Source organism: Pseudophryne corroboree, chromosome 3, assembly GCF_028390025.1.
Source record: "Pseudophryne corroboree isolate aPseCor3 chromosome 3, aPseCor3.hap2, whole genome shotgun sequence".
NCBI lineage: Eukaryota > Metazoa > Chordata > Amphibia > Anura > Myobatrachidae > Pseudophryne > Pseudophryne corroboree.
This window is the reverse complement of record NC_086446.1, coordinates 264,785,761-264,857,849: the sequence shown is the minus strand read 5'-3', so window position 1 is coordinate 264,857,849 and position 72,089 is coordinate 264,785,761. Positions and strand designations below refer to the sequence as shown.

At 45.4% G+C, this 72,089-nt stretch overlaps 1 protein-coding gene across 1 annotated transcript; it reads right to left on the bottom strand.

Moving 5' to 3' along the window:
* Nucleotides 1–30,394: 30,394 nt before the first annotated feature.
* RBM38 (RNA binding motif protein 38) lies at nucleotides 30,395–67,708 on the bottom strand. Its single transcript, XM_063959044.1, has 5 exons — nucleotides 67,539–67,708; nucleotides 66,731–66,975; nucleotides 61,144–61,267; nucleotides 60,127–60,181; nucleotides 30,395–32,897 (listed from the first exon to the last, which is right to left on the bottom strand). The coding sequence occupies exons 2-5, from the start codon at nucleotides 66,896–66,898 to the stop codon at nucleotides 32,597–32,599; spliced, it is 648 nt and encodes a 215-aa protein (XP_063815114.1). The 5' UTR covers nucleotides 66,899–66,975; nucleotides 67,539–67,708; the 3' UTR covers nucleotides 30,395–32,596.
* Between the last annotated feature and the right edge of the window lie 4,381 nt (nucleotides 67,709–72,089).

Genomic DNA, 72,089 nt, shown 5'->3' with positions numbered 1-72,089 from the left:
ACGTCTCTGCAAGACATTTTAATACAATCCCACAAAAATATTTCTTATTTGTATTGATAAGAAATTAGAATATTTGGAAGTAAAATACGGGGCATAATAAAAATGCCCATTAGTTCTGCTAAACTTAAACTTACTTGTTCCCAGGGAAAAGTGATCGGTGTTTGGCTCCTCTCTGTCTCCGGTCAGCTGCTGCTATGAAACTCCTGGCCGGCATGCGTCAGTGCTGTAAAGTGAGAGCCTCACAGCACCAGCGGACCAGGGTCACACAGAGAAGGAGCCGGGCACCGATCCATGGCTGTAGCAGCGTGCATGTTAGTTTTATTTTATTATTGTCTATAACTTTTTTTTCAGTGATCAACCTCTGATCTATAAGGACACACCGGGCTGATCATAGGCAGAGTCTCCAAGCTCAGCCTTCACTGCCAGCATTCAGGGTAGGATGAGCTAGGGTAGGAAAACAGAGGAAAGCCCTAATAATGCTCCCTCCAGTATTTTTATACAATTAGATTTTAGCAAATTTGGGCTGATCACATTTCCAATTACAAGTACGAGAAATGCGACCTGCTTACATAAAAATGAGAATTTAAGGGATTGGAGGAGAATTTTCCTCCATTAGTACATTTATTTGATACTAAGATAATGTTAAAACGGTATGCGGTTAGCATACCGATCATTGGGATCCCAGCAGACACAATACTGCCGCCGGTATACCGGCGAGGTAGATGATTCCCCCTCTATGGGTGTCCACGATACCCATAGAGGAAGAATAATAATAATAATAGAACCTGTGGCGAGCGTAGGGGCTCAGTTGGACTTAGCTGCACTAGCTTCTCTGCGGCCTTCCACCACTCGGGATGCCGATGTCGGGATAGTGACATTCGGCATCCCGGGCGGTGGTATTACATACCGAATCCGTTAATACGGTGTAAAAACAGCCGTTTTCACATTATTTTAGTAAAAATTCTGTTGATAAATATGCCCGTTTAACTTAAAGTATTTTTTTTTATTGTTGGCAAATATATTTGACAGCATTTTATCCCTTCAGTAATGAGCTGTGCTTTATTGAATGATGATAACAGGGGGAAAGCCCAAACACTGACAAAATTAATGATTCTAGTAAAAAAAAGTGTATATGATTTACAATACTACAAAGGGTAAGCAATTGGACCCCTAAAGGAACCAATTGTTAGACCGCTTCTTAAAAAAACTAATTTAGATCCCGACTGCATGACCAACTACAGACCGGTATCAAAACTTCCTTTTCTAGGAAAGGTTATTGAGAAAGTGGTTGCAAATCAACTGGAAACCTGCCTGACAACCCATGATATCTATGATCCATTCCAATCAGGATTCAGGATATGACATAGCACTGAAACAGCCCTGGTGTGTGTGTTAAATGATCTTCTGATGGCAAGAGACAGAGGTGACTGTTCAATATTAATCCTTCTGGATCTCTGCAGCATGTGATACCGTGGACCATGGGCTTCTGATTGAGCGACTGATACATTTTTGTGGACTGGATGGCACAGTCCTAAGCTGGTTCAAATCATTTCCCACAGGCAGGTCACAGAGAGTATCATCTGGCGTATACTCATCACCATCAGTGCCATTGCCATTTGGTGTCCCATAAGGTTCTATACTATCCCCCATGCTTTTTGCAGTGTACATGCTCCCGCTGGGTGAAATAATCAGGCGCCATGGGCTGGTCTACCACTGCTATGCAGGTGATACACAACTGTACTTGTCCTTTGCTCCGGGCACTGATAACCCAATAGCAACCCTAAATGGCTGTCTAGCTGAACTCCAGGAGTGGATGTTGGCTGCGACTGAACCCGGATAAAAACAGAGGTTCTTGGCAGCATAGCCAACCAACTGGACTTACACTCGGGAATTCAGAATTACAAACCACTGATTGTGTGCGGAATCTTGGCGTTGTCCTGGATGGTGGCTTGACACTTAAACATCAGATATCAGCCACAATCAAATCCTCATTCTTTCACCTGAGGAACATAGCCAGAATCAAGCACTTAATTCCCTCAGATGATCTGCCAAAAGTCACCCATGCATTTGTATCATCTCAATTAGACTACTGTAATGCCCTCTACCTTGGTCTCCCAGCAAAAGAATTGCACCGCTTACAGCTGGTACAAAACACAGCTGCCAGGCTGTTAACCGACCAGCCCCGTTCTAGCCACAGAACACCCATACTCTACTCCCTTCACTGTACTGAGTTTCAAAGCACTACTTGACCAGGGCCCAAGGTACCTGAAGCAGCTTCTGACCCCATACTGCCCCACTCGATTACTGCGATCTGTAGATGAAGGACTTTTAGCAGTACCTAGAAACTCCCGTAATTCATCTGGGGGTCGAGCTTTTAGTCATGGGGCTCCGACTCTATGGAACTCACTACCCCGCACAGTGCGAGAGGTCTCAACTATAGAATCCTTCAAAAGTAGACTTAAGACTTTCCTGTTTACTCAAGCATTCCCATAATGTCCCTTTAGTATCTACATTCTTCTGTATTTTATGAAAAGCTTTTATGTACTTCATTATTTTCTGTACTATATTATGCTATGTATCTGTTAAGCGCCTTGAGTCCTATTGGAGAAAGAGCGCTATATAAATAAAATTCTTCTTCTTATTATTATTATTATTATTATAATCATAATAATAATAATAATAATTATTATTATTATTATTAAATGAGATCAGTTCTGTAAAAGTCAACTGAGAAATCTCTTTAATTAGCATATTTTATATTGCATTTCACATTCATGTTATTTTTTTTCCATCAATTCAGTTTAAAATTATATCCACTGACTCAACCACTCTTTCAGAAATTAGTTTTTTTTTCCCCTTGCCATATGTCAGAAGAGATGGAGAAACTCTGTCTTCCAAGAACAACACCCATCTAGCAGGTAACCTCGGGCTGAAATCTCTGCACACAATACTCTACATAACCATATATATACATGTGATTTCCCATTAATTTCCAGCCCTACTATGCACTAAATATTTTGAATCATCAGCTGCGTAGAAACCAGTAAATTAAATATATATAACTCCACCTAAATATGTGTGCAGGCTTAAAAACATGACAAGTCACTAACTGAATGATCTCTGGTTATTTTCCTCTTATTGGCGAGTTCTGTAAATGTTTTCATTTCTAGTCGCTTAACGTATTAGTTGGTTTTAACAAGCCTAGCTCCTAATACATTACTGTTTACAACTACTTTATTCCAGGAACAAATTCCTATATCCCTTGAAATCCCTTGTAACCCCCTTGTTGTGTGCCTTTTCCGTCTGGAACCCCTAATTGTTCATGCACTCCAAAAATGGCTTGGAGTAAAAAGCAAGAAAGCATTTAGACAGCAACATAATTAATATTCTAGAGAGAGTTAGAGCCGAAAAGCGTGTATTTATAGGTGGTTATAAAAAATTTAACTATGTTTAAGACATACATTAAACCACAGAACAAACCCAGCAGTCTCTGCTGTACAACTGCTGTCTCTTTACGTAAAGTGGACTGTTAACTAGTACTCTCAGTGAAGGTGTCCATTTTGTGAGTGACAGCAATATTTACAAGAATGCAGCCTATTCATTAGGGGCTTGTGACATCACTTTCTGCCTTATGCCTCCTTAGTGACATCATTAGTAACTAGTGAATTGATAGGAGGAGCATTGGTTAATCAAAATGTCTGTTCGTATTGTGTGGGTAATGGTACATTTTAATGCATAAACGGAAATTAAGTTGGAAGATGAACAATTTGGTTTGTTTGCATTCGTCATCTTCTGACAATACTTTTGGGCCCCAAACTGTTCTGGAAATAGTACAGTAATCATGCACATGGGCCTTTTTGGGAAGACTGTTTTTGAAACTTTACTGAGGTCTTAGTAGTCATTGATAGCTCATATACCTACTGGGAATTAATAATGACAGCCAGACGCAATGCATCATGGTAAAAAAAAGTTTTATGATGTTATTGTACCTGCTTTTCATGTTGTAGCCATCTTGTGCCCTATGAGATGATGAGCACGGTAGCCTTGTTGGGAATGGGTTTGTTGGGTCGACCCTGTTTAGGTCAACACTCATTAGGTCAACAGGCAGTAGGTCAGCACATGGAAAAGGCTGACATGGTCGGCAGGTCGACAACTCGACATGAGGGTTTTTTTTAGATTTGGTGTTGTTTTTTTATGTGAAGTGACCAGGAACCCCAATCAGTGCATCGTGTCCCCTTGCATGGCTCAATTCACTCACCATGCTTCAGGCAGGGTGCCTCGCTCTGCTACCGCTGCACTCGGCACAGGTTACTATTCCCAATTGAAATCCACGTGGTAAATAAAATTAAGGAATTAAAAAAACACACACCTCATGTCGACCTTTTCATGTGTCAACATAATGCATGTCGACCAATAGTGGTCAATCTATTGAGTGTCGACCTAAGTAAGGTTGACCTGAGGACCATATCCCCCCTTGTGGTTACATGCATACTTAGGCTGGAGTATGGGCGGACAGGGGCTGCTCAGTAATGTAACTAGCTTGAAGTGTTCTATCTACCACAGAGCAAAAACAAATTAAAAATATGAATGTGCAGCCTTGGAATTGAAATGGATGAGCTATAGGTGGTGTTATGCTGGGCCCTCAGTGAGACTACATATTGCACATTAAATTTACCGATGGTAAATGTTCGCTCATCAGATCTTGCATGTTAATCTTACTGCTATAGCTGAGGCACTGCACACAAGATTGCAGCCCTGAATCTCCACATTCACAGACCGAAATACATCTGAGATGTACGAATACATCGGTTTCTCTAACGTCCTAGAGGATGCTGGGACTCCGTAAGGACCATGGGGATAGACGGGCTCCACAGGAGACATGGGCACTTTAAGAAAGAACTTGACTCTGGGTGTGCACTGGCTCCTCCCTCTATGCCCCTCCTCCAGACCTTAGTTTGAGACTGTGCCCAGAGGCAGATGGGTGCACTGCAGGGAGCTCTCCTGAGTTTCCTGCTAAGAAAGTATATTTGTTAGGTTTTTTATTTTCAGGGAGCACTGCTGGCAACAGACTCCCTGCATCGAGGGACTGAGGGGAGAGAAGCAGACCTACTTAAATGATAGGCTCTGCTTCTAAGGCTACTGGACACCATTAGCTCCAGAGGGAGTCGGAACACAGGTTCGCCCTGGACGTTCGTCCCAGAGCCGCGCCGCCGTCCTCCTCACAGAGCCAGAAGAAAGAAGCCGGGTGAGTATGAGAAGAAAGAAGGCTTCAAAAGGTGGCAGAAGACTTCGTGAGCTTCACTGAGGTAACGCACAGCACGGCAGCTGTGCGCCATTGCTCCCATACACCTCACATACTCCGGTCACTGTAAGGGTGCAGGGCGCAGGGAGGGCGCCCTGGGCACCAATATAAACCTCTTATTTGGCAAAAGAGAGCATATATACAGCTGGACACTGTATATATGCATGAGCCCCCGCCAATTTTACACTTTTAGCGGGACTGAAGCCTGCCGCAGAGGGGGCGGGGCTTCTCCCTCAGCACTCACCAGCGCCATGTTTTTCTCCACAGCACCGCTGAGAGGAAGCTCCCCGGACTCTCCCCTGCTTATACCACGGTAGAAGAGAGGGTTTTAAAGAAGAGGGGGGCACATAATTTGGCGCAGATAATAATAACAGCGCTACGGGGTAAACATTAAATTGCTGTGTTTTTCCTGGGTCATATTACGCTGGGGTGTGTGCTGGCATACTCTCTCTCTGTCTCTCCAAAGGGCCTTGTGGGGGAACTGTCTTCAGAAGAGCATTCCCTGAGTGTGTGGTGTGTCGGTACGTGTGTGTCGACATGTCTGAGGTAAAAGGCTCTCCTATGGAGGAGATGGAGCAAATGTGTGTGTGTGGTGTCTCTGTCGACAACACCGACGCCTGATTGGATATGTGAGATTAAGGGCTAAGATGAATTATTACACAAAAGATTAGAGAACAGACAGGGAATCTACCCATGTCTGTCCCTATGTCACAGAGATTTTTAGAGTCTCACAACGCTCACTATCCAAAATCATAGACACTGATATCGACACAGAGTCTGACTCCTGTGTCGACTACGATAATGCAAAGTACAGCCAAACTGGCAGAAAAGTGTTCAATATATGGTTATTGTAATAAAAGGTGTTTTGCTTATCACTGATGACTCATCTGTCCCTGACACGAGGGTACACATGTTTAAGGGGAAGAAAGCTGAAGTAAATTTCCCTCCTCTCATGAAGAAAAAGAGCGGGAATCTCCAGACAAGAAGCTGCAGCTTCCCAAAAAAGAATTCTCAGGGAGTATCCTTTCCCTAATGGGGCCAGGATACGATGGGAATCTTCCCCCAGGGTGTACAAGGCATTGACACGTTTACCCAAAAAGGTAGCGCTGACTTTACAGCATTCCTCAGGGATCCTGCAGATAGCATGCAGTAAAACTACTTTGAAGTCCATTTACACACATTCTGGTACACTACTCAGACCGGCGATTGTGTCGGCATGGGTTTATAGCGCTGTAGCAGCATAGACAGATATCTTATCAGCGGATAACCCTAGATAAGGATACCATGTTATTGTCCCTAGTACATATATATATATATGCATCCAATAAAAACGGCACTCAGAGATAATATAATGAAAAGCTGAGTGCCGTTTTTATTGGATGCATATCTGTTTACCTATTCTGGCACCGGAGGAAGCTGCTTTGATTGAGAGTGCCGGCTGACTTTGGACATATATATATATATATATATATATATATATATATACTGTATATATATATTTATATGTAAAAGATGTTGTCTTATTTATATATATATATATATATATAAGACATGCCCAAAGAGACGTTAGTCTACTGGGTTCTAGAGTCAACGCTATGTCGATTTCTGCTAGACGTGTCCTGTGGCACATGCAATGGACAGGTGATGCCGACTAAAGGAGGCATATGGAGTTGTTGCCTTACAAGGGTGAGGAATTGTTCGGAGAGGGCCTCTCGGATCTCTTCTCCACGGCTACGGCAGGTAAATCAAATTTTTTGCCATATATTCCCTCACAATCTAAGAAAGCGCCTCATTATCAAATGCAGTCCTTTCGTTCCAATAAAAACAAGAGAGCACGTGGTTCGTCCTTTCTTGCCAGAGGTAAGGGCAGAGGGAAAAAGCTGCAAAACACAGCTAGTTCCCAGGAACAGAGGTCCTCCCCGGCCTCTGCTAAATCCACCGCATGACACTGGGGCTCCCCTGAGGGAGTCAGCTCCTGTGGGGGCAAGTCTTCGACTGTTCAGCCACGTCTGGGTCCACTCACAGGTGGATCCATGGGCAATAGAAATTGTTTCCCAGGGTTACAAGCTGGAATTCGAAGAAGTGCCTCCTCGCCGGTTTTTCAAATCGGCCCTACCGAAACAACCCCTGGAAAGGGAGATAGTGTTACATGCGATTCAAAAATTGTGTCTGCAACAAGTGGTGGTAGGGGTTTCCCTGCTTCAAAGAGGGCAGGGGTACTACTCAACTCTGTTTGTGGTTCCGAAACCGGACGGTTCGGTCAGACCATTTTAAATGTAAAACCTCTGAACCTTTACTTAAAACGGTTCAAGTTCAAGATGGAATCACTCAGGGCGGTCATCGCCAGCCTAGAAGGGGGAGATTTTTTGGTATCTCTGGACATAAAGGATGCATACCTGCATGTCCCCATATATCCTCCTCATCAGGCATACCTGAGATTTGCGGTACAGGATTGTCATTACCAATTTCAGACGTTGCCGTTTGGGCTTTCCACGGCCCCGAGAATTTTCACCAAGGTAATGGTGGAAATGATGGTGCTCCTGCGGAAGCAGGGTGTCACAATTATCCCGTACTTGGACGATCTCCTCATAAAAGCGAGATCACGGGAGAAGTTGCTGAGCAGCGTATCACTTTCACTGAATGTGTTACAGCAACACGGCTGGATTCTCAATATTCCAAAGTCGCAGCTGAATCCTACAACACGTCTGCCCTACTTGGGCATGATTCTGGACACAGACCAGAAAAGGGTTTTTCTTCCGAAGGGAAAAGCGCAGGAACTCATGACTCTAGTCATGAACTTGTTGAAACCAAAACAACATCATTGCACACAAGTTCTGGGAAAGATGGTGGCAACATACGAAGCCATTCCATACGGCAAGGGCCTTCCAATGGGACCTATTGGACAAATGGTCTGGGTCGTATCTGCAATTGCGTCAGCGGATAACCCTGTCCCCCAGGGCCAGAGTATCTCTCCTGTGGTGGCTAAACAGTGCTCACCTTCTAGAGGGCCGCAAGTTCGGCATTCAGGACTGGATCCTGGTGACCACGGACGCGAGCCTCCGAGGTTGGGGAGCGGTCGCACAGGGAAGAAATTTCCAAGGACTTTGGTCAAGTCAAGAGACTTGTCTTCACATCAACATCCTGGAACTAAGGGCCATATACAACGCCCTATGTCAAACGGAGATCTTACTTCGCAATTGACCAGTTCTGATCCAGTCAGACAACATCACCGCAGTAGCTCATGTAAACCGCCAAGGCGGCACAAGGAGCAGAGTAGCAATGGCGGAAGCCACCAGAGCTCTTCGCTGGGCGGAGAATCATGTAAGCGCTCTGTCAGCAGTGTTCATTCCGGGAATGGACAACTGGGAAGCAGACTACCTCAGCAGATACGCTCTGCATTCGGGAGAGTGGGGACTTCATCAGGAAGTCTTCGCGCAGTTTGCAAGTCGGTGGGGACTACCCCAAATACACATGATGGCATCCCGTCTCAACAAAAAGCTACAAAGGTATTGCGCCAGGTCAAGAGACCCTCAGGCGGTAGCTGTGGACGCCCTAGTGACACCGTGGGTGTTCCAGTTGGTATATGTGTTTCCTCCTCTTCCTCTCATACCCAAGGTGTTGAGGATAATAAGAAAAAGAGGAGTGAGAACAATTCTCATTGTTCCAGATTGGCCACGAAGGACCTGGTATCCGGATCTGCAAGAAATGCTCACAGAAGATCCGTGGCCTCTTCCTCTAAGGCAGGACTTGTTACAACAAGGTCCCTGTCTGTTCCAAGACTTACCGCAGCTGCGTTTGACGGCATGACGGTTGAACGCCGGATCCTAGCGGAAAAAGGTATTCCGGATGAGGTCATTCCTACGCTAATAAAGGCTAGGAAGGACGTGACATCTAAACATTATCACCGAATATGGAGAAAATATGTTTCTTGGTGTGAGGCCAGAAATGCTCCTACGGAAGAATTCCACCTGGGCCGTTTTCTTGACTTCCTACAAACTGGAGTGAATTTGGACCTAAAATTAGGCTCCATTAAAAGTTCAGATTTCGGCCTTATCCATTTTCTTTCAAAAGGAATTGGCCTCATTACCTGAAGTACAGACTTTTGTGAAGGGAGTACTACATATTTAGCCTTCTTTTGTACCTCCGGTGGCGCCTTGGGACCTTAACGTGGTGTTAAGTTTCCTTAAGTCACATTGGTGTGAACCACTTAAGACAGTGGAGTTGAAATATCTCACCTGGAAGGTGGTCAATGAACCAAACTATTGTCGTGCCGGTGGCTACACGTGACTTGGAGGATTCCGAGTCCCTTGATGTGGTCAGGGCTTTGAAAATTTACGTGGCCCGAATGGCTAGGATCAGTAAAACAGAAGCACTGGTTGTCCTGTATGCAGCCAATAAAGTTGGCGGCCCTGCTTCAAAGCAGACTATTGCTCACTGGATCTGTAACACGATTCAGCAGGCGCATTCTACGGCAGGATTGCCGTTACAAAAATCGGTTAAGGCCCCTTCCACTAGGAAGGTGGGCTCTTCTTGGGCGGCTGCCCGAGGGGTCTCAGCACTACAGCTTTGCCGAGCTGCTACTTGGTCGGGTTCAAACACCTTTGCAAAATTCTATAAGTTTGATACCCTGGCTGAGGAGGACCTCCTGTTTGCTCAATCGGTGCTGCAGAGTCATCCGCACTCTCCCGCCCGTTTGGGAGCTTTGGTATAATCCCCATGGTCCTTACGGAGTCCCAGCATCCTCTAGGACGTTAGAGAAAATAAGATTTTAAACCTACCGGTAAATCTATTTCTCGTAGTCCGCAGAGGATGCTGGGCGCCCGTCCCAAGTGCGGACTACTTCTGCAAGACTTGTATATAGTTATTGCTTACATAAGGGTTATGTTATAGCTCATCGGTCTTGGACTGATGCTATGTGGTTGTTTTCATACTGTTAACTGGGTAGTTTATCACGAGTTATACGGTGTGATTGGTGTGGCTGGTATGAATCTTGCCTTTGGATTAACAAAAATCCTTTCCTCGTACTGTCCATCTCCTCTGGGCACAGTTTCTCTAACTGAGGTCTGGAGGAGGGGCATAGAGGGAGGAGCCAGTGCACACCCAGAGTCAAGTTCTTTCTTAAAGTGCCCATGTCTCCTGTGGAGCCCGTCTATCCCCATGGTCCTTACGGAGTCCCAGCATCCTCTACGGACTACGAGAAATAGATTTACCGGTAGGTTTAAAATCTTATTTTTACATACATCTCTGGATGAGGTCCATGGTAAGATTAGAATAGGATACAACTCTGTGTACACAACATGGCAAATGTATTTTCTGTCCGAACGCATTTACGCACGTTACTGCCAGATTGCCACTCTGTAACACCCATCCAGCCACAAGTGAGAAGTGACGTAGATGCGTCTACAGCCTGCGACATGTGCGGTATGTTAATCACTTGATGATCCAACCACATTTGGAGTACCATACGAATCAGGCCCTTTGTGAACAGTTTAATGGCTAAAAACTCTGCAGTAGCATAAATTGCTATTAACAAAGTAGTTTATATTTGTTCAAGTCAGTGACTTTGAGCACAACGCAGCTTGTTATATATTAGTTTACTTCTGGCAATTAATGGGGGAAATTTTTAGCCATGTTTAGGTGCCTACAGAGAAGCATATGCCAAAAAGGATGAAGGAATTTATCATCCTTCAATAAAGGAAAACGGAAAAAAAAATGCTTTTGTTTTCAGGGATCAAGTAGTACTTTCACAATGCAAACTGATCCCGGTGAAAGTACACTGCTCAAAAAAATAAAGGGAACACTAAAATAACACATCCTAGATCTGAATGAATGAAATATTCTTATTAAATACTTTGTTCTTTACATAGTTGAATGTGCTGACAACAAAATCACACAAAAATTATCAATGGAAATCAAATTTATTAACCCATGGAGGTCTGGATTTGGAGTCACCCTCAAAATTAAAGTGGAAAAACACACTACAGGTTGATCGAACTTTGATGTAATGTCCTTAAAACAAGTCAAAATGAGGCTCAGTAGTGTGTGTGGCCTCCACGTGCCTGTATGACCTCCCTACAACGCCTGGGCATGCTCCTGATAAGGTAGCGGATGGTCTCATGAGGGATCTCCTCCCAGACCTGGACTAAATCATCCGCCAACTCTTGGACAGTCTGTGGTGCAACGTAGCGTTGGTGGATGGAGTGAGACATGATGTCCCAGATGTGCTCAATTGGATTCAGGTCTGGGGAACGGGCGGGCCAGTCCATAGCATCAATGCCTTCGTCTTGCAGGAACTGCTGACACACTCCAGCCACACGATGGGCACCCGCCTGGAGCGGACGGAGGCGGTGACGTGCCCATCACGTGATTACCATGCGATCTATCGCATGATCGCATGGTAATCACTTTGGAAGTTCAGGTGCAATGAAATCGCACCTGAACTGCCGATGCGATGCCCCGCGATGTCGCATCGCAGGGCATCGCACAAGTGTATGGGCACCATAACTCTCACTGCACATGTTATATCTGTCCCACCTGCAGTGCACATGGTTTTGCCCATTAGAGAAAGATTTTGCTTTTGCGAACCATGCTGAATTAGGCCCTAAGTCCAGACTACGGCCTTAAGGACGAAAAACAAAAAGGAAATGGACTTTAAGCCGATAACTGCGAAGAGCAAACCAAGGAGTCAGGAAACAGAACCAGACATTCGTTCAGAATAAACACCCTGAGATGATGACATCCAGGAGTAATAAAAACCTAGGGACTGATAACAGCACACCCCCCCAGTAAGAGAAACTGAACCCAGTAAAAGTTGATACACACCCTGAGTCATCCAGGCTTCATGGCACAAAAAAGGCAGTCAGACACATAAATTCCCACCTAAGGGGGTAATTCTAAGTTGATCGCAGCAGGATTTTTGATAGCAATTGGGCAAAACCATTTGCACTGCAGGGGAGGCAGATATAACATGTGCAGAAAGAGTTAGATTTGGGTGGGTTATTTTATTTCTGTGCAGGGTAAATACTGGCTGCTTTATTTTTACACTGCAATTTAGATTGCAGATTGAACTCACCACACCCAAATCTAACTCTCTCTGCACATGTTATATCTGCCTCCCCTGCAGTGCACATGGTTTTGCCCAACTGCTAAAAAATGTCCTGCTGCGAAGGCTGCAATCAACTTGGAATTACCCCCTAAATGTGGAGAGAAAACCCCCACAAACCTTACGAAGAAGACATTCGGTTGTGTATGACCCTAATAAACCTATGGAGGCAACGCGTAGAGAACACAAGATTTCCATTCCTGAAATACACATATGAAACTGGCTCGATACCAAGGCCATGGAGAGGGCAACTGATATTCTGACTCCGGAATCAGAAACACTTGGCAACGATGGACACAATTGGAAAGTGCTAGTCCACATCGTGGGTCCCAAAACAGAGTAGTAACAACTAGCCTATCTAGATGACCAATGCCAGGAAAAAAATCAGTTTCTGCAGTAACCAGCCACAGACTGAACAAGAAGAATGGACATTCAGAAGAACAGCTACCAATTTCTGTAGCTGACGAGAAGCACCGGAAAACTGACCACTGTAAGCTAAGCCTACTGTGGCATACAACAAAAACTAACAACTGAAAACGCAGATGGAAAATACGTTCCTGGGCCCTCATATCATAAACCATGTGCTCAGAGTTGCAGCAAAGCAGGTTAGAAGTCTGCAACTCAACATTTTTAGCTATCCAAAGGGAGCATGACAGGCATGTTGCTGCCAAATGTGAACTAGTCGCAATGCTAAGACCACCACTAAGGACTCAAAACCACAGCAGGGATGAATAAATAAATAAATAATAAGATTTTACACTTACCGGTAAATCTATTTCTCGTAGTCCGTAGAGGATGCTGGGACTCCGTAAGGACCATGGGGAATAGACGGGCTCCGCAGGAGGCATGGGCACTTTAAGAAAGACTTTGGACTCTGGGTGTGCACTGGCTCCTCCCTCTATGCCCTGCCTTCAGACCCCAGTTAGAGAAACTGTGCCCAGAGGAGATGGACAGTACGAGGAAAGGATTTTTGGGAATCCCAGGGCAAGATTCATACCAGCCACACCGTATAACTTGTGATAACTATCCAGTTAATAGTATGAACAAACAACATAGGGGTATATTTACTAAGCTCCCGATTTTGACCGAGATGCCGTTTTTTCTTCAAAGTGTCATCTCGGTTAATCTCGGTCATTTACTAAACACTAATCACGGCAGTGATGAGGGCATTCGTAATTTTTTGCTAGTTCAGGTAAAAAATTACGAATGAATACACCATCGGTCAAATTACGCCTGTTTAGATATGAATCTCGGTCATTTACTAAGAAGTGCAAAGCAAAAAAACACAAAACACTGCCGTGAAAAATTACAACTCGTAAAAAAGTCCTAAAAAAAAACAGACCTGCTTTTTTTTTCCGTGATTTGAGATGCATGCAGGGATCCGTGAGATCCGTGCATGTATATCAGTGGGAAGGGGTGGGAAAGTGCTTATTTTTGCCAAAAAAATTGCGTGGGGTCCCCCCTCCTAAGCATAACCAGCCTCGGGCTCTTTGAGCCGATCCTGGTTGCAGAAATATGGGGAAAAAAATGACAGGGGTTCCCCCATATTTAAGCAACCAGCATCGGGCTCTGCGCCTGGTCCTGGTCCCAAAAATACAGGGGACAAAAAGAGTAGGGGTCCCCCGTATTTTTAAAACCAGCACCGGGCTCCACTAGCTGGACAGATAATGCCACAGCCGGGGGTCACTTTTATACAGCGCCCTGCGGCCGTGGCATCAAAAATCCAACTAGTCACCCCTGGCCGGGGTACCCTGGGGGAGTGGGAACCCCTTCAATCAAGGGGTCCCCCCCCCCCAGCCACCCAAGGGCCAGGGGTGAAGCCCGAGGCTGTCCCCCCCCATCCAATGGGCTGCGGATGGGAGGGCTGATAGCCTTTGTTGTAAAATAAAAGATATTGTTTTTTAGTAGCAGTACTACAAGTCCCAGCAAGCCTCCCCCGCATGCTGGTACTTGGAGAACCACAAGTACCAGCATGCGGCGGAAAAACGGGCCCGCTGGTACCTGTAGTGCTACCACTAAAAAAATACCCAAAAAAACACAAGACACACACACCGTGAAAGTATAATTTTATTACATACATACACACATACATACATACTTACCTTATGTTCTCACGCAGGTCGGTCCTCTTCTCCAGTAGAATCCAAGGGCTACCTGTTGAAGAAATTCTACTCACCAGATCCATGGGTCCAGGCTCCTCGGCAAATCCAGGGTTAATCCACGTACTTGAATAAATAAAAAAAAACGGTGTCCCGACCACGAACTGAAAGGGGACCCATGTTTGCACATGGGTCACCTTCCCACGAATGCCAGAAACCCACTTTGGCTGAAGAAACCCACTTAGACAGAAGTCAATCAGGGAGTGCCACGTTGTAGCACTCTCCTGATCAGCTGTGTGCTGCTGTCCTCACTGACAGGCGGCACACGGCAGTGTTACAATGTAGCGCCTATGCGCTCCATTGTAACCAATGCTGGGAACTTTCTGCTCAGCGGTGACGTCACTTTAGGTCAACCGCAGGGCAGAAAGTTCCCATCATTGGTTACAATGTAGCGCATAGGCGCTACATTGTAACACTGCCGCGTGCTGCCTGTCAGTGAGGACAGCAGCACACAGCTGATCAGGAGAGTGCTACAACGTGGCACTCCCTGATTGGCTAAAGAAACCCACTTAGACAGAAGTCAAAGTGGGTTTCTGGCATTCGTGGGAAGGTGACCCATGTGCAAACATGGGTCCCCTTTCAGTTCGTGGTCGGGACACCGTTTTTTTTTATTTATTCAAGTACGTGGATTAACCCTGGATTTGCCGAGGAGCCTGGACCCATGGATCTGGTGAGTAGAATTTCTTCAACAGGTAGCCCTTGGATTCTACTGGAGAAGAGGACCGACCTGCGTGAGAACATAAGGTAAGTATGTATGTATGTGTGTATGTATGTAATAAAATTATACTTTCACGGTGTGTGTGTGTCTTGTGTTTTTTTGGGTATTTTTTTAGTGGTAGTACTACAGGTACCAGCGGGCCCGTTTTTCCGCCGCATGCTGGTACTTGTGGTTCTCCAAGTACCAGCATGCGGGGGAGGCTTGCTGGGACTTGTAGTACTGCTACTAAAAACAATATCTTTTCATTATCACAAATGGCTATCAGCCTCCCCATCCGCAGCCCATTGGATGGGGGGGGACAGCCTCGGGCTTCACCCCTGGCCCTTGGGTGGCTGGGGGGGGGGACCCCTTGATTGAAGGGGTCCCCACTCCCCCAGGGTACCCTGGCCAGGGGTGACTAGTTGGATTTTTGATGCCACGGCCGCAGGGCACTGTATAAAAGTGACCCCCGGCTGTGGCATTATCTGTCCAGCTAGTGGAGCCCGGTGCTGGTTTTAAAAATACGGGGGACCCCTACTCTTTTTGTCCCCCGTATTTTTGGAACCAGGACCAGGCGCAGAGCCCGATGCTGGTTGCTTAAATATGGGGGAACCCCTGTCAATTTTTTCCCCATATTTCTGCAACCAGGATCGGCTCAAAGAGCCCGAGGCTGGTTATGCTTAGGAGGGGGGACCCCACGCATTTTTTTTTGGGATTTTACATTGTTTAATTAAAAAAAAAAAAAATAAGAACCCCAGCACGGATCACACAGATCCGGCCGAGATTGATTGTAAAAAAAAACGGCAGTGTTTTGCTAATCACTGCCGTAAAAATAGGTAAAAAAAAACGAATGACATCGACATCGGAAGCAAAGAAAAATACGAATACGACAGCTTAGTAAATCCATCGTAATCAATTCAAAAAGTTGCAGTTTTACACTGTCGATGTCATTCGTGATTGAACTTTGACCTATTTTCGGAAATTACGAATCTTAGTAAATATACCCCATAGTCTCGGTCTAAACCGATGAAACTATAACATAACCCTTATGTAAGCAATAACTATATACAAGTCTTGCAGAAGAAGTCCGCACTTGGGACGGGCGCCCAGCATCCTCTACGGACTACGAGAAATAGATTTACCGGTAAGTGTAAAATCTTATTTTCTCTAACGTCCTAGAGGATGCTGGGACTCCGTAAGGACCATGGGGATTATACCAAAGCTCCCAAATGGGCGGGAGAGTGAGGATGACTCTGCAGCACCGCTTGAGCAAACACAAGGTCCTCCTCAGCCAGGGTATCAAATTTATAGAACTTTGCAAAGGTGTTTGACCCCGACCAAGTAGCTGCTCGGCACAACTGTAATGCCGAGACCCCTCGGGCAGCCGCCCAAGACGAGCCCACCTTCCTAGTGGAATGGGCCTTAACCGATTTAGGCAATGACAATCCTGCCGTAGAATGCGCCTGCTGAATCGTGTTACAGATCCAGCGAGCAATAGTCTGCTTTGAAGCAGGCGCGCCAACTTTGTTGGCTGCATACAGAACAAACAGCGCTTCAGTTTTCCTAACCCTCGCTGTTCTGGCCACATAAATCTTCAAAGCCCTGACCACATCAAGGGACTCGGAATCCTCCAAGTCCCGTGTAGCCACAGGCACGACAATAGGTTGATTCATATGAAAAGAAGAGACCACTTTAGGCAGAAATTGAGGACGAGTCCTCAATTTTGCCCTATCCACGTGGAAAACCAGATAGGGGTTTTTATGTGACAAAGCCGCTAATTCCGAAACACGCCTCGCAGAAGCAAAGGCCAACAACATGACCACTTTCCAAGTGAGATATTTCAACTCCACTGTTGTGAGTGGTTCAAACCAATGTGACTTGAGGAAACTTAATACCACATTAAGATCCCACGGCGCCACCGGAGGTACAAAAGGAGGCTGAATATGCAGCACCCCCTTCACAAATGTCTGTACTTCAGGAAGAGAAGCCAATTCCTTTTGAAAGAAAATGGATATGGCCGAAATTTGGACCTTTATGGACCCTAATTTTAGGCCCAAAGTCACTCCTGTTTGCAGGAAGTGAAGCAGACGACCCAAATGGAACTCCCCCGTAGGAGCAGTCCTGGCCTCACACCAAGAAACATATTTTCGCCATATACGGTGATAATGTTTCAATGTCACGTCCTTCCTAGCCTTGATCTGGGTAGGAATGACCTCCTCCGGAATACCTGTTTTCGCTAAGATCTGGCGTTCAACCGCCATGCCGTCAAATGCAGCCGTGGTAAGTCTTGGAACAGACAGGGCCCCTGCTGCAGCAGGTCCTGTCTTAGAGGAAGAGGCCACGGATCTTCTGTGAGCAATTCTTGCAGATCCGGATACCAAGTCCTTCGTGGCCAATCTGGAAGAATGAGGATTGTTCTTACTCTTCTTAGTCTTATTATTCTCAACACCTTGGGTATGAGAGGTAGAGAAGGGAACACATAGACTGATCTGAACACCCAAGGTGTCACTAGAGCATCCACCGCTACCGCCTGAGGGTCTCTTGACCTGGCGCAATACCGCTTTAACTTTTTGTTGAGACGGGACGCCATTATGTCTATCTGAGGCAGTCCCCACCGACCCACGATCTGTGCGAAGACTTCTTGATGAAGTCCCCACTCTCCCGGATGCAGGTCGTGCCTGCTGAGGAAGTCCGCTTCCCAGTTGTCCACCCCCGGAATGAATACAGCTGATAGGGCGCTAACATGGCCTTCCGCCTAGCGAAGAATCCTGGTCGCTTCTGCCATGGCCGCTCTGCTCCTTGTGCCGCCTTGGCGGTTTACATGAGCCACTGCTGTGACATTGTCTGACTGAATCAGAACCGGTTTGTCCCAAAGCAATGCCTCCGCCTGGCGTAGGGCGTTGTATATGGCCCTCAACTCCAGGACGTTGATGTGGAGACAAGTCTCTAGATTCGACCAGAGACCTTGGAAATTTCTTCCCAGTGTGACTGCTCCCCAACCTCGGAGGCTTGCGTCCGTGGTCACCAGGATCCAGTCCTGAATTCCGAACCTGCGGCCTTCTAGGAGGTGAGCACTGTGCAGCCACCACAGGAGAGATACCCTGGCTCTGGGAGACAGGGTGATCCTCTGATGCATTTGTAAATGGGACCCGGACCATTTGTCCAGTAGATCCCATTGAAAGGTCCTCGCATGGAACCTTCCGAAGGGGATGGCCTCGTACGATGCCACCATCTTCCCTAGGACACGCGTGCAGTGATGCACTGAAACCTTTTTTAGCTTTAATAGGGACTAGCTGGGACTTCGGTATATTGAGAATCCAGCCGTGCCCCTGCAACATCCTCACCGACAGCTACACGCTGTCCAGCAACTTCTCCCGAGATCTCGCCTTTATGAGGAGATCGTCCAAGTATGGGATAATTGTGACACCCTGCTTGCGCGGGAGCACCTTCATTTCCGCCGTTACCTTGGTGAAAATTCTCGGGGCTGTAGAAAGCCCAAACGGCAACGTCTGAAATTGGTAATGACAGTCCTGTACTGCAAATCTCAGGAACGCCTGGTGAGGAGGGAAAATCGAAACATGAAGGTATGCATCCTTTATGTCCAGGGACACCATCCAACCCCCCCCCCCCCCCCCCCCTCCAGGCTGGCGATGACCGCTCTGAGCGATTCCATCTTGAACTTGAACTTTCTCAAGTACAAGTTCAGGGATTTTAGATTCAAAATGGGCCTGACCGAACCGTCCTGTTTCGGGACCACAAACAGGGTTGAGTAATACCCCTTTCCTTGCTGGAGAAGAGGAACTTTGACTATCACCTGTTGAAGATACAATTTTTGAATTGCAGTCAACACTAACTCCCTTTTCTGACGGGGAAGCTGGCAGAGACGATTTGAAAAACCGGCGAGGAGGCACGTCTTCGAATTCCAGCCTGTATCCCTGAGAAACAATCTCTATAGCCCAGGGATCCACCTGTGAGTGAACCCAGACCTGGCTGAAAAATCGAAGACATGCCCCCACTTGACGCTGGGGCTTCCCGGGGGGAGTCAGCTCATGCGGTGGATTTTGCAGATGTAGGGGAGGACTTCTGCTCCTGGGAACTAGCTGCATGCAGCTTTTTTCCCTTGCCTTTTCCTCTGGCAAGGAAGGACGATCCCCGTACCTTCTTGCTATTATTGGAACGAAAGGACTGCATTTGATAATGAGGTGCCTTTTTAGTATGCTGCGGGGGGACATAAGGTAAGAAATTCGATTTACCGGCCGTAGCAGTAGAGACAAGGTCCGAGAGGCCTTCTCCAAACAACTCCTCCCCCTTGTAAGGCAACGACTCCATATGCCGCTTTGAGTCGGCATCACCCGTCCACTGCCGGGTCCACAGGAGTCGCCTAGCAGAAATAGACATAGCATTTATTCTGGAGCTTAGTATACAAATGTCTCTTTGAGCATCCCTCATATATAAAGCAGCATCTTTGATATGCTCTAGGGTCATTAGAATGGTATCCTTATCTAGGGTGTCAAGTTCCGTAGGTAAGGAATCTGTCCATGCTGCGACAGCACTACACACCCAGGCCGATGCCATAGCCGGTCTAACGATAGTGACGGAATGTGTGTAAATGTGCTTCATGGTAACCTCCTGCTTACGATCAGCAGGATCCTTGAGGGAAGCTGTATCCTGAGAAGGCAGTGCCACCTTCTTGGATAAGCGTGTCAGCGCCTTGTCTACCTTCGGCGAAGATTCCCATCGTATCCTGTCCTTTTGTGGAAAGGGATACGCCATAAGAATCCTTTTGGGAACTTGTAGTCTCTTATCTGGAGATTCCCAAGCCTTTTCGGACAAGTCGCTTAGTTCAAAAGAGGACGGAAAAGTGACCTCAGGCTTTTTCCCTTTATACATGTGTACCCTCGTGTCAGGGACAGAAGGTTCCTCAGTGATATGCAAAACCTCTTTAATTGCAATAATGATGTAACGAATACCTTTCGCCACCTTTGGCTGTAATTTTGCATCCTCATAGTCGACACTAGAGTCAGTATCTGTTTCGGTATCTGTGTCAGTGATCTGGGATATGGATAAAGAAAAACAGACTTCAGAAAATAGTGCGCAACAAAACCAAAAAGCTGCTAAAAAACGTACAGGCGTGCGCATCCAAATACACACACAATAGACAAAATGGTAGAAAAATTGCACATCAATAATAGCGCTGATTGGAAGTCATGTATTATATTATATACACCACTGTGTGCAAAGGTGAACATAAGTATGCCAATTCACCATGGACTGAGGAAGGTGTCCTCACAATTCTCTCTTATGTGTACAAAGTTCTCCTCCTTCTATGAGTCCATCAAGAGGCAGCTGCATATGATCTCGAATCTGAAAAATAAGTGACACCTCTCCCCTTCTATGTGAGGGAATGTTTTGAGGGACACTTTAAACAAAATGGATCATGGTGCAGTATATCTTAGAAGCAGAACATTTATTTTACACGAAATGCACTTACAAGAACATAGAATAAAAACAGCATATCATAGTAATCTCATTTGGCATATCACCAGCAGATGCACTCCTTTATCAGGGATTCCCCGAGTGTCAGATGGTACAAAAGTGGAAGTATGAGCTCCGGATGCCCACAGCCACGTCAACACAGGTAAATCCCTCAAGGTAGCAGGTAAAGTTCGAATACAATAGCCACGCTTAACGCGTTTCGGACGGTAAAACGTCCTTCGTCAGAAGCATGGCTAACACACAGGGACTCTTACTATTTATTCCCTCTTAATGAGGGATATCCAGCTGCACACAATTTCCGCTGGCCGGCGCCGCCGTAATCTCCCACCGGTGTGTACAGTCCAAATGCGGAGGCGGAAGTGACGCGTGCGTTTCACCGCTAACCGGAAGTCGCTGTGTTTGCGTTCCACCGCTGAGATTCTTCTTCTCCGGTTATTATAAATAGTTCAGCTTTTCCTGGATTGATTTATAGATAGCCGAGTCCACATTTAAGAGTCCCCATAGCAAAATCCATCATGTAAAATACAGAAATAACAAGAATAATAGTTTAAAAACACATAATAACATATATATCATAAAACTCAATGTTCATATAAAATGAAGGAATAAAAAAGTGCACAGTGCATAAATGGAAAACACCAACAAGGTTAAAAAACATTTTAGGTTAAAAAATATTTCAGTTCGAATTCACCGTTTAATCCTCCTGGGAACAAAGTCCTCAAACGGTGAATCCACCTCATGTCTGTCTGCGACAACCGTCTGTCCAGATCCCTTGTCCTCCATTTAGGGAGAATTAACTGGATCCCACAGAAGGATTTCAAAAAGCATTCTTTTGAGCTGTGCAGTTTCTTAAAATGTGAGGAGACTGTGTGGGTCTCTCTATTAGGAAAAACTTTTTTATTCCTTCATTTTATATGAACATTGAGTTTTATGATATATATGTTATTATGTGTTTTTAAACTATTATTCTTGTTATTTCTGTATTTTACATGATGGATTTTGCTATGGGGACTCTTAAATGTGGACTCGGCTATCTATAAATCAATCCAGGAAAAGCTGAACTATTTATAATAACCGGAGAAGAAGAATCTCAGCGGTGGAACGCAAACACAGCGACTTCCGGTTAGCGGTGAAACGCACGCGTCACTTCCGCCTCCGCATTTGGACTGTACACACCGGTGGGAGATTACGGCGGCACCGGCCAGCGGAAATTGTGTGCAGCTGGATATCCCTCATTAAGAGGGAATAAATAGTAAGAGTCCCTGTGTGTTAGCCATGCTTCTGACGAAGGACGTTTTACCGTCCGAAACGCGTTAAGCGTGGCTATTGTATTCGAACTTTACCTGCTACCTTGAGGGATTTACCTGTGTTGACGTGGCTGTGGGCATCCGGAGCTCATACTTCCACTTTTGTACCATCTGACACTCGGGGAATCCCTGATAAAGGAGTGCATCTGCTGGTGATATGCCAAATGAGATTACTATGATATGCTGTTTTTATTCTATGTTCTTGTAAGTGCATTTCGTGTAAAATAAATGTTCTGCTTCTAAGATATACTGCACCATGATCCATTTTGTTTAAAGTGTCCCTCAAAACATTCCCTCACATAGAAGGGGAGAGGTGTCACTTATTTTTCAGATTCGAGATCATATGCAGCTGCCTCTTGATGAACTCATAGAAGGAGGAGAACTTTGTACACATAAGAGAGAATTGTGAGGACACCTTCCTCAGTCCATGGTGAATTGGCATACTTATGTTCACCTTTGCACACAGTGGTGTATATAATATAATACATGACTTCCAATCAGCGCTATTATTGATGTGCAATTTTTCTACCATAGTGATCTGGGATATGGTGCGTTTTTGAGACCCCGAAGGTCCTGGTGCCACAGGGACAGGCATGGTCTGACTACCTGACTGATCCCTAGCTTCAGCCTTGTCTAATCGTTTATGCTGTAAATTTACATTTGCATTCAAGACATTCCACATATCCACCCAGTCCGGTGTCGGCGTTGCCGACGGCGACCTGACCATCATGCACTCCCCCTCCTCCTTAGGTGAGCCTTCCTCGTCAAACATGTCGACACACACGTACCGACACACTTCACACACACAGGGAATCTCTTTTCTGAAGACAGGTTCCCCCTGAGGCCCCTTGGAGAGACAGAGAGAGAGTATACCAGCACACACCCCAGCGCTATATAACCTTGGAGAAAAACACAGATTGTTTACCCAGTAGCGCTGCTTAATGTAAAAACGCCAATAATGTGCCCCCCCCCCCCCCTCTCTACTTTAAAACCCCCTTTCACCGTGTGTCAAGCAGGGGTGAGTCCGGGGAGCTTCCTCTCAGCGGTGCTGTGGAGAGAAAATGGAGCTGGTGAGTGCTGAGGGAGAAGCCCCGCCCCCTCGGCGGTGGGCTTCTGTCCCGCTCAAACTTACTAAAAAATGGCGGGGGCTCTTTTATATACATGTACAGTGCCCACCTGTACATGTATATAGACTTTTGCCATAGGAGAGGTGTTTTATTGCTGCCCAGGGCGCCCCCCCTGCGCCCTGCACCCTTACAGTGACCGGAGTGTATGAGGTGTATGGGAGCAATGACGCACAGCTGCGGTGCTGTGCGTTAACTCAGTGAAGCACCGAAGGCTTCTGCCGCCTGAGACGTCTTCTGTCTTCGTTTCTTCTGGCTCTGTGAGGAGAACGGCAACGCGGCTCTGGGGTAAACGCCCAGGACGAACCTGTGTTCACTCCCTCTGGAGCTAATGGTGTCCAGTAGCCGAGGAAGCAGAGCCTATCATTTAAGTAGGTCTGCTCCTCTCTCCTCAGTCCCTCGATGCAGGGAGCCTGTTGCCAGCTTTCTAAGCAGGAAACTCAGGAGAGCTTCCTGCAGTGCACCCATTCTCCTCTGGGCACAGTCTAAAACTGGGGTCTGGAGGAGGGGCATAGAGGGAGGAGCCAGTGCACACCCAGAGTCCAAAGTCTTTCTTAAAGTGCCCATGCCTCCTGCGGAGCCCGTCTATTCCCCATGGTCCTTACGGAGTCCCAGCATCCTCTAGGACATTAGAGAAAAATAATGTCCCTGAAAGAGACAAAAGAAAGTACTTTTAGGCACAGACACTGGAAGGGAAGTACACTTATTTATTTATTATCAGTTTCTTATATAGCGCAGCAAATTCCGTTGCGCTTTACAATTTGAAATAACAATAACAAAATGGGTGATAACAAACAGTCATAGAGGTAGGAAGGCCCTGCTCGCAAGCTTACAATATAGTTACAATCTACCACCCATAGGCACTTAGTTCTGACCCAAACAGAAGGCCAACCATGAAGGAAAGCACTTTTAGGGATTGTAATCTAACCTCCTAGAATAAAACTCCCAAACCAAAGTTTAGAAATAACAACCACGGTATCCTACCTGGGTTTGGGGGAAATATTTCAAATGCCCATACAGTAGCTCAGGAACAATGATTACATAAAGACAATAATAGCAGACATCCTGGGCTACCTTCCCAGGATGTAGACATGGCTAAAAACCAGACGTCAGGAACACAGGCCTATGAAAAAGAACTCATGCCCATCTAGGGCAGCCCTAACTTCAGTGCTGGCCCCAGTAGCAGGACCTGTGTAGGAGTTATAAACGTAGAATTTGATGGCAGATAAAAACTACTAGGCCCATCGAGTATGCTTTAGGCTGTGAGACACCATATAAAAGCCACTGTGAAAAGGCACAGGCAGAAACACCCCAACGACTAAAATCATGTCCACATGTGGCAGAAGGCAGTGCAAGATTATGCAAATCATATGATCATGGAACCACCTTATACCAGTGTTTCCCTACAACAGTCCTCAGGGACCCCTAAAAGTGCATGTTTTCTTTTTTTTTTTTTTTACAAATGTTTTTATTTAAATTTTCCTTTTAAACATTTTCGTTACAATACCAACAAGGCAGTAATTGAAATAATAAATAAAAAAACATTACAGCGGAAAATGACTAATACAAAATGTTGTATCCAAAATATAGAATCCGTAAAGTATCAAAAGGTTATATAACCAATCAGGAAAAAGTAATCTTCCAAGGAGAGAGAATAGAGAAAGAGAAAAAAAGAAAGAAGAGGAGAAGAAGGTATAGAAGAGTAGGAAAAGGGAAAGAAAAGATGTATGATGTAAAGAAAAGAGAGGGAAAGGATCGCCTGTAGCCCAACAACGCCAAAAAAAAAAAAGGGGGGGGTGTCAACTCAATCGAATGGGGGGGATCAGATAGAAATGCTGCAGTCTCATACCATAGAGTTGTATGAAAACAATTGTGAATCTGAGTCTTTATTGAAATGTTTAAAGTATCAATAAAGGATTACCAAACCTCAAAAAAATTCTCAATGCGTTGTTCTTTATATAGTGAAGTCTCCATCCAATCCATCTTAAACACGTGAAAGAGTTTATCTTTAAACATTTGTAAGGAAGGAGATGAATGTATCCATTGCTGTAAGATACATTTTTTCGCCACAGCTGATAGAATCAACAATAGCTTGCGACAACCCGGAGATATTCTAGAAGTGGTTGTCAGTATGCCAAAAATGGCCCATTCAGGGGACAATGGTAGAAAATTAACTAAATCTGAAATGGCAAATTGTTTTATTTGAAGCCAGAATTTTTTAATATGAGTGCAATCCCACAAACAGTGAAAAAGAGTAGCCTCAGGTCTACCTAAAAGTGCATGTTTTCTATATATTCCAGTTGATGCACATGTGTAAGCATCTCTGGCTGACAGATTTTAAAGATCTACAGGTGTTATTTTTTTTGTGATACTGAGAAGATATGGAAAACATGCACCGCTAGGTTTCCCGAAGGAGCGGTTTTGCTTTTTTTTTTTTTTCAAAGGTGATATGTAGTAGCTTTTTTTGAACGCTAATTTTAAATAAAAAATGTTATGCCTCCGTAAAAATCCAAATATATCCCAGCACAGCACCTCTTACCTGTTGAAACCTTGTGATTTACATATAGGAGCTATCCCTCTAATCAATATCATGGCAGTTCCATGTTGAACCCTAGACCATGGGTCAATGTTCTGATAGCTACCATGCAGTTTTGACCAGCTACAACAACTACGTAGCACCCAGAAGGGTGGAGGTGGTGATGGCAGCAACTAATCTCCTACAATCGATAAGCAATTGGCATCTGGAGGATAAGTAACAGCAGTAGGAGTGTTCAACAACAGTAAGTTACAGACATCGAGAAATCCCTAGACTAATCTGTAAAACCATTATCAGTCACCCCATTTTAAATACAATTTCAGTGATTTATTAAAAGAGCTGTCATTTGCTATCATCTGTAAGCATTTTTTTAGGCTTTGGTTGAAATACATTACATCAGCTATTGGCAAACTAAGGGTTTACTATTTTGAGGGCTACAACATCTAAAACACATCTAGAAGTTGTAGAGATTGGAAAAGGTAAGGAGATTCTAGAACTTTTCATACATATTCAGCTCACAGATAATTAATCTCTTTGATGGGGTAAAATGGGTAAGATACTAGATGAAACCAGAGTGGACAGTTTTGTTTCAATTAAAAAAAAACAAAAACAAAAAACAGTTATGGTAGACTTGCCTTCATTAGTTCTCTTTCTGTGAGGTCCATAGGGTCCACAGGGGAGACAATGGGGGTGTAGGTGGTGGGGTAGGACCAGGCACCAAATACTTAAGCTTTTAGGTATCCCAAGATACTCTGGTTCCTTCCCCCCCTATACCCCGTCTCCATGCTTAGGATCCTCAGTTTTGTAAACAAGCCCAAGGCAGGAGCATGCAGGAAGATATGGTACACACTCTCACAGATCAGAGAAGGGAACCGGTAACCAATAGAAGAAACCCATAGAAGCCAAGTACGTCCGTGATTAGAAGTACCCAATCTGGAATCCAGACCGGTCGCCCCTTTTTTGAGGAGTTCCAGTTTGAGCCACCAGGTAAGGGGCAGTCAGCCATATGGAGAGGAGACAATCGTATGGGATCTGATCAGATGGGGTTGTTCATTCCACCGGGACAGGATCAGGTGTTGCAGGGTCCTGGAATGGAACTGGGCATACTCCACCATTTCGTAGGTGGTTACCATGGACCCCAGGACTTGCATGGCTGAGTGGATGGACACTCAATGACTGTGCAGCAATCTGGTTATTTGGTGCTGTAGTGCTGAAATTTTGTCTGCAGGCAGCAAAAGCCTCTGGACATGAGACTCCAAGAGAGCTCCCAGATGTAGCATCAGTTGTGAATGCGTGAGGGATGACTTTTTCCAGTTGTTGAACCGACCATGTTACTGTAGGAAGGCAATATGTAGAACCTGTGGTGAATGCGCCAGAAGGAGCGGGTCATCCAGATAAGGGAGTAATCAGACACCCTGATGACATAGCTGTGCCACCATAACTGCCATTATTTTGTTAAATATCTGGGTGAAGGAAACAGCCCAAAGGGTAGTGCCCAAAACTGGTAATGTTGTTGAAGTATAGCAAACCATAGGAATCGATGGAAGGTTGCAATAGGGACATGCAGGTAAGCATCCTGAATGCCCAGGGACACCATAAAGTCCTGAGGGTCCATAGGTAGAATAGAGCGAAGGGTTTCCATTCGATACCTCGGTACTCTGACAAATGTGAGAGATTTGAGATTGAGAAGAGGTCAATAGGACCTGTTGCATTTCTGAACCAGAAACAGGGTGGAAAAGAATCCGTTCCCGCTTTCGACTAAGGGACAGGTACTATCACTCCCAAATGCAGGAGATATTGAATAACCTTTTGGAGGGCCGCAGCTTTATTGGAATCTGAAGGGGGACCTGCGTAAATACATTTTTGACCAGGGGAACTTCTCCTGAAGATGGCGTACCCATGGGAGACCACTTTTTGCACCCAGGCGTCTGTATTGGTCAGGTGCCAGGCTTGTGCGAACTCAAGAAGTCTGCCTTTCAGCCTGGGTTCCCCCAGGGCGATGCTCATCCCGTCAGGCTGAGGGCTTGTCGTCAGGCTTGGTAGGTGGACAACTGACAGACTAGGCCTGCTTGGGGTTGGGTTTGGTAGTCTTCGAGGAAGTTGCGTGTGCAGGAAAAAGACTGACCTTCACAGATATTTCTAATGGAGACTGACACCCCTCTCCCCCCAGAGGGAGACTGCGCGAGAGAGACATCAGCATTCTCTGGCTCGCTAGATGATGCCTCTTAATCAGTATGGGTAGGTTGAGAGGAAGGAACAGTACATCTAGTAGCCTTATAGGTCAAGGGCCTGTAACATCAAAGCTGTGGAGGTCTGTGCTAGGCACGGAAGTAGAAAGCTCATCCACCCAGGGTGGAGATGGGGCTGGGACTGGCATTGCCTGAGGCAGTGGTATGAGAAGATGCATCTGCTGAGGAAAACCCATAAGGGTGTAAATCGCAGGGGTTGCCAGACGGTCAGCTATCCGACCCAGTAACTGTGAAAAAGAAGCCCAGTGGGGTTCTTGAACAGGGGCTAACAAGCAGTACATAAATCATACTGTATAATGTCCTTACACTTACAGCCTCTTTACAACCCTTGCCTTTGCCAGATATAGCTGCAAGGGAATCACCGCACACAATATGACAACAGGTAGTGTGCAACAATTACAGTACTGTAACTAACTTCACAAGATACGATAGCTGTTAAGAATGTAAACACCTGGTGAAAGGGAAGAAAAACAAGAGACAGGAATATGCTGACGAGAATATTAGATAGGAACAGACAGCAGCGCTAGCACAAGTCACTGATGATGCAGAATACAATTTAAATATACTGCAATGGGTACTAAATAAACTACACAGCAGCAATAAGCTGGTAAGATATTAGCGCTGTATAACTGCACTGAAGATGGCTGCCGTAGGTCTCGGAGGAGGAGGAGCAGCTCAGCAGTGAGAATCCACAGTGGAAAGTCACTCTGAGCTCGGGAGAGGCTGCAGGCAGAGGGCTGGCCTCCCCTATGCTGGCATTACCCACCAGTACTCTGGCCTCTATAGGGTTAACCTGTGCCATTAAAAAGCCCTGGTGGTCTAGTGCAGTGGTTCTCAACCTCGGTCCTCAAGTACCCAAAACAGTTTGTGTTTTCCAGGTCACCTAGCAGTTGAACAGGTGTATTTATTACTCACTGACACATTTTAAAAGATCCACAGGTGGAGCAAATTATTTCACTTGCAATCCTGTGAAGAGACCTGGAAAACATGAACTGTTGGGGGTACTTGAGGACCGCGGCTGAGAAAAACTGGTCTAGTGGAGTCCTGGGCGAACTGGGGTCCACACCAGTGCCTCGGTTCCATCTCCCGGTACCGGAGGAAAGACTCCACACAAGATGTGGTTCCCGCATCTTACATGCCCCCAGATGCCAGAGTTTCAGCGCCAGCAGGGGGTGATGAAGTAGCAGTGTTGGCGTCCACAGGACAGCCTAGCACTGCTACTCAGCTGTTAATAAAAAGAAGAAAATAAATCATAAAATAAAAGCTTGGAGCTGCTTAGAAGCAGCCCCACTGTTTAAAATGGTGAACCGTCTCCTGCCGACACAAAACTAAAATTATGGAGCCTGAGCGTGGAGGCGGGTATAAGGGGAGGGGGAGGACTGGAGCATCATGGGATACTTAAAAGTTTAACTGTTTGGTGTGTGTGTGTGTGTGTGTGTGTGTATGTGGGCGAGTGCAGGAGGGCTGGAAGGTCCCTCTGAGTGCATCAGATGCAACAATGTCAAGGAAAGCCAGCCTGGTGTGGTCTCATCTGATGAGACAATGCCAGGAAAGCGGTTAATGATCAAAGTACACACGAGCATTGCAATAACATTTAGTGAAGTCCCCATTACATCTCAAATGCGCCCTCATCCAGTTTTTGTTTTTTTAAATGAGCAGCAAGTTGTCCACTCTCAACACACTGCTAGGTGGAGCGAGCACACATGCTACCCAGAAATGTGGTATAATTCCTAAGAGGTAAAAAAATAAAATAATGTTCATTAATTCATAACTTAATGTACCAATCCCTTAACATTTGCAGCGAACCAGAAACTCTGAAGAAATAACACACGTTCAAAAGTAAACTTTATTTTTTCTTAAAAAAAAAAAAAATTATAAATTGTAACTTTTGTAATTTTTCAAGTCATAGTTGAGGATAAAATGACTTACAAGTGTATAACAATGGTTTCAATTTATCATCAATGAATACATGGTGGAAAGACTAAACTTGACCTAAAAAATAAAAAAAATGGATGGGGGAGGGGAGACAGTTCACATAGGAATGCAGCATATTTTATTTTGGACATTGCACATCATGTATTAGTACCAACTACAAGAAACCTGGTGTTAGAACAGAAGCCGGTCATAAACAGTGCATTCTTGAAGCTGTAGCCTAGAAAAAGATTGCCACAGGTCTTGGGAAAGTTTTTTTTCTCTCCTTAGAATACATTAGCTTAGACAGACTTCAATTGTTGTTCTGTCACTGAACTATTAAGAAGGGATCAACACTCTACAGGCCAATGGCTTGAGCAGTCGCATTATCCACTAGTTTAGGGCTGTCCTGGCCAGGCTACAGTGGCTGGAATTAGGCTTTATAATAGGTTTCAGAGGCACCATTGATAGCCATGCTGGTTTTTTGTAAACAAACTGGACACAGACTGAGCATTGTCCAAAATCAGTCCTTTATGGCTGGTTTAAAGTTAAAAAATATAGATTTCCATTTTTAGCAGGTAGTAGTTTTAATGTACAAGTATGACCAAAAACAAAAAAATCTTAACTGGAAGTCAATCCTAATTTTTTTTTTTTTTTTTTTACTTTGCCAGCCTTCTACTGTATTGTTGATTTTTGAAAATGTTCTCATTATACTTGTTGCTGTCCCTTCCCAGAATGCCTTTAGCGCTGCCAAGAGTGCTTCTGCAAAATGAGTTAACACTCACTGTATGCAATAGTTGGGGGGAGGGGAATAATGGATCAGGATATCAGTGGGAGTGTGGCAGGTCTGGAAGGGGCGAGAGGTGGCTGCCAACACAAACCAGGAACTGCATCAGTGGTGCATGCACATCCAGAAGTGGGAGAATATAGGCTATTCTGGAGAGGACGACATTTGGGCCTACTTTGTAAATTCCAAACAACACATGAAATCCCAGGTTAGAGACTCCGTCTGACGGAGGTGAAATGCATTAGCTTTATAGTGCATCAACAACTTCAAAAAGGTCACTGGTTTGCCTTTTAATAATTTGGCACTCAGAATCCCTTTCCAGGTAACTGATAACAGTATCTATCCCTTGTAGCACATGCTCAAATGGAGAGGAAAACAAACAGCCTGACAGATATAAAACAGCAAGATACAATTGCATAGTTTGGGAAGAAGGATTGCAATACAATATCAATCCATTTTTGTTAGGATTCATAAATAGGTCCTTAAATGTATTTCTCCCGGCCTCAATCCTACATAAAACAGGCCAGTTGGCAGTCACTGAACCCAATGTTCTCCGATACGATTGAGACCTCAATCCCAGCACACTTAAATCCACCACAAACCATTCATGGTCAGTCTAAAGCACAGAGAGAAAAGCTAGAAGTTTGAGAGCAACATGAGCCCACAGGTTACGCCCCCACAGTCCCTTAGGACCTATACTCAACCAATCCCTAAAGGCTGCAGAGATATTTTTCCCACCATTTCCTCTGAGCAATACTTTGAAACAAGCTGCCTTGTCACCATATATCTTGTACTGATGATAGACTGGAAGAATTGATTATTCTACAAACAGTCCATTTTTTTCCGTTTTAGGGATGCCGTAGATCTCTGCGAAGATCCTTAAAGGCACACAATGGATACTTCAATACAGACTTCATACTGTGCTTTCATTATTACATGCAGTCACGTGACAAAATAATGGCAGACTGTCCGCTGCATTGGTCAGCGTTGTTTTTTTCTCTCGTATAATTATATATATATCCTGCAGTAATCAGAAATGCAGAATCCAGCTACTCAATAATTGCAGCTTGTGATCTGCAGACATAAAATTTTATTTTTTTTGCATTTAGAAGCACACCCTAGTGAAATCAGAGTTTTGCATCTCCTTAGTCTTTCCTACACATAAAATACTGCATTTCCCTCTATGTTGCAGCAAAGAAAAGATCTCAGCAGTTATACAATGTAGTTTTTTCTTTTAATATACCTATCGGAACTGAATAAACACAATAAAATATTACAGTGCTGCGACTACAGGGGTTCCTGCTTTTACCACTTCCATGCTGGGGCAGCACAGAGAGAGTTCATGTCCATACTCCGCCATTTGCATATTGAAAAGTGTCAGCAATTATCTAGTAACAAAAAATAAAATAAAAAATACAATAATTTAGAGAAAGGAGAAAGGAAACAAGGTGGATATTTACTCCTGACCTTCATGTAGCAATTCACAGCTCGGGTGAACAAAGGAAAAAAAAAAAAGTTGCAATAAATATTCAAAATTTGTTATTTCTATAAGGCATGACTGAGTATTTTAGTTTTTATACGATATCCACAAAAAATATATATAGATTTTTTTTTTGCTTTTAAAGAGTACCTCCTGGAGAGGAATATTCCTTTTATTTGCAGAGAAATAGAAGGCGAGAACATGAACTATAGTCTGGTTGTATTCCCCTTGGACTTTTATGTACTCCAAATTCTCTTCTCAGGATGCCAAAAAACAAACACAAAAACAGCTCCAATGTTACTCTTAATACAACTGAAATTTTAAGGGCGCAGCTTAGGAGAGTCTTTTGAGTTTCACATGTTAATACATAGTTTTTGTACTGGAGCTGTAGCGTTTCAAGGTCAATAGAAAAAAAAAATTATATCAAGAAAGCTAGTGTTCCCTTCTCACTGCATCCTGTCAGGTTGGAGCTGTGTAGGCTGGTACTGGATGTAAGCAGTAGGAAGGGCTCCTGTGGCTGTAGCAGACATTGGCTGTTGGACAGCGCTGGTGTATCCGTAACCCACATATCCAGCAGTGGGCGAAGCGGCATAAGGATACTGTTCATAGGCAGCAGTGGTGTAGTGGGTATAGGCTTGTGTAGCAGTGTTGTAATCGATGTATGGAGATGGCAGAGACTGGATCGGTGTAGGAATTACCACACTTGGCTGGATGTAGGCGGATGGGTAGATGTACTGCGGTGTCAGCCTGTGAAGAAATAAATATAGCAACATGAATAACCGCTTTCAATTTAAGAAAATCATAGAGAGACTCCTCTCTACAGCATTTGTTCATTTTATGTCCCATAATAGTGCCCTAGTTCACATTTTCCGAACCATAGTAGTGCCCAAGTTCACATTTTCCGAACCATAGTAGTGCCCTAGTTCACATTTTGTCACATTGTAGAGCTGCCAGTACACCATTATGCAATAAAGATCCCCCCTAATTCACATTACAACATATAGGGCTAGATGCATCATCGCTTGGAAAGTGATAAAATGGAGAGCGAAAAAAGTACCAGCCAATCAGCTCCTAACTGACATTTTTCAAACACAGCCTGTGACATGGCAGTTAGGAGCTGATTGGCTGGTACTTTTTCACTCTCCATTTTATCACTTTCGAAGCGATGATGCATCTGGCCCATAGTGTCCCTAGTTCATATTATTCCACATTACTGTTGATATTACTGTCCCCCAGTTCATATTATGCCAGACTATATTGGGCCCAGTTCATATTATAACCACATTACAATGAGCAGGTCTAGGTTATACCAAGATATATTGCAGATCCCATGGCAAAAATTTGTTAGGTCGCCAATGTATCACCCACTGGTGAAAAATGTATACAACACGTAACTTTTGAGAGAAGAGAAGTCCCTCTCAGCTCTGGGCCCCATAGCAGCTGCACTCCCTGCACCTATGTTAGCTACGCCCCTGCACACACGGCTTATTTGCATATCACCTACAAGAAGGAAACCACACAGAATCCAGTGGATGACTGTCCCACTCAAAATGTTTATACAAAATATAGATATTGGGACATTGATTGTACTGGCAGCATGTGTGGTACAGCTAGAACAAACATAGATTGTGACACTTGTTTTATGTAATAATCACACCCACATCTCATGTCACCATCTCACCCCTCCCTCCTTGTCTCTATTTGCAGTTTTCCCTCGTCACCACAAAGCAGAGTCCCTGAACAGTGACAACTGAGTGACATTTAGGAACACTAGTGCACAAGAAAACTAGGCCTATGCACATAGCAACCAGATCTTTCATTTAAATTGTAAAACAGTCTACAAATGACCGACAGAATCGGATTGGTAGCTATGGGTGACAAATTATAGCACACACTTTTTTTTTTCCTTTTTCTTTTTATAATGTAATGTTCTCATACAACAGAAAATAAAAATATCAGAATTCTTAGGAGCGTCCGTAAAATAAGGCAATAAAGGTTACAGGGGTTTCTATTAACTTTACAGCGACCACAAAATAAGAATTTACTCACCGGTAATTTTATTTCTCGTAGTCCGTAGTGGATGCTGGGAACTCCGTAAGGACCATGGGGAATAGCGGCTCCGCAGGAGACTGGGCACAACTAAGAAAGATTTAGGACTACCTGGTGTGCACTGGCTCCTTCCTCTATGCCCCTCCTCCAGACCTCAGTTAGGACACAGTGCCCGGAAGAGCTGACACAATAAGGAAAGGATTTTGGAATCCCGGGTAAGACTCATACCAGCCACACCAATCACACCGTATAGCTCGTGATACTATACCCAGTTAACAGTATGAAAAATAACTGAGCCTCTCAACAGATGGCTCTAAACAATAACCCTTTAGTTAGGCAATAACTATATACAAGTATTGCAGACAATCCGCACTTGGGATGGGCGCCCAGCATCCACTACGGACTACGAGAAATAGAATTACCGGTGAGTAAATTCTTATTTTCTCCGACGTCCTAGTGGATGCTGGGAACTCCTTAAGGACCATGGGGATTATACCAAAGCTCCCAAACGGGCGGGAGAGCGCGGATGACTCTGCAGCACCGAATGAGCAAACTCAAGGTCCTCCTCAGCCAGGGTATCAAACTTGTAGAATTTAGCAAATGTGTTTGAACCCGACCAAGTAGCAGCTCGGCAAAGTTGTAAAGCCAAGACCCCTCGGGCAGCCGCCCAAGAAGAGCCCACTTTCATTGTGGAATGGGCTTTTACAGATTTAGGATGCGGCAGTCCAGCCGCAGAATGTGCAAGTTGAATCGTTCTACAGATCCAGCGAGCAATAGACTGCTTTGAAGCAGGAGCACCCAGCTTGTTGGGCGCATACAGGATAAATAGCGAGTCAGTTTTCCTGACTCCAGCCGTCCTGGAAATATAGATTTTCAGGGCCCTGACTACGTCCAGCAACTTGGAATCCTCCAAGTCCTTAGTAGCCGCAGGCACACAATAGGTTGGTTCAAATGAAAAGCTGATACCACCTTAGGAAGAAATTGGGGACGAGTCCTCAATTCCGCCCTATCCATATGGAAAATCAGATAAGGGCTTTTACATGACAAAGCCGCCAATTCTGACACACGCCTGGCCGAAGCCAAGGCCAACAGCATGACCACTTTCCACGCAAGATATTTTAGTTCCACGGTTTTAAGTGGCTCAAACCAATGTGACTTAAGGAAATCCAACACCACGTTGAGATCCCAAGGTGCCACTGGAGGCACAAAAGGGGGCTGAATATGCAGCACTCCTTTAACAAACGTCTGAACTTCAGGCAGTGAAGAAAATCGACAGAGTCGAAATCTGGACCTTAATGGAACCTAATTTGAGGCCCATAGTCACCCCTGACTGTAGGAAGTGCAGAAATCAACCCAGCTGAAATTCCTCCGTTGGGGCCCTTCTGGCCTCACACCACGCAACATATTTTCGCCATATGCGGTGACAATGGTTTGCGGTCACCTCCTTCCTAGCTTTAATCAGCGTAGGGATGACTTCCTCCGGAATGCCCTTTTCCTTCAGAATCCGGCGTTCAACCGCCATGCCGTCAAACGCAGTCGCGGTAAGTCTTGGAACAGACAGGGCCCCTGCTGCAGCAGGTCCTGTCTAAGCGGCAGAGTCCATGGGTCCTCTGAGATCATTTCTTGAAGTTCTGGGTACCAAGCTCTTCTTGGCCAATCCGGAACCACAAGTATAGTTCTTACTCCTCTCCTTCTTATTATTCTCAGTACCTTGGGTATGAGAGGCAGAGGAGGGAACACATAAACCGACTGGTACACCCACGGTGTCACTAGAGCGTCCACAGCTATCGCCTGAGGGTCCCTTGACCTGGCGCAATATCTTTTTAGCTTTTTGTTGAGGCGGGACGCCATCATGTCCACCTGTGGCCTTTCCCAACGGTGTACAATCATTTGGAAGACTTCTGGATGAAGTCCCCACTCTCCCGGGTGGAGGTCGTGCCTGCTGAGGAAGTCTGCTTCCCAGTTGTCCACTCCCGGAATGAACACTGCTGACAGTGCTAACACATGATTTTCCGCCCATCGGAGAATCCTTGTGGCTTCTGCCATCGCCATCCTGCTTCTTGTGCCGCCCTGACTGTTTACATGGGCGACTGCCGTGATGTTGTCTGACTGGATCAGCACCGGCTGGTGTTGAAGCAGGGGTCTTGCCTGACTTAGGGCATTGTAAATGGCCCTTAGTTCCAGAATATTTATGTGTAGGGAAGTCGACTGACTTGTCCATAGTCCTTGGAAGTTTCTTCAAGTGTGACTGCCCGCCAACCTCGAAAGCTGGCATCCGTGGTCACCAGGATCCAGTTCTGTATGCCGAATCTGCGGCCCTCTAGAAGATGAGCACTCTGCAGCCACCACAGCAGCGACACCCTGGCCCTTGGAGACAGGGTTATCCGCCGATGCATCTGAAGATGCGACCCGGACCACTTGTCCAACAGATCCCACTGAAAGATCCTTGCATGGAACCTTCCGAATGGAATTGCTTCGTAAGAAGCCACCATCTTTCCCAGGACTCGTGTGCAGTGGTGCACCGACACCCGTTTTGGTTTTAGGAGGTCTCTGACTAGAGACGATAACTCCTTGGCCTTCTCCTCCGGGAGAAACACTTTTTTCTGTTCTGTGTCCAGAACCATCCCCAGGAACAGTAGACGCGTTGTAGGAACCAGCTGCGACTTTGGGATATTCAGGATCCAGCCGTGCTGTTGTAGCACTTCCCGAGATCGTCCAAGTACGGGATAATTAAAACTCCCTTTTTTCGAAGGAGTATCATCATTTCGGCCATTACCTTGGTAAATACCCTCGGTGCCGTGGACAGACCAAACGGCAACGTCTGGAATTGGTAATGACAGTCCTGTACCACAAATCTGAGGTACTCCTGGTGAGGAGGGTAAATGGGGACATGCAGGTAAGCATCCTTGATGTCCAGTGACACCATGTAATCCCCCTCGTCCAGGCTTGCAATCCCCGCTCTGAGCGATTCCATCTTGAACTTGAACCTTCTTATATAAAAGTGTTCAAGGATTTTACATTTAAAATGGGTCTCACCGAACCGTCCGGTTTCGGTACCACAAACATTGTGGAATAGTAACCCCGTCCTTGTTGAAGGAGGAGTACCTTGACTATCACCTGCTGCGAATACAGCTTGTGAATTGCCTCCAGCACTGCCACCCTGTCCGGGGGAGCTGTCGGCAAGGCAGATTTGAGGAAACGGCGAGGGGGAGACGTCTCGAATTCCAGCTTGTACCCCTGAGATACTACTTGTAGAATCCAGGGATCCACCCGTGAGCGAGCCCACTGGTCGCTGAAGTTCTTGAGATGGGCCCCCACCGTACCTGGCTCCGCCTGTGGAGCCCCAGCGTCATGCGGTGGACTTAGAGGAAGCGGGGGAGGACTTTTGTTCCTGGGAACTGGCTGTATGCTGCAGCTTTTTCCCTCTACCTCTGCCTCTGGGCAGAAAGGACGCGCCTCTAACCCGCTTGCCTTTCTGGGGTCGAAAGGACTGTACCTGATAATACGGTGCTTTCTTTGGCTGTGAGGGAACATGGGGTAAAAATGCTGACTTCCCAGCTGTTGCTGTGGAAACGAGGTCCGAGAGACCATCCCCAAACAACTCCTCACCCTTGTAAGGCAAAACTTCCATGTGCTTTTTAGAATCAGCATCACCTGTCCACTGCCGAGTCCACAATCCTCTCCTGGCAGAAATGGACATTGCGTTTATTTTAGATGCCAGCCGGCAAATATCCCTCTGTGCATCTCTCATGTATAAGACTGCGTCTTTAATATGCTCTACGGTTAGCAATATAGTGTCCCTGTCTAAGGTATCAATGTTATCTGACAGGGAATCTGACCACGCAGCTGCAGCACTGCACATCCATGCTGAAGCAATAGCTGGTCTCAGTGTAATACCTGAGTGTGTATATACAGACTTCAGGATAGCCTCCTGCTTCCTATCTGCAGGCTCCTTTAGGGCGGCCGTGTCCGGAGACGGTAGTGCCACCTTTTTTGACAGACGTGTGAGCGCTTTATCCACCCTAGGGGATGTCTCCCAACGTGACCTATCCTCTGGCGGGAAAGGGTACGCCATTAGTAACCTTTTAGAAATTACCAGTTTCTTATCGGGGGAAACCCACGCTTCTTCACACACTTCATTTAATTCATCAGATGGGGGAAAAACCACTGGAAGCTTTTTCTCCCCAAACATAATACCCTTTTTTGTGGTACCTGGGGTAATATCTGAAATGTGCAACACATTTTTCATTGCCGTAATCATGTAACGGGTGGCTCTATTGGAATGTACACTAGTCTCATCGTCGTCGACACTGGAGTCAGTATCCGTGTCGACATCTGTGTCTGCCATCTGAGGTAGTGGGCGTTTTAGGGCCCCTGATGGCTTTTGAGACGCCTGGGCAGGCACGGGCTGAGAAGCCGGCTGTCCCACATCTGCTATGTCGTCAAACCTTTTATGTAAGGAGTTGACACTGTCGCGTAATTCCTTCCACATGTCCATCCACTCAGGTGTCGACCCCGCAGGGGGTGACATCACATTTATCGGCATCTGCTCCCCCTCCACATAAGCCTCCTCATCAAACATGTCGACACAGCCGTACCGACATACCGCACACACACAGGGAATGCTCAGACTGAGGACAGGACCCCACAAAGTCCTTTGGGGAGACAGAGAGAGAGAGTATGCCAGCACACACCAGAGCGCTAGCTAGCTATCTATCTATCTATATATATATATATATATATATATATATATATATATGGATTCACACTACCCACAGTGATTTTTCCCCTATAGCTGCTGATATTACACAGATTGCGCCTAAATTTAGTGCCCCCCCCTCTCTTTTTTACCCTATGTAGTCTGGAAACTGCAGGGGAGAGCCTGGGGAGCGTCCTTCCAGCGGAGCTGTGAGGGAAAATGGCGCCAGTGTGCTGAGGGAGATAGCCCCGCCCCTTTTCCGGCGGACTTCTCCCGCTTTTTTATATGTATATCTGGCAGGGGATTTTACACATATATAGTCTTAATGACTATATTATGTGTTTATTTTGCCAGCAAGGTACTATTATTGCAGCCCAGGGCGCCCCCCCCAGCGCCCTGCACCCATCAGTGACAGGAGTGTGTGGTGTGCATGGGGAGCAATGGCGCACAGCTGCAGTGCTGTGCGCTACCTTGACGAAGACCGAAGTCTTCTGCCGCCGATTTCCAGGAACGTCTTCTTGCTTCTGGCTCTGTAAGAGGGACGGCGGCGCGGCTTCGGGACCGGACGACCGAGGCTGGGCCTGTGTTCGATCCCTCTGGAGCTAATGGTGTCCAGTAGCCTAGAAGCCCAAGCTAGCTGCAAGCAGGTAGGTTCGCTTCTCTCCCCTTAGTCCCTCGTAGCAGTGAGTCTGTTGCCAGCAGATCTCACTGAAAATAAAAAACCTAAATTATACTTTCTTTTCTAGGAGCTCAGGAGAGCCCCTAGTGTGCATCCAGCTCGGCCGGGCACAAAATTCGAACTGAGGTCTGGAGGAGGGGCATAGAGGGAGGAGCCAGTGCACACCAGGTAGTCCTAAATCTTTCTTAGTTGTGCCCAGTCTCCTGCGAAGCCGCTATTCCCCATGGTCCTTACGGAGTTCCCAGCATCCACTAGGACGTCAGAGAAACATAGGTTGTATGGTGTTCTTTTTCTATAAAGCACATTATCCTCCAGTGCATTTCAAGCATAAGATTGAACCAGCGACTGCCACTGCTGTGTGCTGAGCTGTGGAGAGAGAGGCAGCTGCAGCAGCAGTCAGTCCTCTCTCCCTACATGATGGCCCTAGTTCAGTAAGGATTGCAAATTCTGCTAATTCACAGAATTTGCAATCCTTTGGATCGCATGCTGGAGGCCGCCCATCGCTGGGCAAAGCCGCCCAGCATGCTGACTACCGCCTCCCCCCGTTCAACAAGCAGAAATTGCAAGCACATCGCAATTTCTGCTTGTTAGAAGAAACAGAGGATGGCTCCTGCCGGCATGTTCTCGATTGCGGCAGCTGCGTGCGTCATCACGCAGTTACCATTATCACGCCCCCAATGCATGCCCGTTCGCAACGCACTGCCCCCACAAAGCTCAGTCTCCGCCCTGGATTCTACACAGACAGTTTCAGCTCTATAATGGTGGAATATATTATTTGGACACAAAATGAGGTCTGTAATATCTCAGGGCGCACCCACACTGAGCATGTGTGATGATGCACCCAGACAGGCAACACTGGAATCCTGGCGCTACGTTAAAAATAAATAAAAAACCCAAAACATACCGCAAGCTACAAAGTGGGATTATCAGGTTTTTTTTTTTTAATAATAGCTCCTGCAATACAGTCCCATATAACCATCTGACAATGGTGATTTCAGCACGTATGCAGAGACAAAAGAAAATAGTGATTTTTTCACTACTGCAACGGCTTTAATACATGTATCTAGCACATCTGGCACTTAGCTGATCAACCATCTCCTCCTAAATAACAGACTCAAATAGGTTCGCTCTACCTTGGGATCTTGTATCTGGTGTCACAAAGGACTCCTTTATCTATATAACCTGGTGCACTGAAAGATTGTCTTTTCTAGTAGTATTTATAATTGGTTGCTATGAGTTACCGCGCATAAACGCTTCATAAACATCCCTCATGTTCCTCCCTTGTAAGAGACCACTTTTCTATTCCCAAACTGCATGGCCTGGAAGCCAGAAATCAGCATTTTGGCAGATTGGGGTGGGGATGTTTGACAGAGCCCACACATCTACACTACAGATTTATTTTTAGTTGGCTTACAGTATATGGAAATTGGTTGCACACTCTTTGTCTGTAGCCCATCCAGTGTTTGAGAATGTTTGTATAGAGGGACCTTTATCTATTTTGGCTCTGATGTAGTCAGTGTGAGAAGTGGAGGAGGGGACCATATTTGTGCTTGCAGATGCAGGCTAGTTAAGGAATCCAAAAGCAGGACAATAAGAAAACCACCACAATAGTAGCACACTTCAGCCATGTAGAAGAACAAAGATCACTGAACCCTAAAAATGGCTAATAAGAGGATAAGGAAATAGAGCACAAGGTGTCAGAAGTGGTGTTCTGCAGTTCAGTCACCATATAAATTGCTAGCCCCCCCCCCCCCAACACACATAGGGGTCTATTTATACCGCATTCAGATCGCAAATGCCGGATCCCACCCGGTGAAAGAAACGTGTCCTTACCGGGTGGGATCTCCGGCATTTGCGCTCCTTTGCTGGCTTTCCGACCGGCAAAATACCGGGTCGGTTGCCATAGCAGCGTGGGGGGGGGGGGGGGGGGGGGGTGGCACAGCAGCAGCAATGGGCGAGGGTGGAGGCGGCGCTGGGAGATGAGCTCATCTCCTGCGCAGCCTCTCCCTATGCTGTGAAAGGGAACCGTGTCGCATCGACGCGGCTCCCATTCACACTGCACCTGACCCGGTATTCAACCCGGGTATAATCCTTCTTTTATACCGGGTTGAATTACCAGGTCAGACGACCCGCTAATTCTTGGAAAGTGCTTTCACATCGCACACTGACCCGTGTCGACACGGCAATATGCCGTGTCGATACCGGGTTATTTGTGCGATGTGAAAGGGGTATTACTAATACCCCTTTTCCACTAGCTCTAAAAACACAGGTAAATACGTGGGGGCGCGCATTTACCCGTGTTTTCTTCTAGTGAAAACGCCGCCCCCCCCCCCCCTTGCAAATTCCCGGATCAAGTGATCCGGGAATCCTACCTGGGTAGCTTACCGTGTTGAACATTAGTTCAAACCGGTAAGCTGTGCAGTGTAAACGGAAGCCGTGTCGCTCCTGTTCACAGTGTATGGAAGGGCGGCGCTGGGAGATCATGTGATCTCCCAGCGCCGCACCTGCCGCGTCACCAACCCGGCAATATGCCGGGTTGGTGAGCGCAGTGTAGAAGGGGGCTTTAGCACGGGTCGCAGCCGTGTCAGGCTCCCGGCTGCGACCCGTGCTAGCTAGTGGAAAAGGAGTATTAGCCTTCAATGGAGATAAAGGGAGGGACGGAGATAAAGGGAGGGACGGAGATAAAGGGAGGGACGGAGATAAAGTAACAACCAAACAGCCATGCCACAGGCTGGGATTGAAAAATGACAGTTAGGAGCCGATTGGCTGGTACTTTATCACCTTCCACTTTATCTCCATTGAAGTCTTAAGAGGGGTACTCACGGAGCAATCACTGATTAAAATCTAAGCAATCTGCTTAGATTTTAAGCAACGATCTAGTCAGTTTGCTTAGATTTTAAGCAGCGATCACTCCGTGTGTACCCCTCACAGCGATAGCGATGCGCGGGGCTATCGCTGGTGCTAGATTGGCCTGCATGCAGGCCAATCTAGCAGGTCGCTCACTTCACCCGCTGGGTGAAATGAGCGCCCCCCTGCACGCTCAGCACACATCTCTCCCCAGATCTGCCGGTGAGTACTGGCCTTTAGTAAATAAACCCCACAGTCACAGCCTACTAGGCCCAGGGCACAGGGGTGATCCTCAAACTGACAGCTATATACAGGCAGCTATTTAACTACAACCATCTTACTAGGCTGATTTATCTGTGAATCACAGCCTGCTTAGATACCACTTTACTAGTTATACTATTTTTTTAAAATATATATTTCCTCATTTATAATACTTACTATATGCTAATCACCATGCACTTGTCACATATATTAACAAAGTGGGCAAATACTGCAAATATTAGGGGCCAGATGCCTCATCGCTTGGAAAGTGATAAAATGGAGAGAGTGAAAAAGTACCAGCCAATCAGCTCCTAACTGCCATGTCACAGGCTGTGTTTGAAAAATGTCAGTTAGGAGCTGATTGGCTGGTACTTTTTCACTCTCTCCATTTTATCACTTTCTAAGCGATGATGCATCTAGCCCTAGATCTTTTACAGTATAGGTCTGCAAACTCGGTCCTCATTACCCCACACAGTGCAAGTTCTGCAGGTCTCCTCACAGAATCACAAGTGAAATAATTAACTGATAAATGGTGCGCCAGACAATCAGCTCCTATCACCTTTCCAATTCATGACCGTCAGAAGCTGATTGGTTGGTACTTTATTTCTCTCCAAGGCTTAGTACATAGACCCCTAAGTCATCTGTGCTCAGTTATGGCTATCCTTAAAACTTGGACTGTTAATGTGCCTCGAGGACCATACAGGTCTACCCTATCCCACATGAAGCAAATTGCACTATTCACTAACAATTATAAAGCAAATCACTTGGTTTAGTGGACCCCTTCATATACATTCCTTCAACATATTTAATCCCATTTTACCTTCCTTAACAAAATTATTTGCCACATACAGTGGTTAGTGGGGTCCTAAACAGAGTAAAACATGAATAAATAGGATTTTAATTACCTGAAACGGTAAATCCTTTTCTCGTAGTCCGTAGAGGATGCTGGGGTCCATATTAGTACCATGGGGTACAGACGGGTCTACCAGGAGCAATTGGCGCTTTAAGAGTTTAATAGTGTGCGCTGGCTCCTCCTACCAGACTCCGTCTAGAAAACTGTGCCCGAGGAGACAACATACTTCGAGAGAAGGAAATACACAGATAGTGGCGAGATACATACCAGCTCACACAACAGACAACCCTGGCTAACAAGCCGGAAAAACCCAGCAACAGCTGAAACAGTACTGAAACAGTAAACAATGCAGAACTTACCTAGGAACCAGGTAGAACTGAACTATAAAACCAAAGCATGAAAACGAAGTGCTGGGTAGGCGCCCAGCATCCTCTACGGACTACAAGAAAAGGATTTACAGTTTCAGGTAATTAAAATCCTATTTTCTCTTACGTCCTAGAGGATACTGGGGTCCATATTAGTAGCATGGGGATGTACCAAAGCTCCCAGAATGGGAGGGAGAGCATGGAGGCTCCTGGAAGACCGCTTGACCAAACTTGGTCATCAGAAGCCAAAGTGTCGAACTTGTAAAACCTGGCAAACGTGTTTGATCCCTACCAAGTAGCAGCTCGGCAAAGCTGTAGTGCCGAGACACCCCGGGCAGCCGCCCTGGAAGAACCCACTTTACAAGTAGAGTGGGCTTTAACCGATTTCAGACACGGCAATCCTGCCGTAGAATAGGCATGCTGGATAGTGAACCTGATCCAGTGCGAAATCGACTGCTTCGAAGCAGGACATCCAATTTTCTTGGGGTCATAGAGGACAAACAGAGTCAGTTTTTCTATGACGAGCTGTCCTCTGCACATAGATCTTCAAAGCCCTCACAACATCCAAGGCCTTTGAAGCAATTGAGGAGTCAGTAGCCACTGGCACCACAATAGGCTGGTTGATATGAAAAGCCGATACAACCTTAGGCAGGAACTGCGGACGAGTCCTAAGTTCTGCCCTGTCTTCATGAAAGATCAGATAAGGGCTTTTACAAGATAAAGCCCCCAATTCCGACACACATCGAGCAGTAGCCAAAGCCAACAAAGCGACCGCCTTCCACGTGAGAAACTTGATGTCAGCCTCCAGTAGAGGCTCAAACCAAGCTGATTGTAGGAACTGCAACACCACATCTAGATCCGAGGGCGCCGTTGGCGCCACAAAAGAAGGTTGGATGTGCAGAACCCCTTTCAAAAAGGTCTGAACCTCAGAAAGGACAGCCAATTGCTTTTGAAAAAAAGATGGACAAGGCAGAGATTTGGACCTTGATGGAGCCCAATCTCAGGCCCATATCCACTCCTGCTTGCAGGAAAAGGAGAAAACGTCCGAGTTGAAAATCCACCGCAGATAATTTTCTGGATTCACACCAGGAACATATTTTTTCCAAATATGGTGGTAATGTTTATACGTTACCCTCTTCCTAGCCTGAATCAGGGTAGGAATAACCTCGCTCGGGATACCTTTCCGAGCCAAGATCTGGCATTCAACTGCCAAGCTGTCAAACGTAGCCGTGGTAAGTCTTGATAGGCAAACGGCCCCTGCAGCAGCAGCAGATCCTCCCGAAGAGGTAAGGGCCTTGGATCTTCCAGAAGAAGATCCAGCAGATCCGCATACCAAGCCCTTCGCGGCCAATCCGGAGCAATGAGGATTGCCAGAACCCTTGTTCTTCTTACCAGCTGAAGAACCCTTGGGATCAGAGGAAGTGGAGGGAACACATACACTGACGGGATTGCCAGAACCCTTGTTCTTCTTACCAGCTGAAGAACCCTTGGTATCAGAGGAAGTGGAGCGAACACATACACTGACGGGAACACACACGGTGCTACCAGTGCGTCCACCGCTACTGCCTGAGGGTCTCTTGACCTGGAACAGTACCTCCCCAGATTCTTGTTGAGGCGGGAGGCCATCATTTCTATATGAGGAACCCCACACCAAGCGGTTACTTCCTCGAACACCTCTGGAGGGAGCCCCACTCCCCTGGATGGAGATAGTGTCTGCTGAGGAAGTCTGCTTCCCAGTCGTCTACTCCCGGAATGAAGATTGCCGACATCGCTACAGCGTGTCTTTCTGCCCAGAGAAGGATTTTTGACACCTCTGACATTGCAGCCCTGCTCTTCATTCCGCCTTGTCGGTTTATGTAGGCCACTGTGGTCACGTTGTCAGACTGTACCTGAACAGCCCGATCCTGTAGCAGATGTGCTGCTTGCAGGAGGGCGTTGTACACGGCCCTTAGCTCCAGGATGTTTATCGGAAGAAGGGACTCTTGAAACTACCACTTTCCTTGAAAGGTTTCCCCCAGAGCGACTGCTCCCCAACCTCTTAGACTTGCATCTGTGGTTAAAAGGATCCAGTCTTGAATTCCGAACCTTCGGCCTTCCAGAAGGTGTGGAAGTTGTAGCCACCAGAGGAGTGAAATCCTGGCTTTCGGAGACAGGCGTATCCTCTTGTGCATGTGTAGGTGAGAGCCCCGACCACTGGTCCAAGAGGTCCAGTTGAAATGGACGAGCGTGAAACCTGCCGTACTGCAGAGCCTCGTAGGCGGCAACCATCTTGCCCAGAAGGCGGATGCATTGATGAACAGACACCCGGGTAGGCTTTAAGACCTCCCGGACCATTGTTTGAATCACCAATGCCTTCTCCACTGGGAGAAACACCCTCTGCACCTTCGTTTCGAGGATCATTCCCAGGAAAGACAGCCCCCGTGTCGGCTCCAGATGAAACTTTGGAAGGTTCAGGATCCAACCGCGCTTCCTGAGCAGCCGTGTCATGAGCGAGATGGATCGCAATAACCTCTCCCTGGACATCGTCCAGATAAGGAATTATGTTCACCCCCTAATTGCGGAGAAGAACCATCATCTCCGCCATCACCTTGGTGAAAATCCTTGGTGCTGTGGAAAGGCCAAATGGCAGCGCCTGGAACGGATAGTGGTCGTCCAACAGCGCAAACCTGAGGTATGCCTGAGACACCAGGAACTCCCCCTCCGTTAGCCCGGAGATGACAGCTCTCAGAGATTCCATCTTGAATTTGAACTCCCTGAGATAATGGTTCAAAGACTAAGTTCAGAATAGGCCGTACCGAACCATCCGGTTTCGGTACCACGAAAAGGCTTGAATAATAACCCTTGTTCCACTGCTGAGGCGGTACCGGAACAACGACTTCCGACACCACCAATTTTCTGATGGCCTCCAGAAGAATCGCTTTGTCCGCCAGCAGAGCTGGTAAGCCTGGCTTGAAGAAACAGTGAGGCGGGGGATCTTGAAACTCCAGTCTGTACCCCCTGGACACTATATCCAGGACCCAGGGGTCCAGACCAGACGACACCCAGACGTGGATGAACTGTCGGAGTCTCGCCCCCACTTGACCGTCCTCCAGGCCCAGCCGTCCACCGTCATGTGGAGGGCTTAGTGTCATCAGAAGCGGGCTTCTGGGTCTGGGAACCTGAATGGCAGCAGGTTTCTTTCCTTTTGCACGACCACCTCTGAAGGTGTACGAAGGCTTGTTTTTTTTTTCTTCTTTGCCTCGCGGGCCGAAAGGACTGTGATGCGGCTGGTGTAAAAGGCTTCTTCGTAGCCGGTGCAGCCGAGTGGAGAAAAGCAGACTTACCCGCGGTAGTCGTGGCAATCCACGCATCCAGCGCCTCCCCAAAGAGAGCCTGACCCGTGTAGGGTAGGCCCTCCACGCTCTTCCTGGATTCTGCATCCGCAGACCATTGGCGCAGCCAGAGACACCCTGTGAGCCGAGGAGATCCCCGCAGCCATGGAGCCTAGGTCCTTCATGGAATCCACTAGGAACCCTGCAGAATCCTGAATATGGCGTAAAAACATATCAACTTCATCTTTATCCAGCGTAGCAGATTCTTCCTGCATAGTGATAGACCACCTGGCAATAGCTTTTGCAATCCAAGCACAGGCTATAGTAGGCCTTAATATAGCCCCAGAAGCCGTGTACATGGATTTTAAAGTAGCATCCACCTTACAATCCACTGGGTCTTTCAACGCAGTAGATCCTGGTACCGGCAGCACCACTTGTTTGGACAGCCTAGATACAGAGTCATCGACCAACGGCGGGGACTCCCATTTTTTCCTATCTTCCTCTGGGAAGGGAAAAGCAACCAAAACCCTCTTAGGGAGCTGAAAATTTCTTTTCCGGAGTTTCCCAGGCCTTTTCAAAGATAGCGTTTAATTCTTTGGATGCTGGGAAGGTGGGGGGGGGGGCTTCTTGTTTTCTGTAAAGAAGGCCTCCTCCACCTGTTCCAGAGCTGTGTCCGAAATGTGTAAAACATCTCTAACAGCCGCAATCATCAACTGTACCCCCTTGGCAAGTGATGCCGTTCCCGTCGACACATCCCCGTCACCGCCTGCAGTGTCAGAGTCGGTGTCCGTGTTATCCTGCAACATTGCAAGTGCACGTTTCTGAGAATGAATCGCAGGGGACCCCGAGGAGGCAGTATCAGACCAAACAACCATAGATGACTGGAGGACCCGAGTGGCGTGCTCAGTCCTAGCAACTATCACAAATCTGGGAAATGGTCCCCCTCAGAGAGACTAACCATTCTGGTGGGACCTGGATCCACTTGGCAGTGATAGCAGGCAGGAAAAATGGCGCTGAACACTGCTGGTTCCGCTCTGAGGAGAGCTCCGCCCCCTTCAATGGTGCCGGCTTCCCGCTCTGTAAAGAGCTTATACTGGCCTGGAGGAACAGTGGCTGACCCGGATCCGCAGACCCCATCAGGAGATGACCAGTGTGGGGTCTGGAGCAGGCCCAGGACGCTCCCCCCAGCGCCGCATCAAGGTACACCGCCCTAACAGCCGCCCTCTTCACACTGTTCCCGCTTGCAAGGGGGGATAGTGACTAACTCGCCATGTTCAGCATCTGGGCGGGGGGGCCGGATGCTGGGGCGAGCATTCCCCTGTGGCAGGGCGCGATCGGACCCCCCGGAGCTAACGTCCAGTCAGCAGGAGCAGTGGCTCAGGACCCCGCGGAGCGGACCAGGCTCCCCCCAGTCCCACGCTGCAGGGAGGCTGTCGCCAACAGCCTCCCTGTAAAACAAAAAAACCTGAAAGAAATAAATAAAACACTTTTACCAAGAGAACTCTGTAGAGCTCCCCTAGCTGTGACCGGCTCCTCCGGGCACATTTTCTAAACGGAGTCTGGTAGGAGGGGCATAGAGGGAGGAGCCAGCCCACACTATTAAACTCTTAAAGTGCCAATGGCTCCTGGTGGACCCTTCTATACCCATGGTACTAATATGGACCCCAGCATCCTCTAGGACGTAAGAGAATTAAAGTGGAAATATATAAAATTCATATTATATTTGTGTATTACCAAATTAATTTCACAAGGGGTGGTGGTAAAACATTCTAATTAAAATGTTCTTCCTACAATACGGAGGAGAAAAAAAAGGGGGGGGGGGGAGGGGTATCAAATATCAGGGGTTTAATGGAGACAAAAAACCATGTGAATGATGGCTACGAATCCTTATTATTACTGACCGAAGAGGTGAAACGTAACCACTTTATTTATTAATGGTTTCTTATATAGTGCAGCATGTTCCATTGCGCTTTATAAATAAGAGCATTAGAATAAAACTTGGTAATAACAGACAGAGGTGGGATGGCCCTGCTCACAAGTATACAATCTATAGGGATTGATCATATAACTTTTTTTCCTAATAGTCATGAGAAAACAGTGATGGAGACTTAATTACATTTTAAAAGTAGTACAACTTTAGGTCATGTCATAAAACATATGTTTTAACGTGAACAACGCTTTCTTATGTAAAGTAATCCTCATTTCCAGGTGTGTTTTACGTTCACAGGGTGCATTCCATCATGTAACACTTTCACAGTGACTTGTGTGACATCCGTAGTAAGATATAAGGATATATATCTTGTGTATTAGAATTATACATTCCCCAGGAGTAAGTACATTCTGGGAGACCACAAAGAATGACAGGTGCTGCAGCAGATGAATTGTATAATAAACCTGGGAAGCTCTGGGAATCTGACGTCTTCACATACACAATAGTTAACACTGTTTTGGTATTGGAGGTGCTCAGGTTTTTATCACAACAAAACACCCACACGTTACAGGAGGAGGTAGTTAAAGTCATCACCTTAATCTCACAACAATAAGGAAGTTACACTCTGTGCAGCGACAACTATCAACACAGCAATTCACACATCAAGCAACCACCTCATTTACTATATAGATGCCGCCTGCAGAGAGAGATCACATACCACAGCATTTTCCAAACTTGGGGGCAAATTTATAAAAGCGTGGAGAGATAAAGGGGTCTATGTACTAAGCTTCGGAAGGAGATTGGTTGGTACTTTATCTCTGTCCAAGTTTTGATAAATCTGCAGCTCAGGTCCTCAAGGTAACACAATAGTCCCGATTTTAAGGAACTTCATGCTTGAACACAAAATGGTTAAACTGACTTAAGTAAGTCACATTTGCTTAAATGGGGGTACTCACGGAGCGATCGCTGCTTAAAATCTAAGCAAACTGACTAGATTGCTTAGATTTTAAGCCTGATCGCTCCATGTGTACCCCCTACAGCGATAGCTATGCGCAGCCTCGCGCATCGCCAATCTAGCAGGTCGCTCATTTCACCCGCTGGGTGAAATGAGCCCCCCCCCCCCCCCCCCCCTCCGCACTCTCATCACACATCACGCTGTGCTGAGCGGCAGGAGAGATGTGTGCTGAGCGGTTCGCTCAGCACATCTCTCCCGCATCGGCCAGTGAGTACTGTTAGAGTGCCACAAAAATGTTTGGGAAACACTGAAATACCATGGGGCAGATGTATTAACCTGGAGAAGGCATAAGGAAGTGATAAACCAGTGATACGTGCAAGATGATAAACGCACCAGCCAATCAGCTCCAATATGTAAATTAAGTTAGGAGCTGATTGGCTGGTGCATTTAACACCTTGCACGTATCACTGGTTTATCACATCCTTATGCCTTCTCCAGGTTAATACATCTGCCCCAAAATGTTTGGGAAACACTGAAATACTATATATGAACATTCTCCACCATGTGCTTGGGGCACTGACTGATGGTACGGAGTTAGAGAATAGAGTGCTTGCGAGCACTGAAACGTTGTTTAAATTCAACTGGTTTCCAGAGTCTTTGTTACAGCAAGCTGAGTGCCGCACGGTGGTAACTATATTATTGTACAAGCAGTACATGTGAGGGCACCAGCGCAGCACTTTCATTAATCGAGGAGTTATGTATGTATGTATGTATGTATGTATGTATGTATGTATGTATGTATGTATGTATGTATGTATGTATGTATGTATGTATGTATGTATGTATGTATGTATATACACAGGTATGGGCCGATAGGAGTGGGGCATCTGGCCAGTATATAATCTTTGTCTTCGAGTTCTGGCATATGAAGAACCAGTCTAAAACCACCAACAGGTACCATAATTGATCATCACTGCAACAAAAACAAACAAAAAAAATACACCACCCACACACACAAATAAAAACTGCTACTTCCTTATTCTTCCGATACCTTTAGTTGCACCCATTGCGTTGCACTACTCTGAAAAGTCTCACATCTTGTTTATGACCGAGGACAAACTTTGCCAGCCAGAGATTGTCCAAGATGAATATCTAACTTTATAAATCCACATCCTTAGTAAAAGTCTAACTTTTCCCATGCACTTTGCAGACACGTAGGGAACAAGCAACATGAATATGCATTACTACATTGTTTTTTTGGAATAGGGCAGTGGTAAAAGGATCTCCCCGACAGTTGGCCCAGTCCCCACATCCTGCAAAGACATGCTTGCTTATAAAGCCAGGATCTTTGTACACACTGCACCGTGCTCTAGGTTTACAATTCCAGTATAAAAGAGCAGATGTCTTGCTGCAGTATTTCTTCTGTAAGATTACAAACTGTAAACCCCCTGCTAATTAGTGTAACACCTACATGATGCAGAAAATAATCAGTTTAACCTTGTATGTAAACAGGGACAAATGTGCTTGCAGTCTGCATGCCACCAGAAAGTCAGATAAAGCTGTACCTATGTAGTAATTAGCAGGAAGCAGAACCACCAACAAGAGCATTACGGTATAGTGGGGGTTGGGTGGATAGGGGAATTAACCTTGTACATGATTATGTTCAACATTCAATATAGGTCACGGTCTCCTTTACACATGGCACTTTCATTCACAGCTCCAAAATGTATGGGGGTTTTTTTTCTTTCTTTTTAAATAACTATTTACAGCAGGCATTCCCAACCTTGGTCTTCAAGACACAGTCCAGGATTTAGGGATATCCAGGTTTCAGCACAGATCGTCAAATCAAAATAACTGAGGTACTAAAGTCATCTGTGATGAAGCATGGATATCCCTAAAACCTGGACTGTAATGGAGGAGTTTGGGAAACTCTGATGTATACACCTTTTACCTTGCCACAATAACCAGGGTTATTGCCAGATTATCCTGGTTTGCAGCTCCATGTAAAAGGGTCCCTGGAAAAAAAAAAACACAGGGCCAGTGACCCAAGAATCAAACCTAGCAGGGTAGCTAGCAGGGTTGTAACAGGTGACCCAGGTCAAGTTGCAAGCCTATGGAGAGCCAGCTCACCAGTGCTTGGAAAGGATGTCATCTCCAAGCACAGACAGAGGGAAGCCCCAGCAATAATTTGGATCCAGCCTGCGATGAAACCAGTGTGCAGGCTGGCAGTGTTAAATGGGTATTACAGGATGCATAACTGTAATGTTAATCTAGAGTACATGCTGCTACTCTAGGAGCTGAGTCTCCAGAAATAAAGAGAAGACATTTCAGTCAAATTTTTGATGGTCTGCCACGAGATCAGGTCTGGCCAACCTGTGGCTCTCCAGCTGAACTACACATATTAGCATGCCCTGACAGTTTTAGCATTCCCAAATAGCAAAACTGTGGAAGGGCATACTGGGACTTGTAGTTGCATAACAGCTGGAGATCCACAGGTTGGACAGGAGATTAAACTATCGGTGAAAAAGAAAGAAGATTTAAAAAAAAAAAAAAAAACAAATAAATAAATACAAAAAAATAAATAAAAAATACACACATACACAAAGGATATAGTAGACAGCTCCCAAACACATTTACCAACAAACCTGGTCATGATAATTTTTTATTGGTTCTTTATCAGACTATTTTAAAAAGGTATGTTATCAAGAAATTGCCCGTGGTCGGCGTGTGTAGAAGAGGGTTTTGCACAAGGTAAATAATTAACTCCAGGTCCCTTCTTTGTAGGAAGAAGACTATACTAGACGCCAACTTTAGTAGATCAAATAGACACAGGATTACATTCACCATATGGGGCAGGGAGAAGCATAACACCTTATACAGTAGGTCGAGTTTTTTTACTTAAACATTTGGGAGAAAAAAAAAACAAACAAAAAAAACACCCCCATTATAGAGCATAATTTCTCTAAATATTTAGCTAACAAAGTCTCGCCAAAAACAGTTGCTACCAAGTCACCAAGAATATTTATCTCTCAGACAAGATATTTTTAAAGAGCCATTTAGGACTATTCAAGTTTTAGTTTGTAAGTAAAAACTATTGTACATTCACCAATACAAGATATTCATGTTTAAACCAAAGTTAACCGCTGTAAGCGAGAGCATGGAAACAGTAGCCTCACTAACTCAGTTAGGAGCTGGTTGGCTGGTACTCTATCACTCCTTACGCGTCTCAACTTTCTCTCTCGTTAAGGCTTAATACATTTGGGCCCCTGTTCTAGCAGAGATCAGCTTTATTACTAGTGAACCTACTCATAATGTAAACTACATATTTTTACTATTACAGTTCTACTTAAGACTTTGCTAAGGACTATGGCATAAGCCGGTTATCTCAAACATATTTCATGTACAAGAACGGAAAACCAGTACTGCAGAGTACTCTACAAAAATAACCCCTTCAGTTTCTCTGCATTGGGTCATTTAACGACCCTAGATAACATTAAGCTCTAAACCTTGTAATGTAACAGGAAGATAGGGAGGGTTTGTGGCTGCAGAAAGCACCTTTTGGTGTAGTACATAACATGTGTAGAGGACACCGGGGTAGGAGGAGTTCTGCATGCAACGGTCTCCTCCAGTTCACAGCTGTCTCAGAGGATGACCCAGATCACTTCCTGATAACAGAAATGGATTCTCACCCTGCTGTAGAGAGGCACCGACATTACAGTCCTATTTACACATCACAGGCAGAGAGGGCTGCTACATACAGGAAGCAGACTGGTAACACTCACAATGCAGGGTGTGGATACAAACTGTGTTTTCAGCTGCAAAACATACGGACACAATGCAAGGCCGTACACTTTAATTAGTAGGACCTATGGGGGAAATGTATCAAACAGTCTAAAGAGTAAAGAAATGAACAAGCGGAGAGGTTGCCGACAGCATCCAATAAGCTGCTAGCTAGCATTTATAAAGTTCATTCTAGAAAATGATAGAAGTGGATTGGTTTTTATTGGCAACTTCTCCACTCTAAAAGAATTTGATGCATCTCCCCCTATGTGCACAAGATGGTTGTATTATCCAGGAAAATGTTACTCTATTTACTAGTAACCACAGAGACATCAGTGATACACCATCAAGTGCGATAGTAATGTCTGTATTTACATGGAAATGAATCTGCATAATGGGAAATAGTTGTGAGAAATATAACTGGTAAACCCCACACACACACACACACACACACACACACACACACACACACACACACACTGTAACCCAAGCTTTTTCAACCAGTGTGGTGTGTGCCACGACCAGTTGCAAGGTGTGCCGCGGAGTCAGAGTCGCTGCCTGCACCTATAGAGCTAGGTGTCGCCCAGGCTCTTCTTAGAGGATCAGTCGTGTCCTGCCTGTGACCTATGCCTTGAAGACGAGGTGGTGTGACATCATAGGTCACGGCCACCACATCTCACCATCCAGCCAGCCAAATCGCTTACATACACATCTTCCATTTCCCGCCCGCATCTACAACTTTCCCTGCCCACCCACATCCACACCTGCCCGATCGGCCGCTGCTCAGTATTCGCAGCACTCCACTATGAGCAACCCCCGCCACTGAGGGACAAGGAGTAGGACAGCTGACAGGTAGGGGCTAATATTTGTTATTTTATTTCTCCTGTGGGGAGCAATAGGATTTACAGTATGTGGGAAGCAAAAGGATTTATGGGGGTAACAATGTGAATAATTTATGTGGGGAGCAGAAGGATTTATGTTGGGAGCAATGGGACTAATTCATATGGGGAGCAATAAGATTTATGTTGGGAGCAATGTGATTGTTTTCTGTGTAGGCCAATGTATGTGTGGATTATTTTTTTACTGTGAGGGCCAATGTGTTAGTTTTTTTCCCGTGGGGAACGGATGGTGTGCCTTAGAAATTTTAAAATATTGTTCGGTGTGCCGCAAGTTAAAAAAGGTTGAAAATCACTGCTGTAACCAATAGCAACCAGACATTAGCCTACTGATGCGTATGTCACTGCACAGGGGGTTGCCGTTTAATATGATGCAAATGGCACAAATGCGATTAGAAAACAAGTCTCTTGGTGGTATGTGGTATAGGCCTGTTTATGTAGTAAGAACAATATCAGATGCATCTTGCTCACATTACTTAAAACAATTATTTATGTATATGATTCAGACATTAAATCAAACTACAGTAGCCCTTTGCTGTGTGTGGCAAGAGCCACAGCTCTGGTCTTTTGACAGATTTCTGTTTCACAGTCATTCATGGTCTTCTAAAGTTTGACGCACATTGAACTAATGACTTAGAGGAGTAGAGGAAACCAACACAAAAGCTGCTATTACAAGTGGCACCTACCACTAGAGAAAGCCTCCTCTCCTTTCTTGGCCTTATGCAGAGTAAGCCATCACAAAGAAGCAAATTTGAAATTCTTTAAAACTTATTAATTCATGGTGATAAAAACAAGGTGGATGGAAGAGAGCGGACTTGTATTGCACAGTACTATGTTAATCGCCTAGGGATATACGATCTGTTTAGACAATAAAGATTCTGGATGAATTACCCTGTACATCATCTTTATTATCTGTGTCCAATTTCTAAAAGGAGTTGCTGAACCCGATGTAAGCCATTGTCAGGCTTTACATGCTACAGATGAGCGAGGGATTTTACTTGCAGTACACAGACTTACTGCATGCATTTTGTTACAGTAACAAGCATTTGATATTAAAACTGAATCCCTTAATCGTGATAGGATCAAGAAGTTCATAAGCTGGCCAGCTCTATAAATAGAGACCAAACTTTCTCCTGGCATAAGAAAGTATTTACTGAGGTTCTGTGCAAGGGGTGGGGGCTGGCTTTCTCGGCTGTGTGCTACAAACTCAGGTCTGTCGTCTTCACCCTAACCTAGTAAAGAACTTGCATACTAAACAAATGGCTAACAAAGGGGTGCTAAATACCTTTCACATTAAAACTTTGCAGTATTCTTAAGTGATTACGCAAGTTCCTAATTTTAGTTTACAATTTTCCATAATAGTGTTGCTGAGGAAATGGGTCTCATGGTTTAATATAAAATGGCTTAATACAACTTAAACATACATATGTAGCAGTCCCAGTGGTTGACCAAAATTGAAATATTTTTCCTACACAAATCTTCAGTAGACACTTGGCCAACTCCCATGGGTAATGGATGTTATACATAAGCCCATCCCATGTGCCATATAAGTCACATTATTAGAATTTATTTCTCCAGAAATGGGAGGGGTGTGCTAATTATTAATTATTATTATTATATTATATAACTTTAAAGGTTTGTGTCTGTACAGGATGCAGTTATAAAGACGGCTGTCGGGATCCCGGCGTTCGGGAATGAGACATGACTGGCGATCAGAATGCAGACATCCGCCCGCAATTCCCACCAACCGAGTCTGTTGGATATCCCCCTAAATCTTGGAAATCTCTTGAAGGCTTGTACTCACAGATTGTAGTATGTTTGTGTGTTTTTAGTAAACATTCTTTGCGTCTAAGGGGTGTATTCAATGGGGGAGATTCAAATGTTTGAAAAGTCAGTTGGGAGTCTGTTTTTCCTATCTAATAGACTGGAAAATAAAGACACCCAACCGACTTTTCAAACATCTGAATCTCCCCCAATAAGTGTCGGAAAGACGTCAGCTTCTGATAGGTTTAGGTCGGAAGGGGTTCCAACCTATTCAATAGGGGGCCGCCAATCCGCGTGTACTGTCGGAAGTGCGGCCACCCCAGACCGGTTTTAGTCCCGTTTCCGACAATGTCAATCAGACTTTAAAAAGTTGTATTGACACTGTCGGGAACGGGCCAAACCTGTCGGGTTTGGCCTGGCATTGGTAGCACAAATACATACTGTTACTCAGCAGAGGCTGGATGGGTGCTGATGTGGCGCTAGCACAAGTTTGCCCCCAGACAGGACCTCACTGCACAGCGCCAGCAGGCACCGGGTCCCACTGTATGGCACTCACACAGCTCACCTCTGCTGACAGCAGCACAGGGAGCCGGGGGTGCGGCGCACAGGGAGCCAGGGGCGCCGCACCTGTTTTATACGGAGCAGAGAGAGCGCCCGCCTTACCGCAGCTCTGCCAGGTAAGAGCTGCACCTGTACTGCCCGGGCTCTGGCGGCTGCAGCTGTGAGTGACAGATGGGCACATCTGGGAGACATTGTCGTGAATGGCCAAATCCATTGAATCCAATGCTTGTCGGATAGAGAACATACATACTTTACAATGAGTACTAGGTACTATTTGTGTACGCCGAACTAAATCCACCCATGAGTGCATTTACTACTAAATCCAAGTCTCTCAAACTGCTTGGTAAACAACTAAAAATAATAATGTCATTATACAATATCCAAGATTATTGCACTAAAAAGTTATTCAAACTGTAATTTGCACATGCAGTACCAAAATTGGATTTACTCAAAAAGCCTGTTTATACAGTATTTTAAATGGGTTTGTTTAATAAGCGTTGCGGCATTTGTCTAATAATTTGTTAGTTTGGCTTCCCCGAACTACAAGTAACCAATGTGCGCAAAATAACCATGCCGAATGAACAAATTCCAATATGTCAGCACAATTTAAGAGGCCAACTCCACTCAAATATTAATTTGCTTAAAGATTATTAGGACGGGCATTACAGTTTACTGGAATAACCCTCGACATTTGAAATAGAAATACTCATTAGACATAGAAACATTGGCAACATCTGTACAGTGCTCAGTATGCATTTATGGTTACAGATGTTGCCAATAAACATTAAAACGTCACACTATACAGTATGTCAGTTTGTAAGTCAACTTCCCTCATGTGCTTATCCTTTTCTTACTCAAATAATATTCAACTGTACCAAATCCAGCAGTCTTCTGCCACCTGATACTTATTCCAGTGTCATCTGCTGATGTAGCTATGTTTATTTACCCTGTACTTGTCCTATATTGTCGTCAACTGTAAGTTGCGGTTTTCCTGCTTGATTATTTGTTTATGTACTCTGTAACTGGGCGCTGCGGAACCCTTGTGGCGCCATATAAATAAAGGATAATAATAATAATAATAATAAATAAGAGTGGGTTTCTCAGTACTTAACAGGAAATTTCATGCTGAAGCAACATATCAAATATCAGAACTGTCTGGATTAATTGATAACACACAATGTAGTAAAGTTACTAATGCAATAACTTTGAGCAGCGCTGCTAAGCTTTTTGCAGCCTCTCAACTTAATAAAGAATTGATAAATTAAGAGCTTATGCCCTACAAATTCTGTAAAGTAAGGGGAGTTTTATATACACAAACAATAAAGAAAAAGCAGTTAGTGCCATTTATTTGATATCAGCTTTGCTTGTTTTGTTAGGTTTACTGGACACTTTACCGCAAACATAACTGTAACATAAATAATTTGATTATAGGTTATCTCAATCAGCATTTCAAGGTCTTAGATTGTGCAATAAATTAAAATACATCCACCAGATTATACCCTGAGCAGCAATCTCCATCAGCAGCCCACCAGCTCGGTCTATTTTTTATTGTGTCCGTGTATATATTATTCCCTTTGTAAAAGACACACCCAGCCCTTTAGAACCAAAAATTATACATAAGAACAGCTCGGAATAACCCGCCATAGCCTGGCAGCACAATTAACCATGTAATAACTGCTCAGGCACTTCCCATTTACGCTCCCAAGGTGGAGAAAAACAAGCAAGCTTTGGAGAGGGCATCTAGTCAGAAAGAGTTAAATGGAGACATTGTACTGGGTCCTTTGTTTTCAGAGATCACCAGTGCTTTCTAGAACAGCTGCCGTGTCCAATTAGAGGACTTTTCTAGTGTGCTGGGTGGGGAGGGGGGAGCAAAAAGCTATTGAAACAGGCCAGACAATAGGGCACTATCTGAGGCAGAGAGAGAGATCCCGCAGAACATCTGTCTGATATCATTTCCAACGGCTTGTGCGTCTTCAGAGACTGCATGGTCTGCAGGCAAGAACAGGTTCATTTAAACCCGATCCCATTAGAAAAGCTTAGGCACTGTGGTGGGGGAGCGCAACAAAATGTCAAGTATCTAAGGCCATCGAAACCAGAGGTCCTATAGTCACAGGAAATCTGATAAATACCCAGACAGACTAGGTAGCATTCTAGAAAGTGCCACACTGTGTTTTACCAATATCCTGTACAATCCTTACAGGATCTCTTGTAGTACTTTTAACCCCGCCAACACAAGGAAAAGGACCAGTTTGGAAAGCGGCAAATGCTTCAATGACCCAACCTATTCCAGAATGAAGTACTGAGATTATAAGTATGACAAACAGTGGCATTTACATTTCGGTTTTACTTAGTTTTGTGGTATTCAGCTATTTGTACCAATTACATTATTCCTACAGCTGTTTAAAAAAAGAATTTCATGGTCTGCTAGAAGTTAATAATAATGTCCAATAGTAAACAGGATTGTGTTTGCCATAAGCCTACATTGCTGGAGTCGGGTGTTAGTAAGCCACGCAGAAAGCCCACCTCCTGACGCTTTACAATCAGCGAGTCTATAGGAGGGGGACTGACAGCGTCAGAGTAATAATCGGCTGTCTTCCTGAGCCCAATGGATGGCAAAGCTCCTGAAGGTATACAGTCAGTATTGGGGCATGTGCCCAACATCTGCTAAATCAATGGCACAATGAGAGGTACTCTGGTGGTAAACTATAAAAAAACAGATTTAACAAAGAAAATAGGAGGGGGGGGGGGGGGGGGGGGGGGAGATAAAGTAGTAAGGAGAATAACCTACACACACACACACACACACACACACACACACACACACACACACACACACACACACACACACACACACACACACACACACACACACACACACACACACACACACACACACGGTCATAAATATACAGTCATAAAACAGTGATCATTACACACAGCTCACTCTCCGATATACAGGCTGTCCCTCGATCACCAATTATTTTAGAATTTATGTTAAAGGAAAAAAAACAAAAACAACAACTTACCCAATGGGTCTCTGTATGAAGGCGGGATGTAACTGTTGGACACCAATCGTCAAACCTATGGAAATAGGAGAAATTTACTAAGCATCGTCCCAACAGAATAGGTCTCATGACAAATAGCATTGCTACCACTACATTATCATGGCATCAAATGTGCAGGTAGCCTGTAGTAGTACGCTCTCTATGGTTTGTCTCAGTTCATGGACCAAATTTTTTCTTGTTCAAGTTGCATTAGGCTCGGTAAACAGTAATTGCAGAGCAGGTTCAATGTATTAGGATACATTTCAACTCTGTTACTAGCAAACCACGGTTTTATGCCTAATAGGGGGAGATTTATTAAAGCTTGGAGCTCCTAACTGACCTTTTTCAAACACAGCATGTATACTGAGAGTCAGAAACTGACTGGTTGGTATAATACAGGGATGGGGAACCTTTGGCCCTCCAGCTGTTGTTGAACTACACATACCAGCATGCCCTGCTACAGTTTTGCTATTCGGCCATGCTAAAACTGTTGCAGGGCATGCTGGACTGTGTAGTTTAACAGCAGCTAGAGGGCCATAGGTTCCCCATCCCTGGTATAATGGAACGAGATGTACAAAGAGGTGGGAAGTGCCAATTGCGCTATGGCTCTGGCAGAGATTGCCAAAGGGAGGAGTTCTCTCCCGCACTCCGGGAGCGAAGCAGGAAGAGCTATAGCAGCACGATAAATGCCGCTATAGAACACCTCTCTGTTACACTCGCCACCTCAAATGAGTTCCTAGTGAATTAACAGATTCAGCCTGCAAAATTGCTGCATTCCTATTTGTGTATGACATGGTAATAGCATCCACTACTTTAAAAGTTCCACTCCTGTCACAGCAAATGCATTAGTGTGGCCAGTTTGTAGACAAAGTCTATACACCTAATCATTCATGCCATTTGAGTTGGTAATTCAGGTTCACACGGAGCCAACCACTTGATTCAACTATATGCAACCTGATGCAAAAAAAAAAAAAAAAAAAACTGGTGGGTGCTTCTTACCACTTTGAAGGCTCCTTGGCTTAGCTCCTAAGTAGGCAAGGTTAACATTTGCTTTTCGGCCATCAATAATAGGGTTTGGGTCCTTACAAGCTCGGTCAGCAGCTGCTCTGTCCGACATTGTAACCTGCAATAAAAAGAAGATGGTTATTACATTGTCTGAACAATCAGGAACTACTGCCTACTGTGTTCATTCCACATAAGACTAGCCAGATATTCTCCAATTACTTGGCTGTTGGCTAACCTCATCTGAGTGGACTAAACAAACAGGGCCGTCTTTTCGTATGGGCTCAATGGGCTCTTGCCCAAGGGCCCCAGGAATATAAGGTCCCTAGTCTGATAGCTGAGGGTCCCCTCTTTCCAGGGGTACCAGATTTTTGAAAATCGGCCCTGGGGAACCAGAGATATCCGACTTGAAAGCAGTGGTCCCCGTCCAAGCCTGTTAATTGCTCTTCCCAGGCAGATATCTTGGGTTCTGTCTGATTTAAGAGTTTTTCTGAGGCTATAATCCAAAAGCTGTGACTCTCCCCTTTTGGTGAACACTGGCAGCTTGTCTCTACAGGTGTAGTATGGTATGCCAGCGGTCGGGCTCCCGGCGACCAGCATACCGGCGCCGGGAGCCCGACCGCCGGCTTACCGACAGAGTGGCGAGCGCAAATGAGCCCCTTGCGGGCTCGCTGCGCTCGCCAAGCTGAGGGCACGGTGGTGCGCCACGCTATTTTATTCTCCCTCCAGGGCGGTCGTGGACCCCCACGAGGGAGAATAAGTGTCGGTATGCCGGCTGTCGGGATTCCGGCGCCGGTATACTGTAAACACCCCCTACCACCCTGGAAGTCATGTACCAGGGCTTCTTCATTCAGCCCAATGCCCCCTTCTACAGTTTAGCCCCATCTGTGCAGTAAAGGAGTAATTAGCAGAAATTACTGCTTCAGGTCCTACATGCTGAGTGGAAGACCGAACACCCCCTACCGCCCAAGGGACATCAAAGCAGCCACTGACAGCACCCCCCACCCCAACCGCTGGAGGATGGGTAGGGGGCCCAGTGCATTGCTGTGTCCAAGGGCCTACACTGCTGTTAAGACGGCCCTGTACACAAACTAGCAATTGATCGTGGTACAGTACTATCATTAGGGAAAGTAAACATAGTTCCTGCATCACCTGTACTTATGGTGGCCAATCCCGGGATCGGCGGGATCCCAGGATTTAGGGCCAAAAATGGCCAGGATTCAATCCCGGGATTGGAAGTGCCAATCCCGGGGATTGAGGGATCAGCGTTAAGCGTCCACAGGACGCTCAGACGCTACCCGGCTTCCTCCTTCCGGCTCCCCAGCGCAGCACGAGAGATCACGCTGCGCTGTCAGCCGATGCTGGGAGCCACCAGCAGCGATCAGAGGTTGTTCCACACCCGCTCGTCCCCGGTATATGGTGAGTTATATGTGCGGGGCGGAGCGAGGGGGCGGCCACCTAGCTAAAAGCCAATCCCAGGTGTCCCGGGATTGGCCATTTTTCAATCCCGATATTCGGGATTGAAAAAAAATGGTCCAGGATTGGCTTCCCTACCTGTACTCAAGCAGAACTTTATAAATGGCAACAAAATGTAAGCGTGAAAATGTGCCTCAATTAAGTGACTCAGCAGAGCAGACTAGCAGTATGAGTGATAAATACTACATGTTCTTATCAAACGGGCCACCTTATTAAACACTGAACGTCTGACCGTTACACTAAAGCAAACCATTTTAATTCTGAATGTTGGAATGTAAGTGGAATGGAGAATTAAAGAAATCTGCTGAATCAGTCATAATAACTGGCCACAAACTTGCTACATCAATTAGAGGCTTTATTCTAGTAAAACAAAGTATGCAATGCCAGCTGTACACAAGGTTATCCAATGTATTCTTTATTGGGATTTACAGTCCTATTCCACTGAAGAGAATAGCAGGCTATGGAGCTAAAACCAATTTATTGTTTGAGCAGGTGCATATTTCACAGTAATATAAACGGCAGTTTTGTTAAATCACTTAAATGTGATGAATGCCTTCCACGTTTAAGGAGGTATGCAGTTGAGTTGCCAGCAGTAAGGATCCAGGCGGTCAGCATACAGACCGCCGACAATGTCAACAGCCGGAATCCCGGCTAACAGGGGCTATTCCCACTTGTGGGCGTCTATGACACGCATAGAGTGGGAACAGAATCGGTGGCAAGAGCAGTGAGCCTGCAAGGGGACTATTTGTGCCCACCCCGCTGCTGGCATACTGACGATTGGAATGCAGTTGCCGGTATACTTACGGCCGGCATCTTGATAGTCGGTAAATCCTACTGATCCCTTTAAGGATGCTTTCTGCCACTGGAGGGAACCCAGAAACAAACTGCATTGTACCATGAGCTCAACAGCCACCTCACACCACATTAGCAGAACAGTTACCAATATGCAAGACCACTAAAGATCTGTTTTTAAAGATACTGTTAAAATGGTTAAATATATATTATATATTTATAAAATGATCTAATGGAGCGATTTATCCAAAACTGTTAGAATATTTCAGCTTTTATGCCTGAAGCTGCAATAAGAATCATTGTTAACCATCTATTCCTAAACTCTACCTGACTCCACCAAGTGGTTTCCCAATAAAACAGGAAGGGTCGTCTGCACCACCAAACCACCCTTTCCACACAGCTCCACGCCCTATACTGCTCTCACAACCAGCCTGCAACGTTTTGCTGAACACAACTGGAGCAAATTCAGTTTAAAATTATTTCTTCAACAATAAACCCCAACTTCATGCAAGCTCTGACTTCAACTTGGCTAATCAAACTAACTTCTCATTCACATGCCGCCTGGTTCCTAAATTTTGGAAGAGACTTGCCAGTCCATACCAGGGAACCACATTGTTTGTATATTCTGGTCTTAGGAGGGCACCCCGGTGGCTATACGTAAAGAGTGTGCCTGATATTGATACATACATTAAGTGTCGGACTGGGGCATGAAGGGGGATGCAGTAATAGGGGCCCATATGTAGAGGTGTGGCCAGCCTAAAAAGGGTGTGTGGCCAGCCTCCACAGAGGCTTGAAATACACAATAGTTTAGTGCAGTGTAATGCAACATATCTACCATGTATAATACAAATGCACAGTCTGGAACCTGATCCCTAGAGGAAGGAGTGGGCCATACCGGTGGTTTCCCTGGTACCCCTGTGGGCCAGTCCAACTGGAAATATATATATATATATATATATATCTCCAAGTCAGTCGCCTTCTGAAAGTCTTGAGTAACCTTGGAATGCCTTGACCTCTAAAAACCACAGCCCCCATTTAAAAAAAAGGTACTCTCCAAAACCTATATTTACAAAAACAGTGGCTTTTGTAAACTGCCACTTCTCATTGAGTTGGAGCTGAAAATTTAAAGCAGCACTCACATTCAGTGTAAAGTTCAACGTGCTTTAAACTGAATGTTAGTATCACTTTAATGTTTTTAGTTCCAACCCACCGCTTAGTAAAAATATAGCCCAAAGTCTCCAAAACTCTCCTGGCCCTTCCAACAGTTTGAAAACATACCTGACTTATGACCAAAGAAGCCTATTGCTTTTCAGTAAAAAAATAAAATAAAATAAAAATATAATAATAAATAATAATCATCATCTTATAAACGTTACAGAAATTCACTGAAAGCAAAATATTACATTTTGGCCAGAGTTACCATTTACTGTTTAAGAAAGTTACTGGACCACACAAATACAGAGACTGTATTATGTCAAACATTAGTTTATCTTGAGTCATGTTATTTTAATACTAGACCAGCAAGGCAATTCTTACATTTTAAACCATCACATTCTAATTTCATGTCGGAATGCAGTACAGCAAATGGTTTTGAATAAGTCAAAAGAATCTGCCAACAAGGGAACTGGAAAAAGAAAACAAAAAACCCTGAAGACCCCAAAACCCTATTTTAGCTGTATAACGGAAACCGCCATTGATGCATAATAAGAGACTGCAGCTAGAGCTCCATGACAATGCCATTTGATCCCAGAGAGAACAGGATGTGCCACCAAGTTTGGCACATTCTGCCATTATTCCTGCTTAGAAGTTTTGTTTTTTTTCTCCCCTTCTAGAATATAAAATGATCCAACAGTCATTTGTGCCAGTTTGGCATTAAGTCAGCCACTGAGTTCAGTGCATCACCCGGTCTTATGTTTTCTGGTATTAGACAAGGATTGCAGCATTGCTGAATATTAAACGGCAGAGTTCAGGCCACAGTGGAAGAACAGAGTGCTTTGTACTTGTACTGTCGTGCGTGGGCAACTAACCTAGGTGACAACCCGCAACAGCTCGCACAAGAGTAACTAACAGTGACAGAAAGCCACAACTTGCAGCTCTTCACACTGTCAGTGCCATGTATAAAATGAACCAAATATCCAGACAAACTAATGTGCCAAAAGTCTTCCAGTATGAAGTTGTTTTGTTCAGAGAGAGGAGTAGCCCCCACTGGTAGATATGGCAGATAGATGGAAGAAAAAAAAAAAAGAAGAAAAAACACTTGAGTGTAGCACTTGCACAACCTTCACTGAATAGAATGGAAGGAGGTAATAAATAATAGTTGTACTTAAATCTAGGAGGAGTATAAAATGTGAACTGTCTTGAGCAACTACAGGCTATTTTGGTCCGTACACACAGATAAAAAATGTTTTTTTTCCAGAGCTGGACACATACAGCATAATGGTTATAAGTGCAGTGATCAAGAATCAAGAACAATCATTTTTCTATTTGACTTTATAATACTTTAAGGGTAGCACCTTCGCTTTATCAGCCCCCTGGCATTTAGGAAGGGACAACTAGGACGCAAAATCTACTATAAAGCATATTCCAGTTTGCTTTAAAAAAGGGGACAAAAAAAGTCTTCCACCTCACACTAGTAGCTAGAATGGAAACATGTAACAGAGCACATGTAAGCATGTAAAATCCAACTAATATTAGACTCAGGCAAATAAAGGAATACATTCCCACTCCGCATTATTGGAGGTTTATAAATGAAAGTTCCAAAGGCAGCCGCAGATTAAACACAGGTGGCTCATCGGCATTGTAGATCAGAAGTGTCACACAGTTACACCAGTCATTAACATTGCACAATGGCCATTTCAGCAAGTCCTCTCAGCTCTCTAGAGATGTTATCACACTAAACATGTTTCTTTATGAAACTACCTGTTGTGTAGACTAGCAACAAAACTTGTGTTTTTAGGACAACGACACAAAGCAGCCAGGCCAGTCCATCTGCAGAGGGAACACTGACCTTGGACTGAAGTACAGGCTGGAGGGGCCCCGGCTACAATCACACAGAGCTCTGAGACAATACATGGACTATGGGATTTTGACGCTGCATTTTACACAGTAGAGGAATTGTTTGAAAACATGTTGACTGCAGAGATGAATCCAGCTGAGGCCAATACTGGACCACTTTCCTCACCTGCTGGAAACCAAACCCTTCCTGCAGTCAATCTTATGGCTACTTCAAATCTGTCCAAAATCCCTGTACAGAAGGAATCATGAAATAATGGAATAGAACAAGGATGCAGGTCCTTACTCCATCAGAGATACTTACAAAACCATATCCCCTGGATTTGCCAGTCTGTCTGTCCGTAATGACCACGGCTTCATCAATATCCCCAAAAACCTCAAAGTATTTCCTGAGGGATGAGTCCGTAGTGTGATAAGGAAGCCCCCCGACGAAAATCTTGGTGAAAGTAGTATCTTTCTGCACTGTGTGCATGGTGGCTGGTCTTCACAAACACGTATTAAACATCCAAATTGTCCCAGAGGCTGCCTCTTCTCAAAGCTTTAACTTCACTGCATAGGCAGACAAATAGAACAGAGACAATTCTTAAATAATAATAATTAAAAAAAGACTAGCAATAGTTAAAGGAATAGTTGCTGCAGCAATGGCTAATGAGGTAGTTGGTTGAACTTTGTGTTGTACAGCGGGTATCAAGCAGTGGGCAAACAATTGCAAGGGCTCCCCATACACCAGCTGAACAGCAGCTCTGCTCCTTGTGAGCTGTGTCGGCTATATAATACAGGCTGCTGCTAACACATTGCTCTAAGCTTTGTACTCAGCCCCAACCCCGCCCCCCCTGGGAACAAAAAAAAAACACAACACGGGCCAGTTGCATCATGGGAGTTGTAGTCCCCGTGAAAATGCAATAACACGACTAACCCTTTACTGCAATTATATTATTAAACCAAAATATCGATTCCAATTTTTTTTTACAACAAATAAGATGCAAAGTACATTACACAGCTATATATATATATATATATATATATATATATATATATAACGAAGACATACACATGCATATTTATCAAGCAAAAAAATTAGTTTGAGCATATCGGGGAAAGGCTGCACTTACGACATGTGGCTCTAAATCTGTAGTGTGCAGCTCATGCAGAGACTTGTAGCTCTAATGGAACTGGAGAGCTTCAAGCCGTTTAGACTCGTCATTGACACTACATGCATGTAAATATTACAGTACGGGTCTGTGTACGTAGCAGAGCATACCCTGCCAGCAGACCGCATTATACATATATACACACACAAAGAGAATACATGGATATAAATGAGTCAAACGTTGATTTATCCTGCTGCTGCTGCTGCTGCTGCTGCTGTGAAACGCGACTATACTGTTGCAAAGGATTCTGGTATAGGTAGTTCTGTTTAATGTAAGTAGCGCAACAACGAAGGAGAGCAGGATTACAGCTCCCAGAATTCAACCACAAGATCAATAGTACAGTATCTTGTCTACTACTTGCAAAGTGTACAGTCACACACCCAGGAGGTTCCTATATAGTTTTCAGTCTTATATAAAGTGCTAAATACATTTTTGGTAGGAATTGCCTTTAGTAAATACCCACAGGGCACTGGTATCCGTTCAGATGGTCGACCATGTTATGGTCGACAGTCATTAGGTCGACCACTATTGGTCGACATTGACATGGTCAACATGGACACAGATGGTCGACCATGTTATGGTCGACAGTCATTAGGTCGACCACTATTGGTCGACATTGACATGGTCAACATGGACACATGGTCGACACATGAAAATGATCGACACATGAAAGGTTGACACATGAAAAGGTCGACATGAGTTTTTTAACTTTTTTTTCTTTTGGGGAACTTTTCCATACTTTACGATCCACGTGGACTACGATTGGAACGGTAATCTGTGCCGAGCGAAGCGGTAGCAGAGCGAAGGCACCATGCGAGGGGACACGGTGCACTAATTGGGGTTCCCAGTCACATTACGCAAAAAACGACACCAAAAAAAGTTTAAAAACTCATGTCGACCTTTTCATGTGTCGACCTTTCATGTGTCGACCATTTCCATGTGTCGACCATGTGTCCATGTTGACCATGTCAATGTCGACCAATAGTGGTCGACCTAATGATTGTCGACCATAACATGGTCGACCATTCATACCGGAACCCAGGGCACTTGGGGGGTGTGGATCATAGGGTCGACAGTAACTAGGTCGACAGTCATTAGGTCGACCACTATTGTTCGACAGTGACTAGGTCGACACCTGAAATAGGTCGACACTGTCATTAGGTCGACATGGAAAAAGGTCAACATTAGTTTTTAATATTATTTTGGTGTCCCCTCGCATGGCTCGCTTCGCAGGCTACTATTCCCAATCGTAGTCCACGTGGATTGTAAAGTATAAAAAAGTTTTTAAAAAATGGGGAAAAAGCTAAATACTTATGTCGACCTTTTCATGTGTCGACCTTTGCCATGCCGACCTAGTGAGCATGTCGACCTAATGACCATGTCGACCAATAGTGGTCGACCTAATGAGTGTCGGCCTAAAGACCGGATACCATTGAGGCATGAGGCTTTTGGTGTTACCTGATGAAGGCGGTACCGCAGGCTACCCCCGGCCCCTCTGCATAAGAGCTGATGGCCCTCATTCCGAGTTGATCACACGTAGCAACTTTTTGCTGCTGGTGCGTTCAACTAATCTCCGCCTATGGGGGAGTGTATTTTAGCATAGCAGGGCTGCGATCACTTGTGCAGCCCTGCTATGCTAAAAAGGTTTCCTGCAAAACAAGACCAGCTCTGGACATACTTGCCCTGTGCGACGGATCCAGCGATGATGGGCTCGGCTTTGACGTCAGACATCCGCCCTCCGTTCGCCTGGACACACCTGCATTTTTCTTACCACTCCCCGAAAACGGTCTCCAACGGTCAGTTGACGCTCCGGAACGCCTTCCTGCAGTCAATCTTCTTGCGATCGCGGCTGCGACCGCTTCTTCCACTGTCAGCGTCGTTGCCCAGCGACGGACCCAGGAGCCCGTGTACACCGCACATACTGTACCCATTATAGATACACCAGTGGTCTGACCCCTGAGTGAATATTGATTTATCCTTGTGCTGCGGTATGTATCGTGTTACCGGTGGCCGGGATCCCGGCCACAGAATGCCAGCGGGGGGGACGGGGGGATGGGAGCAAGTGCAATTAGCCCCTTGTGGGCACGCTGCACTTGCCACGCTGCTCTCGCCATGCTGCGGGCTCGGTGGCGTCTGTTTTATTCCCACTCTGGGTGTCGTGCACACCCACGAGTGGGTCGGAATAGTCCCTGTTGGTCGGCATGTCAACCGTCAGAATTGTGAAGGTCTCCTAACCGCCAGTCACATAACTACATCCCGTTGATAACAGCATAATTCAGATGTGGTTGCGATTGCTGTTGCTATATTTTGCTGTTCACAAATGCGATTATTTGTTAATATGGGCAAATGCTAACCTGAACATAGGGTCGCCCATTGCTGTCTCATCATTTCCGTCCGACGGCATACAACTGCTAATACATTGGTACCAGATTCTGAGTGTCTCTGAAGACGCGCAGGCTGAGCTGCTCTCCAGTAACATGTAAGATCGCATGTTTAACCGACCGCTCCACATTCCCATCTCCAAATGCTGTCTTTCTGTCACTCACTTTGCGACTCATTCCTCAGTGCGCCCGCCATTGCAATTCAATCGCTGTGGGTGCGCACTGTGGCACAGACGCATGCGCAGTAAGAAATCATTGATTTGCGTACAGTAGCTGCTTCACGACCGCATCTGAATTAGACCCAATGTCAATGGGAGAATGCAAACAAAGTTCTAATGTTATATGAGGCATTTTAACCGCCTCGGCATTATAACTTTAAACATGATAGTATGTAACTATGGGAGGCATTTACTAAGCAGTGATAAGAGCGGAGAAGTGAGCCAGTGGAGAAGTTGACCCATCAGCCAATCAGCAGCTCTCTATAATTCTATAGTATGCAAATTATAGATGTTACTTCAGTGCTAATTGGTTGCCATGGGCACTTCTCCACTGGCTCACTTCTCCGCTCTTATCAGTGCTTAGTAAATGTCCCCCTATGTCCCGAATTAAAACATTAAAAGTAAACACTGAACCAATGGAATGGACATGGATGTTGCAGTTTTTCTAGCCAGATCATACTGCGTAGGTGTATTATGACCAGGTTGTGTTGTGAGGTGTAATGTCCTATGACTATATAGGAGGAGATGTACCAAGCCTTGTTGAGTGATAAAGTGGAGAGAGAAAAAGTACCAGCCAATCAGGTCTTAACTGCCATGTTATGCACCCTACACACTGGGCGACGGCAGCAATCTGGATGATGATCGATCTAGATATTGTACAAATTGACTTGCATTGCAAAACGACTAAAAACCACAGATGAACGACCGCTGGGACGTGCATCATTCATCCTGGTGCATATACACTGAGCGATATGAACAATTTCTCGTTCAGTAATGAACGATAACGTTCATATCGCCCTGCAACGTCACCCAGTGTGTAGGGCACATTACAGGCTGTGTTTATATAATAACAGCTAGGAGCTGCTTGGTTGGTACTTTGGGCTGGGGTCTATGTACTAAGGGGGTTATTCAGAGTTTATAGCAAACCAAAGAAGCACACTAATGGGCAAAAACATGCTGTACTGCAGGTGGGACAGATGTAACATGGGCAGAGAGATTTAGATGTGGGTGGGTTATATTGTTTCTGTGCAGGGTAAATACTGGCTGCTTTATTTTTACACTGCAATTTAGATTTCAGTTTGCACACCTCACCCAAATCTAATTCTCTCTGCACATGTTATATCTGCCCTACTTGCATAGTCTTGTCCAGTTGCTTGATAATTTGCTTTACTTACAAACATGAATCAGGCCCTATGTACTAAGCCTTGGAGAGAAATAAAGTGGAAGGAGATAAAGTACCAACCATGTTTGTATTTGTAAAACTTCAGTTAGGAGCTGGTTGGCTCTTACTTTATCTCTCTCCAAGACTTAAGCCCCGTACATACAGGGGAGATGTGTGCTGAGCGATCTAGCACAGACCACTCAGCCAGTGGCGTAAGTTCGTCCCAGTCGCCCGGAGGCATGATACATTTTGGTGCCCCCCTACACATACACACACATACCATATGTAGCTATCCGGCACCCAGGGTGAACAGTAGCAGCGTGCTCAGGTACCTTTCCCAATAGTAATATAGATACACATAGAAAGTGGACGCACTCCAAGTCAGTCATTACAATAAAACAGACACCAGCATACCATTATAGTACACCTACAGTGCTCCCTCACCCGCCAGGTCTCCATGGAGATGCTTTGGCGCAGCGGTGTGCCAATATAATTAGTGTTCACTGTGGTATTTTTTTTTAGGGCAGGGTGCTGATCACGGGGAGGGCACATTTTTCATTCGGGAGGGCACATTTTTAAGTTAGATGGGCAAACTTAGGTACATACTATAATGCTTGGTGCTCCCATTCCTATGGCCAAAACATGGACAGTGCGCACCGAAGGTGCGCAGCAAAAATCTAGGGGCGTTGTTTCGTGGGGAAGGTAGTGCCCCTAATACACATTGCACCAGTTAGAACCTCCTATACACACT

Coding starts and splice junctions, on each gene's coding strand:
- RBM38 (XM_063959044.1), bottom strand. CDS start 66,898: ATGCACACAGTGCAGAAAGATACTACTTTCACCAAGATTTTCGTCGGG. Junction 61,268..66,730: donor AATCCAGGGGATATGGTTTT/GTAAGTATCTCT, acceptor TTTTTATTGCAG/GTTACAATGTCGGACAGAGC. Junction 32,898..60,126: donor TTCATACAGAGACCCATTGG/GTAAGTTGTTGT, acceptor ATTTCTTCACAG/GCTGACACCGCAGTACATCT.